This window comes from Pagrus major, chromosome 22, assembly GCF_040436345.1.
Source record: "Pagrus major chromosome 22, Pma_NU_1.0".
NCBI lineage: Eukaryota > Metazoa > Chordata > Actinopteri > Spariformes > Sparidae > Pagrus > Pagrus major.
The window spans coordinates 4,617,569-4,689,657 of NC_133236.1; the positions used below are offsets into that span (position 1 = coordinate 4,617,569).

A 72,089-nucleotide genomic window follows, 5' to 3' on the forward strand; every position below is an offset into this window, starting at 1 on the left:
TTGAGACCCAGAGGCAGTTCGTATCTGCACCTCTAGCTGGAGAAGACTAAACTGGTGTCATAAAACTTAAACCTTTCATCCTGCCGAGCCACCTCTTTGTTCCATTGGGCTTCCCGTTCTCTCTGCTGTCCCATGTATGCTTGCAGAATGCTCGCCAGATCTCCAATGGTCTCTTCTCCCTCATCCAATACCCCACCGGTAGCTCCCTGTTCATCTCCCTCATTGTCTGTCTGCTCCTCCATTTCCAGCTGCTGTTCTCGGCCACAACCTGCTCTGCATGCTCTCCCTCTCATCCCTTCGTCCTCCAAAAAAAAAAAAAAAATTACACCTGGTTCTCCACTGAATGATCCCACCATTGCCACCAAATGTCAGGGACCAAGCAGGAAAGGCTCAAGAACACAAGGTGTAAATGTCAAAAAGATGTTAATTTATTTACAAACTCCATTTAAAAGAAACAATATCAAAAAAGTATATTGGTACAAATACAGAAATTAGGAAAAATAACAACTCTAAATAAAAGGCCCTAATCACTTAAACTGAGGTCCACTTAAACAGCGACTTAACTCAACATACCTGACCTAACAAATGAGACAATAGGTGGGGGTTATATAGACTCTGGCTAGCCAACACAGACGATAGGGGGGAACAGACATAAACCATTACTTCCATAATGCAAACGAAACATAATATGAACAGAGACTACAAATGGAAACCTACACATACTCAATATAAAACACTCAAATCATGAAGTAATCTTAAAGCTCTTAAATCATCTCAAATTAAATAGATAAAGAAAAAGACAGCATCCCCTCTGGCACCTCCACCTCCTCCATTTCCTGCTCCGCTTCCATGAGAGGCCATCTTGGATGGCGCCGCCTCCTTTTCCAGAGCTGGGGAGAGCTGTATACAACAAGATACACAAGGTGAGTTTCAACTCAAACAAAGGAAATGTTAATTAACAGTCTGTTAACCAAAATGCGTGCACTCAAATTAATCAACAACTGTCAATAAACAACTGTCAATAAACAACTGTCAATAAACGTGATGTATAAAAAAAGACTCATCATTTAAAATAAAAAGAATGACAAAATACCACAAGGTCCTTCCGAGCAGAAACTGTTCTTTCAGGTGGTCGTGGGTGGGGGCTCCATCCGGGTTGAGTTGCTGCAGCCTGCAATGGAGCTCCCTTGACCTGAGAACATAAGATTGCACAGGTTCATCTGGCTTCAGCCGGCATCCATAATACTGTGCTCTGACACCGAGGCTCGCCTCAAATAAAGGCCATCAAGTGCTGCAAAGATTTTTGCAGTTGTGTTACGTTCCTCCTCTTCTAACACATTGATTTGCCTCTTAGCCTCTCCTGTTAATGCCCCCATTAAAACACCCACTCTCTGCTGTTCTGTCTGCCCAGCATATTGCCCCAGCCCTTGTAATTGTCCTTTCCAGTCTCCATATTTGAGTTCTGAATTTGGGCCCCCAAACTTTGGCACCCATGGTGCCCCTGGAAAAACAGGCATCATACTATCACTTTTAGCCGCTGTGAGAAGAAACCCCGCCTGCTCTTCAGCCACTGACGATGAAATTGCCAAATCAATCAAGAAATGGTTTTACTGGGCTGGAGACAGAGACGGCGGGAGGAAGAAGCGCAAGCCAGGACCCAGCCAGAACGCAGCTAGCACCCAGCCAGGAGCACATTGACATGCACTCACACACACACACACACACAGTTGGGTTAGAACCTTCACACTGTGACTTGTATTCTGTTTTTATGGAACAGTTGTTGCTATATGTTCTATATATCGGAGTTATCTCAAATACGTTCTTTGATGTGATTAAATTAAGTTTTTGACTTGCCTTGCCGTGTTTATACAGTTGTTATATTTAATATTATTGTTATTGTCTGTTTTTGGCCTGCATTCTCTTTGTGTACCTGGCCATACAACTAATAATAAAAAAGAACAAATGATTTAAATCTTCGTATTTGTTTTTCAAATACAGCAGTAAATAATTATGACATGGGGAGGGGAGGGGTGGGGGTGGCGGGGTGGTGGGTTTATTTAGCTTTGGCTGGGTTGTGGGGATTTGGAGCTCTTCTGGGACAATTATGGCTGTATTTTGGAAGGCCACAATTAGTTTTGGGTGAGTTTTGGCATCCTTTTGGTTTGATTTTGGCTTGCCTATTTTGGGCCATTTAGGGCCCGGAAGCCTGGCCATAATCTTGCCAAAATGACCAGCCAGATTTGGGCCAAAATGATGCCAAAAGGTTTTTGCTATCTGGGTACATCATTTTTAAAACTCAATTAAAAAAAATAAGAACACCAGATGAAAATAAAATAGAAAACAAAAAGGTTTCAACTCTGCTCAGGTGCCTGATCCTGCCAACAACGCCAGAAAGTCTGTGGCGAGGTTGGAAAAATCTATAGTTAAATTGAAAATGAATTCTTAAATGAGATGTATTAGTAAAAGGCTGACAACGCCACCTAGGTTAAAAGAGCCTAGGACTCCAATTTTAAAAAGGCAACACAGGTCTTATTTAAAATCAGGGTTGAGCAGAGTTAAAAACCACAAATCCAAATAAGTTAAATACAAGATTTATTATAATAAAAGTGATAAAATAAAATAAAAACCCCAGCCCAAAGTCTTTTCCTGCAGTCCAATCGTCCTTTGTACTGGTCTCACTCTAAAACCTGAAGGTGGCAGACTCCAGGCCTTGAAAGGTGACGATGGGCAAGCAGTCATTCGGGCAAATTAAAATTGTTCAACAATTAAAAAGGGAAATCCCTAAGACCTAAAATGCTAGTTAAAATCCTGATTAAAATGGTTTAAAATAGGCAGAAAGGGTACTTAGCTGCAAGAGGGGTGCATCGTGATTACACCCCTCTGCTTCTCCACTTTACTTCCCCTCAACTGACCTCCCTTCGCGTGCTGTCCACCCTCCGGTCCCGCGGTCCACCACTGGTTGTTTTGTTCCTGGGGAATAGCGTCCCGCTGTTCGCCCAGGCTGGAGTTGTGAGGCCAAACGGACACAGGCTGCTGCGTTTCAGGCGTGTGGTTGTTCTCCTGTGGTGATGGTCTCCTCACGCCGTCCGGCTCTTCGCTGGGGTCCCCTACCTTCTTCTGCTGCACGCTGCTTTCCTGCTGCTTAAAAGGAATCTATCCCCTGCGCGCTACCACCTGTGACTCGTTGCGCTGATTGCTGCCGCGAGAGTCCGTGTGCAGTTCAATGTCAGTTCGGAAATGAAATCTCTACATGCAATTCAACATAAACTCCAACTGAAATAATCAAAATACTGCAAACAAGGTAACATGCAACATTTCATAAACGTAACGAACACAGTAAAATAAACAAATGAACACAACATGCAAATCCTACAAACTGACCCCGTCACTACGTCTGGGTTGGCATCATAGACTGGTAGGCATACAAAAAAACTTCATCCCTATGGCACTCAACACAGTAGCAGTTGGTGACCAATCAACATTTCTTACTGCCATCCCCACCCCAATCAAGGCAGTCTAGAACCGGGCCTGGCCTTATGTAGACCTTGTCAAACATTTGACCTCGCAAACGTTGAGTTCCAGTCCAGTCAGGCTGTGTCTGCGTGCTGCTGCCCTCCGATCCACCAGGGGGAGACATACACCAAATCGACCGCCATCAATGTCATCACAACATCCGCTTCTGACTAGCCACTGGATACTTGTGTCATAACGGAGCAGTAGCAGGGCTGTTAGATATGGCAGTTTCAAGGTTACCGCATGCAGCGCTTTCTTTAAAACAGGTAATTGACGCTACACATTGTACAGTTAGAATAGTGGGAGGGCCATTATATATCAGTAAATGCAGAACTGGTTGACAAACTAATGTTCTAGCAACCTCTACGGTATCTTGATAGCAGTATTAGCTTAAGTCCAGAGACAGTCAGCGACAGTCTCCCTCCGTGGCTCACTACGATTTACAGTCAAGTAACTGGGTGTAAAATATGTTTTTTATATATCAGTAATGCGTTTACCTTTGCGTGTGTATCCGCTGTTTTACTGGAAGTTAAGCTAGGTCTGCGGGGGTTAGCTAAGTGCGTGTGGCTGTGTTCAGAGTTTTATGTGCAAGAAATAGCAACCTTACATAGTTAAGACCATTAACGTTAAAGAAACAAGACTATGCCTCAGCTAAAGTCATAACAGTAATTTAACGCATACCAAATGTTAAGACGTGTTTAATTTTCAAAACATTACGGATGTAGAATAACGAGCTGGCACATGATGTCAGGTGTTCAGGTCTGCTGACAGTGATAATGAAGGTGTACAGCTGTCGTTAACCAGAGTATCATCTACAGGTGGGCTGGAGATGGAGTTGATGGTAGTTGTAATTTTGAAACTTAAATTTCACACAACATGCAGTCAATGGATGCAGTGAAAGTGACTATTCTCTTCATAGTCGGGCTCTGTTGCAGCCATGATATCACTCAATGTCCGTAATCCAAGTTTTAGATCATTCATAAAGAAAATTAGCTTTCAGTTGTCCTGGTGAGTCTAAACTGGTGGTTCCTTCTCAGTTTTTACAGAGACAGAAGATTTTGGGGATTTACAGAAACATGCTGAGGACCATAAGGCAGGTACCAGACGAGACAGACAGGAAGTACCTTAAAGACTGGGCAAGAGATGAGTTCAAGAGGAATAAGAGTGCCACAGACCAGGTAACGAAATGGTAGGAATGTGGTTGTCTTTCCATAACAGAGCCTGGTCACCTAAAAAAGCCCTGCCAAGTCTGTTTGTAAGAGTGAAAACCTGGTGACACATTCAGGAGGATGTTGTTCAGGATATCTAAAAGTGTTAAATCAAACTTTGCTGTAGATGTTTTGAAGACAATTTGCTCCTCATCAGAAAAAAGCTTCGTTAGTCATGATGGTGATGATATAGTTTACTTTAATGTCTGGAAAGTCTCTAAAAAGGGAAGTTGATCACCTTGATTGTTACTACATTCTGAAAATGTCTGGAATTGTCATCATTCTGATAAATATTTATTGTTACAATCACAGTCCATTGTATTAAACAAGTTGATTATTGACCTTGGTAGTTTGAGCAAAAAATCTTAAATCAAGGTCCACTTACCATCTTTTTCTGAAGCTTTCAACTACATCTCATCACTAATCAAGACAATGATATGTAATGAGACTCTTTTTTTCCTCAAGCTAAATGTACGGACTTTTGTGATGGAATAGGTGAAGAGATATTGTATTTTTTACCCAGAATCCTCTGCTCCTTCCATTACCGCTGTTTCCCCTCTCATTGTTATTTTAGGATGCCATCCGTATGATGGTCACACAAGCTAACAACCATCTAGAGGAGCTGCAGAAGAGTCTGGCATTGGCCAGGAGTTAAATACTGTGAGCTGCTGTGGACTATGGATCAGCTCTCAACGAAGAGCACCACGTGATTGGTGGAGACTGTGTGAGGGCTGTCAGGGTCACCTCTGATCAGGGAGCACCAGTGTAAGTGGATAATACAGAATGTACTGAAACTCATCTCTGACTGGACACCTTTTCAACAATGGTTTGATGGAGCTGACCTGAAGACAGTGACGGAGATGTTGTTCCATGATCATGGACACTGATTTAACCTGTGAGGCGTTTTTTGGAGTTTAGCCCATCTGCTAAACTTGCACTGTATATTATATTGTATATATTAAAGAGGAATGAATGGAACTACAGACAGATGTTGACTGAGAATTTTTTAAATACAAAATTTTTTCTGGCATAATGATACAGAGTGCATTATTCATATCCACAGTTCTCCATGTTGAACTAATAAACATGTATGAGCAGACAATCACAACATCAAACATACAGCAGACGGTAATACTGCAACACAACTCTGAGCTTTCTTCATGTTCTAACAGAATTCATCAACGCTGTCCTTTACAGGTAGGCAAGATTGGCAGGGCACTGGCATTCAGAGACACAGGATTATAGATAGTCTACTGTTCAGGATCTGGCGTCAACCAGGACTGCAACCAATGGTTCATTTCATTCCTGATTTATCTGCTAATTGGTTTCTCCATAAATCGTTTGGTCTGTAAAACTTCAGAAAACATAAAAAAATATGTAAAACAAATTAAGCAAATCACACTGGAGAAGCTCCCATCAGATAAGAAAAAACAAAACAAAACATACCAAAACAATTTATAAAAATAGGTTTTTTTTATCATCATCTAATTAATGCAGCTCTAATGTTGACTGTAGTAGTGATGCTTGGCTGGTTTAGTTACAAATATGAAGAACAGACAGAAACATACAATTAACAAAGTCTGTGTTTTGATGTATGAAAAGTCAGTGTTGCATCCCCTCTTATTGCCCACTCCAGTGGATTGTAAACACTTAATGCCACTCATAAATTTACTAAGACGCTGACCTAATATACAGCTACTATCCACTGCAAACTGAACCACTGAGTGCCTATAGAGACAGGATATGGATGGCAGTATACACTTTAAAAGTGTTTAATTATCTAATAAAGTCTTCCCTTTTTGCAGTGAAAATAATGTTGTTTTTTGTTTTATTAATATTAACTGAAAGGAAGGGAGAAGAAAAGTAACTGCTCCTTTAGTCTCCAAGCAAGTAGGACACTGCTTATTAATTTTTAAAATGCAGTGATCATGATATGGAATCTGAACATGTTTAAGCAGGAGACAAATGAAAAGTGAAACAGACAAGTGAGTGAATGGGATACCAAAAAGTAAAGAAAAAATTCAAAACATCTCTGTTAGTCCAAATAAAATGAGTTGTTCATCATTTTTAGCCAAAATAAAGAAATATAATAAAATATTTTTAAAATTCCTTTGTTTCAATGCATATTTAGTTGATCACTTTTTCAAATGTATACACTAATTATAGTTGTTCACTGTGAAAGTCTGAAATGATTTTATGGGCATGCTCAAGCCTTCCTACAGATAATACCATGCAGCAAAATCAACTGATTCTTTCTTAAAGACAAAAACGAACCTTCAGTAGGGCTACATGCTGCATCAGTTTAGCTACATTCTCATAAATAAGCGGTAGGTTGTTCCTCAGTCACAGGGCTGATTCCAACATGCAAACATCAACTAAAAGCTTATTACACTGTAATTCCCTCCATCCACACAGCTTCACTGTGATCCAATGATACCACTGCACATCATTTATGCCTGCTAGTAAAGGTCCCATATTGTCAAGTTCATACTTTTATTTAGGATGTCTAAAAGAAAAAATGAACATGCTTTAATGTTCAAAACAAATAATTTCCCCCCAACTGTCCATGCCTCTATTCACCCTGTCTGAACACTCAGTTTTAGCGCCCGTCTCTTAAATGCCTTAAATGTGACTGTGTAGTTGTGACATCACAACCATACAGAAGTCCTGACGGCACGCGAAGGCACAGTTCATGAATGCGGGCTGTGTGTTTTTCTCCGTGGATTGAAAGTTTTGATACTTTCACAGTATTTATATAGCACTTAGACCTGCTTTATAATCACAACTTTCACAATATGGGACCTTTAAAGAAAGACAGTTACACTATTCTATCTCTGCACAAATCAGTGTTTAGAGTATGGTTGGGCTTATAATAAATGGATGTGTGTGTACACACTGCACATAGTGTTTGTTGATGTGATTAATGTGGTGTATCTCCTGTAAATGGCACATTAGATCAATCTGACACCTAGCTTTATATCTACTGGTTTATTTACAGCAGTGCATAAGAGCTGCCCTTATTACTATACAACTATCAGTCCATTGCTACAATGACAACCAACAGGGATTTGAATGTGAAAACATATGTAATGATACAGTGGATCCAATAATGAAAATAATGCCTTTACTTCTCTACTCTGGTAGCAGTTGTTATCCATGGCTGTTAAAGAGGGTCAAATCAGATCTCACATAGATTCAGTCTGTTTGTCTGTAGTCTGATGGTGACATATGAGCTGTGTGTTAGCAGTCGTCATGTCTGCTTGTCCTCAGCATGCGCAGCTCGTCCTCCAGGTAAGTGATCCTCTCAACCAGAGCAGCTCTGTCGGCCTGAGCCCTCTGATTGGCCTGCCAGCGAGCCTCCTGCACCTTCCTCTCATACCAACGCTCCATCTGCGTCGACACAGCCTCAAAGAAGTACTGAGTCACCTCCAGAGCGTGCATGTTGTCCCTCTCCTGAGCAAACGAGGGTTCACTTGGCTGCTCTCCAAACACCTCCAGAGTCCTGACCCCTGAGGCCCCTCTGGACTTAGTCCTGCCCTGGGAATGTTTCTTGCGGTGCTTCCCTCTGTCCCGCCCTCGCTCCCTGTCTTTGAGGCCAGCCTCAGTCCTGCTGCCGCAGCGGCGCTCTGTGGACGGAGACAGACTGCTGGCTCTGTAACTCCTGCCCCCGCTTGCCCCGACCTCCAACATGTCCACGTCCTGCAGGTCCTTGTTCTTCCTCTGGGTGTCAGCACAGATCACTGAGCGCTCCTTCGGCCGAACCACCTGGACTGATGACAGCAGGCTCTTTGCTGCAGGAGAGTTGACTTCTGTATTCTGAGCCTTATCCCCATCTGGTACATGATCAAAAGAAATCCAGTTACTACACACATACACAGTTCTAATTAGCCACCGTGCTAATTAGCAGTATAAGTCTGAATCATTAATAGCATACCACAGGCAGACTGAGCCAAATTTCACTGATGGCAGCAATATTATTCTTTCCAAGGGTCATAATAGAGAAATAGTGCATCTAAAATAATGCACTGTTAATCACATATGCCTACAGCTGCAGACTAAATCTTCTTCAAAAATAAATAAATTATCCTCAGGGCGTAGCGTAAAGTTTTGTTTTTCTGCTTAAGAAAGAAACAGGGCAGTGGTGCGGAGCAGCTTACTCTCGTGTCAGGACACAATGGGATGTAGTTAACTGCAAAGCACAGGCCAAAGTTAAATGCAAACACAAGGCCAAAAACACTCAAATTGCTATTTAAAAAAAATAAAACATGTAGAATCTGTTTACCAAGATATTTGCTTTGTCATTTGCCAACATTTGTCTAATTGCAGAAGAGTTTCATAAAAAATAGTTTTTAATTGACTTGTTTATAATTAGTGCAGGCACACAACATGTGTTGGTCAATTGTTATGTGCAAGTCCTTCTTTTGTTCTACATGACAATGTTTCAGGTAAAGGTCCAGAACAGGCATGAGGTGAGGTAAAACAAGGCCTCTATTTTAACAGATGAACCCAAGTTAGAGATTTATGGCAGTAACAGAAGGATTTCTGTAAGGAGCCACTGTGGTGGCTGGTAGCTGCATCCTGGGGGTGTCTGTGAGTGGTGGGGACTGAGATGTTAGTATGTGGCTTCTGTAAATGATGAATCTATGAATATAACACAGCATACAGTCTATTGTGACCGCTCCTAGTCAATGAATGACTGGTCAAATGTTGACAACAATAACCCAATTCACTGATAATGTGTGACGTGCCATCACAGTTGATCTATACATACGGGTGTGCTCATATACTCAAGACCTCATGATGAAGAACATTACAGGTCAAAAGAAAAATAATCCTCAAGACTAAGACACAAGTGTCTGGGTGTGTTTTTCATCTTTTTATAAACACTTGACCTATTTCAAATAAATTAGAAGACATGACACTAAACCACTAAATCATTTATTAAATATGGTGATATACCTGGAGAGCTTTCCACATGAACCACAAAGTAATGGTTAGCTGAGCCCCCCTCTGCCAAACTGGGCTCCCCTCGGCCTGAGTCCAGGAGGGCAGGGCTGTTTTGGAGCTCCAGGCACTGGGAGCTGTCTCCCTGGCCACAAGGTGGTGCAGTGAGGCTAGCTCCATCAGCTTCATCCAGGCCCTCGGCGACAGAGGAGGAGCGCTGCAGCTTGGTGCTGCTGGGGTCTCCTGCAAAGCGAAACTCCATGTTCTGCAGCTTGGACAGACACCAGCTCTTCAGCTCACTGACCAGAGACGCCTGCTTAAAGGGCACATACAACCACACACAAGAGTTTCTATGACTTTATGGCACATTTATTGAGAGGAGCAATTGCTGACAGAAGTGGCTCCTTTCTTGACGTTTTGTGAGTTTATTTTGTTCATTTATTGCCCTAAAAGCAACATCACCACTGTCTCCCAGCTATCAGATGACCACCTCATGAGGTACAAAGTTGTATTATGAGACAGGACGAGCCGGTAGCATGCTAACTTCAGTAGACATCTTTGCCGTAATGTCAGCACTGTTGATTGTTCACATTTAATAATGTTAGTTCATTTTTGATTGTTTTAAACTACAATAAATTAACAAACTTAACAAATGTTGCTCTTTTAGTCTCAGCAATGAGCATCAAAACTTTTTCATCTAAATATTTCTTCAGCTCTATAACACTAATTTTTACTTAGGGTTAGGGTTAGGGTTATCACACTAGGTGTGACAGAAAACACAACTTTTCCACACCACTGTAAAAATTAGGGAAGTGGGTCAGCACCAACACCTCAGTGGTGACATCTCTCATCAGCTACAGAGCGCGTGTGTCTCTGTACCAGTTGTCAGTGTTACCTGTCTCTTCTCTGCCTCCAGTCGCTCCTGCAGGGCCCGCTGGTCAATCCTCTGCAGACACTCTGTCCTCTCTGCTGATACTCTCTCCAACGTCATCTTATCAAGAGCTCGGATCTGATGGGAAAAGCACACACCCAGAAACATGTCAGCAGTTGTTGAGTTGTTCACTTCTACATTTCCTCTAGTTGTGTTGCATTTTTTATTCAACAGTGGTCTTCCAACTCTCTTGCGATGTATGTTTGTCCCTTTCCTGTTTGACCATGACATTAATAATAATAATAATACATTTTATTTGGAAGGCGCCTTTCTGGACACTCAAGGACACCGTACACAAATGAGATAAAAGAATACATCTAGAATAAACATCAATATCAATAAATGAAAAAATAAATAAAAAACACACAAAATAAGAACAATTCCAATAGATTCAAGGGATGGGACAGGGCCAGTGGCATCAGAGGGAATAGGCAGTTTTAAACAGGTGTGTTTTGAGTTGTGATTTGAAGTGGGGGAGTGATTCAATGTTTCTGAGTTGGGGTGGAAGTGAGTTCCAGAGGCGGGGGGCAGAGCGGCTGAATGCTCTGCTCCCCATGGTGGTGAGACGGGCGGAGGGGACAGACAGGTGTATGGGGGAGGAGGATCTGAGGGAGCGGGAGGGAGTGGGGACATGGAGGAGGTCTGACAGATATGGGGGGGCGAGGTTGTGAATGGCCTTGAATGTTACATTGTGCCCATGCACAGACTCAGCCTCATAAAGAAACAGAGGCTGTTCACTTTTGGTATCAACATCCGTCCTCAGTGACCAACTACAAGTGTACAGCCTTACGCCCATAAGTTCATTTGAGATTGGATCTCACTTCCCTGCTCTACTGTATAGGCAAATACATCACACATCACAAGTACATCACTGGGACAAACGGACACAATGTTTTTTGACACAAAGAAATAAGTATCTTCATGTTTAACATTTGCCAAATTAACAAGAAGGTCCAAACAGTTACACATTTGTTATAGACAGCATTGCACAAAGTTTATAGTTTCCCCACAACTCACAAAATTTAGTCACACTTTAAGGGAGTCTGGGGATTTTCTCCTGGGGCAACAAGGAAGTAACCTTTATAGGTAACTTTTTATGGGTTTTGTAAAATTTGACACGTTTACCTTTAATGTAGTGTAAATGGTGAAATCAGTGTAAACAGTGTGTTCAAACAGCTGCTTAATGTTGGCAGGTAAGTCGTACTTTAGTCATGGAAGCAGGCAGGCTGGTACAGCTGTGCCCAAACAAACTGACATCTTTTTAAAGGAAAGAAACAACTTAATGAATTGCATTTAAAGTCGATTTTACAAGAAGGCTTGAATTAATGTGAAATTGTTTTGCAAAGTTTGTTCATTTTGTCCTCACTTAACAACTCTTAAAATCACGCAATCTGTGAAGGGGTCTGGAGATATTGCGGTTACTAGCTCAATGGTTAGTTGAAACAGAACACCTCTGAATGTGGTCTGAGTGATCTGATCTCAAATGCCTCTTCTAGGCATGTCTGAGAGTCAGGCCAACATAAGTAGTGGACCAGTTGGAGGCAGTTAAGGCAGCACTGTTTTAGAATGGCAGGTTCAACTATAACATGTGGAATGTTTGATGAAATCTGTTCCAAACACTGAACTATTTCACTGCATGATAACGGCCGGGTCATACCAGCTCACAGTGCTGGTAGAGTAAACATCTTTCTGTCTGGCAGTCCCTCAGTCTAACTGCTGTTTAACTTCCCACGTTCTCTCTTGTGTCTGACTCTACACAGCTGCTTCTGTAGTGGTTATCTTCCTGTTTATTATGCATTCCTGCACTACTGCATGTAGGCAGCAGTGATGCTCAGAGTATATGCATCAGTGACTATCAGTGTGCTATCTGATAGAAGCTATTATCTAAAGCATCTGACAGTACTGTAATTACATGTATTATACACAGGGTGGCTCTAGAGGGAAATGCAAGCGAAGCTTCTTCACTGTTACAGCACTGTAAAGTTCCATACAGAGAATAGAGGCCCTTACCTCTGCTGTGCTGTATGTTTTCAGCTTCACAGGGCCATAATACACAAAGGCTTCTCAAACTGCGATGAGATGAGAGAACTGAGATTTCAACTCAACACTTTAGAACAGAACCCTACCAGTATAAAGGCGTTTTGCGACATGCACCGATATGGAAACTTTAGATTATAATGCAGAAAAAGCTTGCTTATTATTATAATTTATTCATATAAATTAAATATATAAATGCAAAAAATATGTGTATCTTGACCAATATATTGATATCAGAAAAATCTGTCGGGCTCACTTTCGAAGCCATTGAGATAAATTTTACAGCTACAACTTCATCTTTAACCGGAAAATATGTTGTTGTGTACAGGTGCTAGAACTAAAAGGTTTTTTACTGATTAAGTCAGTCAAAATTGATGCATTTAAAAAAAATATATATATTTATTTCATTTGTCAATAAATATAGAGTATTTAAATTTACATTTTAGGGCATTTAGCATCAGTACTATACAAATAATAAATATAGCTGGTCTAAATGCTGCAAGTGAGGGAGAATGTTGTATTTGTATTTGATTGACAAAAGTTCCAAAAGGATAATAAACAAAAGAAAACAAAACTAACTACATACGCATAGGAATTCGGATCTGGTTTGATCTGGGTTACACTTCACCAAATCTCTGCTTGAATGTGAGCAGGTTAAACCTAAACAATAAAAAAATAAACAAAGAGAGCTTTTCTGCTATGTTAGAAGTGTGTGTATGGTACCTGGTGTTTGTTCTTGCGGTCCAGCTGGCCCATCTTGCAGTTCATCAGGTCTTGGACAGTGTGAATTTCAGTCTTCATCTCTTCCTTGGTGGCCTCCAGCTGGTTCTCCAGTTTGTTGATGAGAGGTTCACATCGGCAGCCGTTCAGAGGAGCCTGCAACACCCCGCAACATCAACATGGCAGCACACACAGCAAACACATCCAACAAACTCCAAAATTACAGCTACCTCTATCCAAGTATTAAGTCTTTTCACAATCTTTCTGTTTTTTTGCCACAGAAAGGCTTTGTGCTGCTAAAATGAAATGAATGAAAAGGCACCGCACTAATGGTACCTTAGGTTCATGCAATATTTATTTTAAAATGTTTCTTTGTAGGACTGAAACATATGAGATTAGAGAATGGATATGTTTACAAATCTCTAACATCAGCTTCTAAGCTCATTTGTCATTGCAGACTGAACACTGTAGCACAAGGAGCATTCATGATTTAACATGCAAGGAACAGTTGTAAAACATGCAGCAACAGTTTTATTGGGCACATAGAGAGGGTCTTTTTAAAGGATCGGTTTAAATGAAAAATCAGTCATTGTCTACTCACACCCATGTTGACGGAACTGCTGGTAAACATTCGTAGTCAAAAAAAATGTTCTGGTCTTTTGAAATCAATTTTGGATCTCAGAGAGACCCAGACAAACTGTATGGAGCTATTTTATGTTTTTTGTTGTTTCATACATTTAAATCAAGTCTCCAGCTACTTCAGTTGATTAGCAGCATGCTGCAACTCTGTTTTGCTGTGAAGCTCTAGAAATGTTTTGTGGACTATGAAACTTCAGCTGACTTTCCATCAGCATGATATTTACCGTGCTGATGACCAGCAGCATCAATTACCTAATTTTTGGGTGAACAAGTTTCCCCTTGCAATAATAAAATCTAAGTTCCTTTAATAATTTAAATTTCAGTAATAGACCAGCCAATGAAAACCCTTGTGACAGCAATAAATAATAAAATATTAAATTTAAAGATTCAATTAGGGCTAGTTTGTTAAGAGCAACCACAACCAAGACTAAAGAGCAACAACGTCTGCATGAATTATAATTCTTCCTGTCCAGTCCAATGTGTTATGATTGAAGCAGCCATTTTTAAATATCTGTTCACAGCAAAAAATGGTCAAAGGAGTTTGAAAATTTTAAGAAATGACAATGGAGGCCTTTCTTAATTGAGTCTTTGCACTTTCAGTTGGGCTGGCAATATTTGGATTTTTTACTAGTGTTTCCTCACATACTGCCTACAGGAGACATGTCCAACAACTGCAAAACAGTGTTGTCTCTTCCACCAGTATTCAAGTTCAGTAGTTTAAAACACTCTTTTATTACTTTCCACACATGATCAAGCCCATCATATAAAGGCTGTCGCACAAAGCTCACCTGGCTTCACTGAGCCTAACAGGAGTGACCACTGGCAATAAAAAAAGGGCAGACACAAGCAGACCTGGTTGCCCAGAAAAGACAGGCTGTGTTGATACTGTGATGAAGGAGTTGTAGAGACAGGATTACACTTTTTTAACACAATGTCAAAATTGCACAAATATTAGGGAAGAATTCTTCCTATAATTAAAAAAAATAATAATAATCGTCGTAATCCAAAATTTGACAGACAGGGAGAATTTACCCCTCATTTTGAGGGGAAAGGCAGAATGTGCTGTGCCTGCTGCCAGGTATGTGACCTCATACCTGCCTGCTGCCAGGTATGTGACCACAACAAAAGAGAAAACCATTCAGAAAAAAAAGTGCCATATTCTTCTTACCACCACGACCTGCTTTTGTCATTTGTTCTTGTATTGTTGTTGTTATTTATAGCATTCATCATAGGTGTGATAGGCAAAGGACAAAAAAGCAGGAAAATATACGCCCGAGTCTATCACTGACGTTTAGCATTTACTCCTGATTACTGTTTGCATGCCGACGAGGCAGGGCGAGTAATGTTCTCCTCATTTCCATAGTTAACCGTTCCTGCTTCAGCTTCTAGACCGTGGTCGGGAAGCACAGCAGAGACTTTCCTGGGTCCTGAGGAGCTGCAGCATTTACTCAGAGACAAACAGAAACCTAATCTGTACATTTACTACAGCTACTAGACAACGTTACTGTTAATTTCTTCTCTTCTCCATCACCCACACCTGTCAGCTCTGAGCTCAGCCACCGTCTCTCTATCTCCGGCTTCACCACTCGCTACGCTCTTAATGGAGCCACGCTGCTCTTAAAACACCATGTTTCCATCCAAGCATGTTTATGCAGCATTTCTAACATTGGAGTAGAATTCCCTTGATTGTGGAATCTGACAATTATGCAAAATGATCGCGGTCAGCTCAAATAATCGCTATCAGGCGATTATGTAATAATTGTGACAGGCCTAGAGGCAGTATTTTCTAACCATATCGGGGGAGTTATTCTTATGCATTTTAGAATAATGTCACTTGCCAGGTCATGTGAGGGGTAGACTACATAATTTACTTGTCAAAACGAAAATAGGAACTCCACTATGTCTCTCTTTACATTTATTTTGTCCTGTTGTCGGCTTCAGCTAAGAAAGAAATAGTTCGCCCCACACGTCCAAAATTCTTAGAACACATCAGATAACCTTCCGCAACGATTGCAGGCTCTTTAGTGGAGCTCTGCTTTGAATGAAGTTCCATGTGACAAATGAATGGACTAGTACTTGCGGAGTGACACGAAGACATGAATCAGAGGTATGTTGATATATATGATATGTTTAATCGTACTTGTATCTACTTTGTGCCTGGGCCCCTCTTAATAAGCTTTTTAAGCTTCCTAGGGTGTCCCATTTCACATAAGATTATTACAGATTTAAAAGAGTATGTTGTACATGGTTTTAACTGACGGGAATAAAGAAATGATGATGATGATGATGATGAGAGGCACAAAAAACGTTGACAGCGGTGAGCGGTCATCATGACCCGTGCCTTTCAGTTCAGGTTAAATGAGCCAGCCTCTTCACAAATGAAGACCTGAGTTAAAAGCAAAGATAGCTGGTGAACACACTGTGTTGAAATTTAGGTCCCAGGTCTTTTTAGTGGCATTTTATTCAAATCAGTTGTGTCTTGGCTCATTTACATCTTCAGTGAAAACACACCACAAACTGAAAACACGTGATGACACAAAACTTTGGGGCCTGGGTGGTAATTTGCAGTAGGCCTTGTAGCAGTTGTTCAGTGATGGAGGAAAGTCGTCTATGTTGGAGGACTTGACATGAAGTTTACAGAGCACATACCTGAGCAACTACAAACATAATAATCTTTACTCTGGCTGAACATTTGTGCACTAACCTGCATGATTTTGCCATCTTTGCTGCGGTACAGTGTGTAGAGCTGATAGGCTTTATAGTTGTGTGGAGGGACGGATGCATGAAGGGCCCCTCCTCGCAGTCTGTCTTTCCTCTTGTGACAGGCTTCGCTCTGCCTGGTCTCTTTGCGGCGAAGGGGGTCAGACAGAGATGGCTGAAACATTAAAGCACCAGAGGTTAGTCATTATTCCATTTCATACATCTCAAACAGTAACTAACGAAGGGGGGAGTGCTACTAATTATCTTCCTCTGTCCAGAACCACTTCTGGCAACTGTTAGCTTCTCTATTCTTCAAAGAACATCGATATGGATTAGAGTGTGTTTTTTCAGATGGACCTACTTTTTCTTTCTGCTTCCTGTTCTTTCCCCGCCTGGTGTTTGACTCGGTCACCTGCTTGCAGGCAACTCGTTCACTGCTCTGGGTGTCATCTGCAGCAGATGCACTGTCCTGTATGGAACAGGGGAGGGAAATGTTTGGTAGAGCAGCTTCCTGGAAATGTTAAAGCACTAAGGACATTAAAAAATACTCTTTGATTAACCTCTTCAACCACAAAGCCACATAAGTCATTACACTCATGCTATGCAGCCAAACTTTGGTCAAACCCTTAAAGGAAAAGTTCACCCCCCGAACAAAATGCAGTCATTATTCCTCACACCCCTCACATTTCTGGTACTTCACAGTAAAACAGTGTTGCAGCATTCTTGTAAACAACTGAAGTAGAAGGGGACTTGTTTTAAAATGGAAAGTAGAGGATGAGAGTAGATGGAGTAGATAATGACTGAATTTTCATTTTTGGGTGAACTTCTAATTCTAATGCAGATCCAGAAGTTTTCAAATATACCCAATATGCCAAGCTGAATAAAAACATGGCGGCTTGGCTATGGAAATTTCTCTCAGTGTATATAAAATCAGACAGTGTGGAATAAGGGGATTTTTCAAATCTGTGTGTCAATTGAAGTGTTTTCTTTTTTTCCCACACATTTTCACTAAACAGTACCGCTGACGGTTGAATGAAGTCATGACTTGTCCCCAACAGAACAATAATCAAAGTAAATTCAAAGCTGTCAAATAATGGTTTGGGTTATTTGTCAAAAACAAACACCTCTGGCAAACATTAGTACTTCTTTCAGTCCATCTTCAGTGACTGGAAGTGAGTAAAAGAACAGTGAAGAAGCCTGAAGAGTTGAAATGAAGTTCAAGACAGACTATAGGAGAGCAGTTCAACTGCTTGCAGGGATCAGCACTCAAACAGCCACTCTGTTTCTTACTTATGCTTTTCATTACTTAAAATTGGATAAAATCTTTGAAATATCTTCTTTCTCAAAATGTCCCATATTGTAGAAAGTGAGATTTCCATGTCTTTTTGATTATACAGTTGTGGTCAAAAGTTTACATACACTTAAGAACATGTTCATCATGTCAGTCTTCAGTTCCAATGATTTCTACAGCTCTCATGTTTCTGTTATGAATGAGTGGAACACAAACTACTTTACTACTCACAAGAACATTCATGAAGTTTGTTTCAGTAGTGAATTTATTATAGGTCGTCTGACAATGTGACCAAATCTGCTGCATCTCACATATGTCCTCACCTTCATCTCATGCCAACGTTTAAAGCTCTTATATCCTTCTGTTTTCCCTATCTTTCCCTATGAACTGCCAACATAATAATAAAGTGGCTTTGACACAATGATCCAGTTTTTACCTTACAGGGTAGCATCTCATCTCTGGGCACTGACTGAGCTCTGCCCTCCGCCTTCAGCTTGTCTCTCCGCTTCCTCACACTCCTGCCACGCACAAAACTCTGAACCTGAACTCACACGCGAGGAAACAAAATGACTGTAATCACAAGTGACACCACCATGCATGCTCATTAAATAACATACTTTATTTATTGAGAAGAGCTACATATTGATGGAAATGCAATAAAGACCTCAATTTATTTAGTTATTTTCTACTTTTCACCCTAAGGACCAAGTATCAATCTAAGAGAAATCTTATAACCTCTATTCAGTTTGCAAAAACAAGGAATCAAAATGCTAGTCAGTTAAAACGGTGAAAATATAAGTGGTTCCGTAACATGATGAATAAAACAAAGAATAGATAATAGGAATTAAATGAATACTATACATGCCAGAAATGTCTTAACATGTTATATAAAGCTGTCTTGCAATAAGTAAGAGCAATACACTGCCAGCTCACAGAGTATGAGCACAAAAAACAAAACAAAAAACTTTTTTCATAGCTGCCTATACTGGTGAGACTGGTAGTTACTGGTTTTACCTGGGGAGCTTTGGTCAGTAGAAGAGCCACATCTGGGTTGTTGTGCTCTCTGGCCTGGTCGAGAGCTGTTTGACCTGCCTGCAGAAACACAAACACATACAGACAGTAAGGACAGTGACAACATGACTCAAACAGACAGGAATTACTGTACAGTTTATAGTGGTCAAGGCTTTTCAATAGCAGAGACATTTGGAACAGCCTTTATTCCAAATCAAAGTCAAGTCTTCAGTTTATTTCCAATGCAATAATTCCATCAATACAACAACACAGCCATGAAGCGTTCCTCTTTTAAAACACTAATTATTTCAAGTTGCTTCCACTTCCACTGCTGTTTTTTAAGCTGCTGTCAATTAACTTAACACTTCCTAAAGAGGTGTTTCACATCATCATATCATCACATATCTGAGCAACTCAATGGACTTACTTCCTCTCTTTCTGAATATTTTTTTAAAACTCTGCAGGAAATATTGAGTTTCACTTACAGTAGCTTAATACTGAGCCTGTAAGAAGTGGAAGCCACTGGACTCTGTTAAGGTTTTTTTTACACAGCCCTTACTGGCAACAGGCCTGTATTTATGTATTTTTATTTTATTTCACTACGATTTTTGTCAATTTATAGAAAAACTGACATGGGAATGATTGATGATGTAAGTAATATTGTGTGATGTCATTATCACGATGGGGAAGTTTAGACTGACAGATAGGTGGCCAAGAAAGATCTTCTGATTCACATCGATCAGAACAGTCAGGTTAACAAAAATGATCGTGCTATGCATCAACATAGAAGATTTCAGCTACCAATTGCTTCTCACAATGCGTAACGTTGCCTAATGCAGCTTTAAATAGACAGCAGGAGGCAGTGACAGTGTGCTGCTCCTCAAGAGGAGACTGGTAACAACAGAAATGTGTGCTCACTTGAAGAGAAAGAAAAGTGGAGAGTGAGTGCACAAACATTTCCTCTGAGCATTAATGATGTAGAATAAGACTGCAGGCACCCACATTGTTGCAGATGCGGCTGTCTGCACCCGCCTCCAGCAGCAGACGTACTGTCTTCTTATGATTCAGAGCAGCTGCCACGTGTAGCGGTGTGTCCCCAACCTGCAGATATATACACACACACAGGACAAGAGATATGGGTGTGAGGGGGGAGCCTTGATTTATTTAAAACCTCAAGACGCTTGGATCAACATTTACAAAACCAGATGCTCTGATGCAGAGTAACAAACATGTTCTGACATCATGTTTGTCACTCTTAAATTACATGTTTTAGCTGTATAATATAAAATTCACAATGACAGACTAGATCTAACATGGATGTGTCACATTTACAAGTAAAATTCTGGACAGAAAAATTGTGTGTCAAATAAAGCAGACAACAGAGCTTCCTTCTCCCTCAGGTCATTTTGGCAAATTAACTCAAAAATACACCAGCCACTTTCATGAGCCAGTTACAAATTCTGTAATCAGTGGCAAAAATGTTCCAATCAATACGCCAGTAGTCCCAGACAGGATTCTTCCGTATTAAGCTGGTGACAAACAATCATTTTTTTGTTCAGTCAATAACTCACCAGGTTTTTCTCTGACACGGAGCAAAAGGCTCCCAGCAGGATGCGAATCATAGCCACATGGTTATAGCGGGCTGCCACATGCAGACACGTATCCCCGGCCTGTAAAACAATTAAGGGATTAACAATTTTACAAGAATGTTATATTAAAAAAAGGAGGTATTCAATTACATTCAAAATATGTGTCCCAGAAGAAAGGAGCATAAATTAATTATAGTACTTTAATCAAAGTATACATTTAATTGTCATTATGTAACACAAGATTGTACATCAACTTTTCTGTTGTGTTTCCAACTTCACATACACACACAAACAAACTATACAGACTAATTATTAACTATATTACATGCTTGATTCTGTATATTTTTTAATTTTGGACATTTAATAAATAAATAATCAATTTACAAAACTTAAAAAAACTTAACCAGCACCAGAAATGCTTGTTAGTGTCAGCCCTGAATAATTTAAGATTATTTCATCAATACTTTAACACTAAAAGTCATCCAAATTTATTTCTATTACATCTATTTTAACTTAACTACAGTCCATATAGAGTCCATTTTCTTCCAGTTATTGACGTGTGTGTAACACTGCACCTCCTGCCACACCTGAATGAAATATTGAAGGCTCCGCATATGAGTGAAGCATTCAACAATCTGCTTAGTCAGTCTGCTGCTCAGACCCAACACCAACAGCTTCCTGCTGTATTTGTGTTGTGCTGAGTAACGACAGTTTTCCCGTGAGGTTGCCAATTACGTTTGAAGTGCAAATGTACCATGCAGTGTTTCATAATTAAGTGACTACAGTGCAACATCCTGGATTTCAAAGCTGCTGGATAAGAGAAAGCAAGTAATGTGAAGAAGTGAGGAAGACGTGAAGATTCAAGTTGTTTTCAAAGAGAATTTTACATGAAGAAACAGCAAATGTGAGACGAAACAGAAAGAAAAGGTAATGAAAAATACAGTGGGTTAAGTATGAAAATCAATATGTTCATTGGATGAATGTGACATCAAACTTCAAGGGTAAATCGTACCTTTACTCGAAAACATCCAACTGATTCTTTTCACAAGAACTGGATCCCATTAAAGTAATGATATCATTAAAGGAGTGAGACTGCTAAAAGTTTTTGAGAACTGGATATCTAAAGCTGCAGTGATTGATATTTTGTCCATTAAGAGGCAGTGCAACAAGCCATTAACACAACATCTGGCATTTACAGTTACCAATACTACTTTTAGATCTATTCTGGTAGCCACCAACTCCTGAGAAAAATACCTGGCTCTGCTAAATGTTGATTAAAGTCACCCTGTCTTTTGAATTCATTGCAACCAACATGAATTTGAGACACTGTACCCACGATCACACAGTTTCTTTTAACACAGAAAAAAGAGCAGACCAGCACACTCATGCTCTTGCAACAAGAAACTCACAGGAAATGCTCTGTTCTGATTTGTCAGATTTAGCAGGGCTGAGCAGGCACCGTCCATACGTTTTTGCAACCATGGCAGTGATTACAGGGCTGACTGCAAAGTTGTGAAATCACAGCCAAACAGAAGTCCTGACAGCTCGTTTAAAGGCATGGTGCGTGCATTTCCCTGTGGATTGAGCATTTTGATACTTCATAGTATTTATATAGTACCTAGGACCTGTTTGAGAATCAAAAAGACATGAAAATCTTAGTTTCTACAATATGGGCTCTTTAAACGTGCTGTCTGTTAGACCGAGAGGTGAAAGAGGCCTTGTGTGACTTACATGGTTCTTGCTGTCGGGCCTGGAGCCTCCCAGGAGCAGAACCTTGGAGCTCTGAGCATGACCATTCTGACATGCAAGGTGGAGTGCTGTGTTTCCTGCCTGGAAACAAGAGGACCAGAATCTGATTCATCATATGTTGGTATTTAATATTTTTTCCATCAAACATACCATCAACCAGATTAGGGTTGGGCCGATGGCTCACAGCCATCGACTACAAATCCTTGACCATCATAACCCTGATTTAAAAGGCTCCCCACCAGAGCACAATTAAGAGGCATGTCCCCTCAGAGTTGCCATGTTGTTTGTGATATGTGGGGAGAGGAAATGGAAAGAAGTATGTTGCTGCTCAGCGCACTAACATTACATCTCCATTACCCATTTATTACTTTCTTATTACACCGGTTCAGTTAAGCGAACACAAGACACTTGGTTAAATTTGTGGCAGCAGTGTTTCTTTCCTGCGGGCCACTGTTTCTCTCAGTCATGCCGTTTTTACACACAGTTTTCTTAGCTTAGCTACCTTGGTTAGTTGGCCAACATTGTTTTATACATATGAGACTGAACACAGCTTAGTTATGAACATGTGTGGAGAAGAGAATGCTTTTAAACCTGGCACAGGGATGTATGTCGGTGTTAACAGGAGATAGTTTCCTCTGCAGGATGAGACAGTTGGAGATTCATGTCAGAGCAACGGTGGGAAACAGCGGCTGCTACAGTGGTGAGCTAACACACAACTGCTGCCTCACGACAACACTGAGAGGACACGCTGCCTCAAATTCATAAACAACGATGTCATCATCCATCACGATGTTTCACTGTAGATATCATCATATGTCAATTCAGCAGACATCGCCCAACCCTAAGACAGACTTAAGGATGCTTACAAACATTGTTCATCAGTGGATGGGATTCATTAGACATTAGACTGATATTGAATACTGGCTATAGTTTAAAGGCTTGTGTTAACACTGCATAACCAGAGCTGTGTAGTAAATTGCGAGGATTGGACAAATCAGCAGGCAGCAGAGCCCAAGCTTTGTGTTATATCTGATTATTTTCTACATGTTATATTTTCCATAATTACTCATTTATGGTCATGTTATTTATGAGATAGCCTCTTAATATTTCCCTCAAAGTGCACCAGATTGATGCATTTAACTTTAAAATGTGCAAAATGTTCTTTCAGAGGAGCAGGCCCCAGGATCCCCCTGGAGGGTCTGAGGTCCACCCACCATAGTATACATTCAGATCAAATCTGGCTGTGCGGGGAAACGCTGCAGGCTTGTGTGCGGTGTGGATGTGTGACGTGATGGGAACCCTGCTGATCAGTTTGCCGAAAGGAGATGCTGCTATGTTGTTATGCTTCTAGCATGCAGGTCCTACTAGTGATTGTTTGTCCTCGTTGACGAATTCAAAATAACAGTAAAAAACCAGGATGTGAGGCAGATCATCACTGTGTGTTTTAAACTTGCACAAGACCAAACCGAGTGATCACAAGTGAAACAGAGCTACACAGAGAAATGTTCGTTGTGTTCCTTCTGTAGCATTTATCCATGCTAAATAACATGCCCTTAACTGACCCGTTTTACTCTGCCTCTGATCTGCCGTCATACCTCTGCTAGAGTGGGTTAAGTATGCCAGTCCTACAGTGATCATCTCCACAGATCTGTTTAAACTGTTGCACAATGTCAAAATGAGTGAAACACATGACACATTACATTACAATCCACTGTGGCTTCAGTCATTCATGCTGCCAGTCTGATGCTAGCTTATGTGATTGGCCACCGCAACTTGACGCCGGGCTGCATTTCTCCAAAAGTTGAGTCTGCTTCAACTTTTTCACTATAACCAGGTGCGTACGTTTGCAGAACCACCTGCCGCCCACACCGCCGCAGCCAACATGGACTACCCTCATTAAAATGCGTTGTCGTGAAACCTCATGAAATCCTGTGGGAAACACTGCTGATGACACATTTATTTCCCTTTATTTGACAAGATGTTTTTTTTATTTTTATCAACATAATAGGCAGCCTTACTGAGCGCGAGTTAATTTAGACCATAAAGAAAGATTGTTTTTTTTTATTGCTTTTGAATTCAACTTTTGGAATAGGAAGAAGGTGCCAATCACCTTGTTTTTGGCATGAACGTTGGCTCCAGCCTTCACCAACAGTTTGACGGACTGGCAGAAGCCGTGCCAGGACACCTCATGGAGAGCTGTGTTGCCATCCTGACAGGACAAAAGACAAAAAGCCACATTTACGACAGCCCGACTGATGCACTTGACTTTATGTGAACACAAAACAAGTGTCAGAGATACCTCCATTTATGAAGAGTTCCTTTGTCATACTAGATTTAGGAAACACACGAAGAATTACAGTGATACTTTGATGAGATTCCATCATTACAACAGAGTCAAGTCACACTAAACACCCACTCTGCTGTTCTAAGTTTATCTCAGCTAGCTGTTTAGTCACTGTCAAAGGTTTCACATAAAAGCATACCAGAAAAGAGAGGAAACATGCCCTTTGAGCATCAACAGCATATCAAAACAGAAGCAAATCAGAAAACTGGAAGGCATTTCCATAAAGACTTAATATGCTTTTCACTCCCGGAAAATCAGAAAAAGGCCCGTTTGTCAGAAAACATGTCTGATGAACAGTTTTCAGTGTGCCAACATAACCTCTAATGTTACAGCAGAAAGTGATGCCTTCCTCTTCCTCATCAGTGGGGTTATCAGTGCCTACGTTTATTTATTATTTTACTTTAATACTTACGATTCCTATTTTTTACTATATTGTGGCACTGGCAATACATAATCCTGTTTATACAGTGTATAGGTACATAGTAAATTTTGATAAAAGGCTAAATCTGAGCATTAATATTTATTGTTATTTTTATATAATTTGATTATTAAAAATAATAAGGAAGGAAAATTGATTAGGATTGTAGAGGTACATTGACAGCAGTCCTACTTACAACAGGTTCTTGGGATGCAGTGTGAAGTGAAAAAGTGATTCATTCATAATGAGCCAACTGTAAAGGGGTTCTGGGGAAAAGGGCTCTATTAAACCATGCAGGGCACTGGCTGGATTATTTTTGTATAGCCACTGGTACACCGTTAAACATTAACTACTAAAACTTCTGTGCAGACCAGCTGTGCAGGATTGTGGAGTACCTCTTCAACATGAGCCTGAAGCTGGGAAAAGTGCCAATGCTGTGGAAAACCTCCTGCGTGGTTTGGGTGAGGGGTGGTACCAGCACCAACCCCTCACCCAAAGGACTTCAACAGCCACAGACCAGTTGCTCTCACTTCACACCTGATGAAGACCCTGGAGCGGCTGGTCCTGGTCCATCTCCGCCCTCTGGTGGGTCCTTTTATGGACCCACTCCAGTTTGCCTACCAGCCTGGCATCGGAGTGGACGATGCCATCATCTTCCTCCTGGACAGATCACTGTCTCACCTGGAAAAGCCTGGAAGCACTGTGAGGATCATGTTCTTTGATTTCTCCAGTGCTTTCAACACCATACAGCCTGTACTTCTGGGGGACAAGCTGGAGCTCACGGGGGTGGACCAACACCTCACGTCCTGGATCCTCGACGACCTCACCAACCGGCCACAGTATGTGAGGACTCGGGACTGTGTGTCGGACTGCAGTACGGGGGCCCCACAGGGAACAGTCTTGGCCCCTTTCCTGTTGACCCTGTACACTGCAGACTTCTCCCATTAATCACCCCACCACCATCTACAAAAGTCCTGACGACTCTGCTATTGTCGGCCTCATCAGGGACGGGGATGACAGAGCCTACAGAGACCTTATTCATGACTTCATAGACTGGTGCCGGCGGAACCACCTCCAGCTCAAAGCCGGGAAGACCAAAGAGCTGGTGGTGGATTTCTGCAGGCACAGACAACCCTGCACACAGGTGAACATCCAGGGAACGGACATTGAGATGGTGACAAGAAAGGTCAGAGCAGACTCCATCTGCTGAGGAAGCTCAGGTCCTTTGGAGTGCAGGGGGCACTCCTGAGGACTTTCTATGACTCTGTGGTGGCATCAGCCATTTTCTATGGAGTAGTCTGCTGGAGCAGCAGCATCTCGGCAGCAGATAGGAAGAGATTTGATAAACTTATCAAGAAGGCCAGCTGCATCCTGGGATGCCTTCTTGACCCAGTGCAGGTGGTGGGAGAGAGCAGGATGATGGACAAGCTGTCATCGCTGCTGGTGAAGGAGTCCCACCCCCGGCAGGTCACTATCACCGCACTGGGCAGCTCCTTCAGCGATAGGCTGATACACCCCAAGCGTGTGAAGGAGAGGTATCGCAGGTCCTTCCTTCCTGCTGCTGTCAGACTCTACAACCAGCACTGATCCCAGTAGACCTGACTGTGCACTGTGCAATACAAACTCTATACATAACTCATTTCTCATTTTGGTTTGCACTAACTGGACAATTTTCATACCCATATTTATTATTTATTAATAACAATACACTGCCACACTGTTTATAATTACACTGTTTATATTTGTACATAGTATGTATATACAAGTCTATTTCTATTTCTTACCTTTTTTATTTTATTGTTTATTTTTTACTATTATTATTGTTTATTGTAACATTACTGTCCTTTGGCTGCTGTGATGCACAAATTTCCCTGTTTGCGGGGCTAATAAAGGAATTCTGATTCTGGAAATACACTATTATGAATACACTATATTTCAGCACATCATCTAAAGAGTTTTGACATAAAATAAGAGTGTGCATGGCTATAATCCCTGTAGGTCATCTCACTGTGACTCTAAACACACTCCTCTAAAGCTAAGCAGATTAAAGGCACACTGCTTTCTCTCTGATTATCAGATGCTTTAACGCAGTCATTATGATGGCTTTGAAATTCCCCGTTCCTCAGAATGACTGTGATAGAGGTGCCATTAGCCTCTGTGTGTGTTCTATGTTTGTGTGTGTTTCTGATGTTTGATCTGCACCTTGTCTTGTCTGTCCAGTGCACATCCTTCCTGGATGAGAGCACTGATGACATCACTGTTTCCCACCACGGCAGCCCTGTGTAATGCCGTCTGCTCCCCCTGCCAATGACACAAACACACATCACTGACTACCAATATGCAACACTCAAGTAACAGGATAAGAAAACCAGCATCCATCCATAAAAATGTATTTCATCATGTGAAAATCTTGGAGCTCCAATTTGTTATTTCATTGTATTATTAATTTACAATGTATTTGCTGGGTCAGTTTCATGCCATGAAGATTCATAAATCTTTGTGAAAACTATTACTTTCCAAAGCAATCAACTTTCCTGAAAATAAGTTGTTGAAAGGTTAAAATAGAGATACAAGATTTTCATACATCACAGGTGACACAGTCTCTTGAAGGAATAGATTGGTTTTGGGGGACTTATGTTTTATTCCTACTTACTTTGAGTGGAATAAACACATGGATGGATTACTTTTGTATGTCGCTGCATATATTACTGAATTTAAATGGGATCAATAGTAGACCCGCTCAAAAGAAATACACCCTTAAACCTTTTGACAGATCAATAGCTGATGTACATGAAGTCTCAATTTAGAGTTAAAGGTAAAGTTGGACATTTTGGCAAATATAATTATTTGCTTGCTCACTCTTTCTGAGAGTTAGATGAGAAGATGGAGACCAGTTGTCAGTTTCCAAATTTAGTGCAACTTTTGGCAGAATTTCCAGCACATCATTCATATTAATGTGTGTTTCCATCCACTACTGTTTTGTCAATACAACAAGTCGGTTCATCGAGATACAGATTCTCCAGTAGGTGCTGTTAAATCACTGCAGAAGAAGACACAATGAGATGACAGGATGAAAAGGACGCCAGCCATTTTTGGTCTGTTTTTTGAACTGAAGCTCCAGTGGATGTTCACTGGTCCCATATTATGCTCATTTTCTACTAGAAGATTTTTACTTCCAAAAACACGTTACTTTTCTCATACTGTCCATTGCTGCAGCACATCGATTCAGCCTGTCTGAATGCTCCATTTTAGCTTCTGTCTCTTTAAAACCCTCCAACTTAAAAGTCCAGTCTGCTCTTATTGGTCAGCTCTCACATTTCTCAGCAAGCTGATCGTGTTTCGACACCAGCTTTGCCGACTACATGACTGTATAGTTGTGACATCTCAACCTTATGGAAGTCCTCACGGCTAGTTTGAAAGCACAGTTTCTGAATACGGGCCATGTGCATTGAGCATTTCGATACTTTCACAGTTTTTCTATAGTACATAGACCTGCTTTATAATCAGAAAGAAATGGAAATCTCGCTTTCTACAATATGGGTCCTTAGGGCACATGCATATATTTCCTCGCTAGGTCTGTTTGCTTTTGCACCACATAACTACTTTCTTTTGCCATATTTTGACTTTTTTTATTTCCACACATTTAAAATGTGCATAAACAGGTGGATGGAAACACACTTCATCTCATGTTTGAATGTTAATACCCGATCTGGAGTCAGGATGGGGTTAGACTGGAAGCAGGGGGAAACACTTAGCCTGGCTCTGTCCAAAGATTTAAAAAATATGCCAACAATCACCTCTAAAGCTCATTGATCGTATCACATACCATCACTAGGTGATTTGTTCATCTTTAACAGGGGGGATGAACCCGGTTCATTTTATTCACATGCGACTAGTGCATTGACTGTTTTGGTTCTTCTGATTACAGAGCCATTATTTAGGCCACATAGATTTTAACACACACAAACCTCAGTCAGATAAAGGACCAATGAGTCAGGCAGAAGAGACAAACATATTCAACTAAACAACCCCTCTGCCCCTGCATTCTCTCTCATACTAGGGAACAGAGAGGGGGGATGGCAGGTAAAAAAAAAGAAAGGGGGATGCATTTTGGTCATTTTCCTATGGAGAAAGATGGCATCCCACATCATCTACTTCAAATCTTCAAATCACCTTCTCCATATCAGTTTTTAAATTCATACACAAACTGAAAAGTAAAATTAGACTTTGTGGTTTATCAACCAGGAAGTTATGTGCTAATTTCTGAGCAAATGAAAGCCAGGTGCAGTGAATGTGCACAGCATCATAGAGTCTGGTCTCCAGTGTGAGGTTGCCAGGTTTGTACCATTGTGCCCGTACACAGACCACAACCAAAGCTTGTGCTCACCAACCAAAACTGGTAATCTAAGCTATAGCTTGAGACACTGTACAGATGTGCAGGGCAGATAGATACACAGTTGTTCATCAAGAAATCGTTTCAGCATGTAACATTTCTGTTTGTGTACAACTTAAACAAATGAGATACAATATGTTAATCAGAGAGCTTTAGCAGTGTTGGTAAGCTTTTTTTTTTTTTACTTTAGACAGAGAGACAGAAACCCTGAGTGTTACACAAGATGTGTTTTCCTACCACTTAGCAGAGTAGCTACTTCATCCCATAAGCATCAGTGTGCTAAATGAAGCTCATCATTCATATATTCTAAATAGTAAAAAATCCCCCAAAAACAAACTACCCCTTTCAGTGTTGACCGTTTTGTAAGCTCCTTTTTAATAAGCACACTATGTATCTCCAAGCTCAACAGAGTTATTACTGAACCAAGCAGTAATGATGTTAATTGTCCCAATGTAGCAGTTATACAAACCACAGCAAGGTAAACTCAAATAGCTCCATTAGCTGTTTAGAGTCCACAGTGGTTTGTATAACCACATGAAAGCAGTAAGCGTAGAGTCCCAGGAAAAAGGTTCAGCTCATATTCATGCTCAGCCATAAATGGAGTTGATGAACACAGAGCAGATTAGTGGCGAGTGACACTTGGCAGGTTAGGTTTGACATGAGAGCACAGGAAGAAAGAGCAATGATTACCACGAGGGATGGAGGAGAGAGAAGTGGGAGGAGAGGAGGAGAGGGTCATTGAAAGCCAGATAAGAACTGAACCGAGCACAGCAGCAGCGGTGGAGGAGTGGACTTTGTTGAGGGAAAGAAGGACGGGGGGGCAGATTTCTGCTGGCTCAGTAGGAGCAGGTTTGGCTAACCTCCTTCACTCTCCCTGATCCTCCAGGCTCTTTCCGAGCCATCCTCCACTGTCTTCTCCCCTCCTCATCCTCCTCCTGCTTCAGTCTGCACCTCCTGCTCCCTTCACTTCTGGAGGATGTATTGCAGCCTGTAGTAGAGCTCACTGACCACAGAGAGTGAATTTGGCAACGCCAGAGATCTGTATTATCGCTATCTGTGGGAAAGGGGGACTTGCATCCTGAGGGCGAACCCACAAGGGGACAGTCCAAAGAGTCCCATTCAAGGCCACTGGAGGACATTAGACTACAGGAATCTTTGTGTTAAAGGAAAATGATGTAGGTCTAAAAAAAAAAACCAACAGAATTGAGAGCAAAAAAATAAGCAATCCACTGGTTACCAGCAATCAGGACTGCAGGGCAAGAGCTGGACGTGGATGCACTTGAAATATGGCTGACACAGCTGACAGACAGATGAATTTACTCACATCGTCTTGGATGTCCAGGTCACAGCCAGCTTTGAGCAGGATACGGACAACCTCAATGTGGCCTTTGTAGGCAGCCAAGTGCAGGGGACTCCTGCCATACTGTGGACACAAAGCACACATAACATAAGCACACAAACCTCTTGAAGAAGCAGAGAAAGTTGAATAAAGAAACCCACCACTGCTGTCCCATAAACAGAATCACAGCCCGCTGAGTCAGATACCACTGCAGCATGAGTTACAGCCATCATGGCTGGTGGCATGACTGAAGACATCTGCTCCAGAATACAATCCATCTCAGTAATAAGTCAACTGAAAACAAACAAATCCTTAATCCATGGTTTAAGAGAGTAGTGCACAATGCGCACAGCTGTTCATGTTAGCTGAGCAGAGGATCTACTCTGCATCCTGCCAATATAAGGCTGTGGGCGGGCCCTGAAGCAGAAGAGGTTACTTAACTTGTTAAAAAATGGAATTTAAAATATGTGAAAACCTAAATTATTATTTTCTTACAAATAAATTGTTTCTATAAAAGCTGTTGTCAGCAATGTCTGTTGAATACGTTTGTCAAAACTATTGATACTTTAATTCTTTTTCAATACCATGTTTATATATTTAAATTTATATATTAAAATGATACGTTATATACTTTCTACAGTATCGATAGTAATCAAGTAATAAAAATACAAACATCCTCAATCAGATATTCAACCCAAGGCTGCACAGATATTAACATAACACATATGTTGGACAGCCGACACTGGACAACCAGCAGGTGTTGAACTCTGCCAAGGTTGCCCTTTGTCTCTGAGCCTGTTCGTGACAATTATGGACAGGATCTCAAAAAAGTCTAAGGCCATGGTCCTCTACGGGAAAACAGTGGATTGCCACCTATTTGCAGCTTGTAAATTTAAAAGTTTTACACGGAATATTTCCTATATTGTGTGCCTTTTTTTTCTTCTTTTGGCTCTTGTATTGAAAGAGATACTGAGGTACTTATTTTTTATAGTAGTACTCTATATTCTAAGTTTTTTGATTCTGGTATTGTCCTTACTGAGGACTATATCCAAAGTAGATATAGAAAGGCATGTTGCTGTTAAATTCATGACATTTTTTTAATGCTAAGCGCCACAAATAAAATTCAACTCATACTTAGGTGGATGCAGAAACCCTAAAGACAGACACCTCCAAACCAGAACCTGTATGTATAAGTCTTTAAAGAAATTAGACCTTTGAAGACATCAGCCTGGGTTCTGTGAAATTATAATGGACATTTTTTACTATTTTCTTGCAGTTTACAGTCAAGGCAATTCATCAATTAGTCAAAAAAATAATTCGATAATGAAAATTATCTTTAGTGTCAGCTCTAATCCATTCTACTCAAAATGCCTTCCCTCATGCACTCAATCAACCAATAAGAGGCTTCCAAATGGTTTGTGCCATGACTGCATCACATCAATCACCACAGCTTCATGCACACCATTTTTAATCCCTCTAAATGACAACCCATTAGAAATCTATAAGCAGCAATGATAACATTATCAGTTATGAACTTTAAAAATGTTTTAAATTTTAAAAATATAAAAATCCTAAAGAGAGAAATTTAAGCAATAACTATCTGTTAAGTTACAACAGTGTTTGTCTGTGACACAGGGGTCACCCTACAAAAAGTTTATACTGCAAAGTTTATATATTTGAAATTAGAGTAATTTGTCATCTCTATGTCTTCCTATTCATTGTGGCTCTGTCATTCTAACAAAACACTATTTTATTCTATAGGCCAGACTTAGTGATTAGTGTGTGTTTGTCTTTTAGGAAAAATGCCCAAGAGCTTCCTCCGAGCAATGTTAGCAGTCCTAGAAGGGTTTCTAGTTACCACTTTTAATGACATCATTAGGAGTGTAACTACTGTTTTGAGCACACTGTAATCTACAAGTTATCAAAAGATGAGATATGACAGGATACATTTTAGATGAAAACCCTGAATGGGCTAATAAAACAATTTTACATGGGGAGATGCCACTAGAATTAACTAATGAAATATAATTCTGTACCTTATGTTAACAGACGCTAACGTCCCAGTTGGGATGCAGCGATGCTCTGTACTTAACCAGGGAGGGTACGATGACATAAGGAAAGTCAACAGAGGGGAATTCCTTCATACAGAAGCCAGGACACATTAGAATTCCCTGGGAGGATTAGGTTAAAAGCTGTCAGCACCCCCAGACTTCCTGAACATTACATTCAACATAATGAGCTGCATGAAGAAGAATGACAGAGCAGGATGTCAGCATTCAAACTTCAAACACAAGATTCAGGTAATCTCTGATAATCTTTAATTATACTGAGTAAATACAGTTTAATTACAGATCCAGTGTGTATTCCCACACAACAGCACAAGCCACATTACATCCCAGGTATTGTCTCTGCGTTTGCAGGTTTGCGCTTTGTTTGGGTGCAGCTCGGTTCAGCTCTGCATTTAATGTGGTCCTCCGATTGAGTTACACTGGGCCTGGCTTGGAAGGAAGCCACCAGCCAAGCTCAGGTAAACAGCAGGCCTCAGGCCTGCAGGAAGCCTCTGCTGTCTCCACACTGACAGGAGGTCTGTTTGTGGCTGTATGCATTTTCAATGGCAGACAAGTTACAAGAAATTCCAGCACAGAGAGTCATTCAGTTTTCATTCCATAGTTGATCCACCAGAGAGCAGTGAAAATGTATTTTTCAACTGTTTAGAAGGCTTCTACCAGATATAACTTATACTGGTATGCTCCTCTTCAGATGCCGATAAAAGTCCATGCACCTCACCCCACAACTTTTATCAGCTGTTGTAGGTGCAGAGGATGCTTGTTGAGATTGATAGTTGATTGTTAAGTGTCATTTCCAGGTTGTCAAATACTGACACTGGGAATGACATTCACAATCAACTTCCCATTTCCAGAATAACTTACTGCAGCTTTAACAATGAGGGCAAGCAACTAATATAAAAGCATCCAAGTTAAATTTTAGTTTTAGTGAAATAAAGGTCAACACAATAACATCAGCAAACTTGCTGTAAATTGTTCCAACATAAAACATGTTCATTACCTCCATCATGGAGTTAAACATTTCGGTTTGTGTGACTAGGTGGCAGGATGTAGCATGGGCTAAGGAAGAATCCATTACATTTTGGAGAAGATTTGAATCATGTCACAAATTATTGTGTCATGTTTTTAGTCCGCCGGTAAAACCAATGAAGAAGAATCGGAGGAGTATTTAACACTGTTGGCTTAACCGGAACTTCCTCTGCAAAGACGACAGCTGGCCTCATCGTCTAGATATTAAACATATTACGAATACGTTTGCACAAATTTGTCCAAAATCAGCCCTGTCTGCCTCAAAATGATCCGTCATGCTCTGTTGTATTTCTTACATATTATAAACATATTATACATATTATTAAATGTACATTAAGCTTTGATGAAAGGTTTGGTTTTGTGCATCTCACCTGCTTTTTCCACTTTCTCGTCTAGATCAATCTCATCTATCTCCCTACTTTTTCTTTCCGGCTTTCTTTTCTATCCATCTGTTGTCTCACTTTCAATCCATCATAATAGCCTTTCAAAAACTATTCCTACATTCCTTTTCTTGAGCAGAGGAATGCTTCATATGAAGCTCTGCCCCATTTTTTCCTGGATTTAGCTTGCATAATGGCACCTTGTCAAAATAGCCAAATACTGCTGGTCAAAACAAAATCATCAGAGGGAGTAGCAGCACATGTAATATTGTTTTAAGCTGTTACAATATGATGACATGTGTTCATTGTTGCCATGGAAAATTGGTTTGCAGTGCCAGGACAGAAAACACAAAGCACATGATACAGAACAAACACACTACAGTATAAAGCATGCACACAGGAATAGTGCTCAGCATTGGCTTTGTATGCCGTCTCTTTTCATTTCAGGTATCTGCCACAGAATAACAAAATAATATCATTAAAGCAAAGATTTAATACTGTGCCTGCAACAATTGCGTCTTTACATAAAAAGTTAAACTCATTTCCTGAAACCAGGAAACATGCAGCATAATAGACCTGTTGTTACATTGTCTGTGGACACAAACAATGAAGAGAAACACCAAAGATAAACAGTGTGGAGATCTACAAGCTTGACCTGTGTGTGGTTTGATAACCTTACTCTCCTCAGAATAAAAACACTTTTCTTTCACACAGACAGTCGACTTCAAGTCAAGTTTCAATACTCTGTGACATTATTTACGTTTGACTGCCATATGAGTAAAGTGGTGACTAGCCTATCATTACCTCTCCACATCCAACATCCAGGCCACTGTTCTAGATAAGCAGTGGCCCAAACTGGCACAATGGGGTGTTACATCACATCCTGTGTATTGGTAAATGACCTTTGAACCGAGCTGTGTTTCCAGGAGATGTGAGAGCTGGGATGAAAGAATAAAGCAAGGCCTCAGGGGACTTTGGTGCCGGGTCTGACTGTCACTGTGTGTGTGTGTGTGTGTGTGTGTGTGTGTGTGTGTATCCTGTGCTCCATCTGGCCAAGCAGCAGCTCAGCTGTGATACTGTTAAACATTTGGGTGCATACAGCAAACTGCCAACTTCTGAACATCTAAACTGAGTCAATCAAAATTACATTCACTCTCAGCTAAAAAATTTATTTATATTTGGTATTTTGATATTTAGGAACTGAGAATGAACCAATACAGTCCAAGGACCTTAGGTACAGTCATTTTGATAGCAAATCCAAGCTGTCATAATTCTGACATTAAAGGAGCTGTGTGGAACATCTGTGTTGTGCTGGAAGTCGGTCGTTCGTTTATGTTAACAGGCTCCATTTCTAAAGTAACAATAGCTACTACAGAGAGAGGCACTGAGACGAGGCACTCGAGAACATGGATAAAGTAACATCGTTTGGACTGTCCTAAAAAATCCAACCCAAGTCCTTCACAAAGAGTCCAGCAGCATTAAACAACTTAAACAAATCATCAACCAAGGCCAAGACAGGGAAGGTCTCATGCTTCATGTGATGTTACAATCCACTCACATATGGCCAATAAAAAAGCGATTAATACATGTAAATTGCTACAAAATGTTACATAGAGCCCCTGTAAGGAGGAGAGCATGGAGGGTCCTTTAAAGTATTTGAGGTTTTTAAAATTTTCTTCTGGTGTCTCACTGAAACCAAGGAAAAATTGATATGATGCGATTAAATCAGGCAGGCTAATATATGAGCTGATATTATTTTATTACAGATATATCAGTATCAATATATTTCGCTAAGTAATACTGATAAGTGACAAGAAACGGCAATATAGAAATGCCAAGTCTGTTTGAGGTAATTTAGAAAAAGTGACAAGTTGATATTTACACTGTAAAACCTGGAGATCTCAAAATGATTTGAAAAGATGTTCTTTACATGGTTGACGCACGGTCGAGCTCATGTACCCACTTCAGATGGGGTGTGCACTAATAATGCTTTTAGCTTTGCAGCTACAGTGAAGATTTGGGCTTAAAAAAAGTTTTCAATAATGTCTTTTCGAATCAATTAGAAATCTATTCAGCTTCTGGACACTTGGATTGCCTGACGAGCTGTATGGAACCATTTAAAGTTTTTTTTCCCGGTTGTTTATTTTACGTTTTAAATCAAGTCTCCAGCTACTTCAGTTGTTTAGCAGAATGCTACACTGTTTTGCTGCGAATCTCCAAAAATGTTTTGTGGATTACACAGCTTTGTAGGGAGCAAGGGGGGTGAGTATATATAATGACTGAATTTTCACTTTTGCGTAATCTTTTCCTTAAAAGAGCTTAAAGGTAAACCTTACATTGAGTAAAGTGGACTTTCTACCCCTCTACATCTTTGTACTCTGCCTTAATTTCAATCTCAAATACACACAGTAGAGAGACTATCGCATTGACAATTTCTATCCTGACCACATTGTGCCATGATGTCACACATATACACACACACACACACACAGACTTACAAGGTAAAAACAGTATCAGCTGACGCTGTCACAGCTGGTAAAAATGTCAAACAATACCACGCCCAGTATCACTGCAAAAGATTTTTTGTACTGACACGGATTTGCTTTCTTATATAAAATTAAGCTGCATGGCGAGCCTACTTTTAGAAAATGAAGCACGAAAAATAATGAATTTTAACTGAGAGAAATAAAAGCCTGCTAATTAAAGTAAGAATCTCTTCAACTCTCAGATCACACAGTGTTATTAAGAGGAGGTGTCTTAGCATATCCATGTATGACACCCACACAAGCACGCTTCACCAAAATGATGAGAGCACTGAGACAGCCTGGAGCAACTACAGTAGAGGGCGAGTGAATACATTGGCAGTAAATTATTCGCCTGACTGAATCTCGAGCTGCTGGAATTATTTGCATTAGCATAGTTTTGAAACATTATGGGGTTGTGTGTGTTTGTGTATAAGCGGATCCAGTGCTGCTAACCCTTACATGGGCTTTGTTTTGTGTCTAATTGATTTAAGAGATGCAGGTCAGCCCACAGAATCAGTGTTATGTTACCCAAATTAATTTACCTTACAATGACTGAACAGATCTGATATCTGGTCGGAAAGTCGGACCACCTCAGCCACCTTTAAAAACATAGACTAAGGCTACAAACACTAGACCACATCCAGGAGTCACACAACTTAGTGACACAATGGGAGTAAAATGACACCCAAGGATGCAGACACTACAATACAGGCCACCAACAGGAGAAATAAAGCTTAGGAGCTGATTTGAGCCAACCAGTTGGTTCTGAGCCTGCATTCACCATGAGCAACAAGATCCGATCAACAAGTCACCAGAGCCCACCAAGAAACAATAAATCATGAGCTTGATCAGTTCTGAATTTATGTTAAAACCACACACAGGCCTATTATTGGTCTGCTTTACTTTAAATACACCCAGTCCCATTGGAAAAGAAAAGAGACAAAATAACCAGATTGAGACTGCTGAAAAACGTGGGTCTCTGTTTGTTTGGTTCAAGTTTAATTGACTGATTTCACAAATCTAAATTAATTATACCAAACAGGTAAACACAGAGTTTGTTTGAACCAAACCACACAGGTTAGGTCTTAAAAACACATTTAGTTTTATCAAAAATTGTTGATTGGTGTAATTTGTAAGAAATAACCAGAATTCGAAGGTACCTCCAAAACTAACATTGCTACTTACTGCAGCTCTTTGCTGTGGAGCTAAGTGGTCCTATTACCTGACAGGAGTCTGCCCACACTGCAACTTTCAATGACGGAGGGACTCATTGCTCTCAAACAGGCTCAGCTGCCTCACAGTGAACACAGCTGGACACTAGGCTGGGACTCAACACAGCCTCTGAGACTGACAGATGCCAGTTTAAAAACAGGTTGAAAAATGTTGCGTTTACTTCACACAAGAGCAGCCATTTTCCTCCTGTTGCCTTGGGAACGTTATGAAGTGACGTCATCGGAAACCTGAGAACTTAATTATTCCCAGCACTTTCTGTGATGTAGTATGCTTGCTTATCATAGGAAGTCATTAGAAATGACTCTTTACATTAAGGTAGTAGCCTAGTGAGCCTAGTAACAGAGTGTTGGGGGAATCACTTTTTTTTCTTATTCATCAAACCGCAGTTTTTGCAAGTTCCTGCAATTTTTGCAAATTCCCGCAATTTCATCGCATAAAATTGCATAAATATCCTGCATATTCCATCGCATTTTTTAAGAAAACATGCCGAATAATCAAGGATTTTTGCCTGCAACAATCACAAAAAAACTCCACATTTCTGTAAGGACTGAGTATGGAGGTGATTTACAGCGGCTGACATGGCAGGGGACAGGAGAGGCATGACATGGCAGAGGAAAGAGAGTGGAGCAGAGGTTCAATGACTTGTAGAGCCGAAATATTTTCACATCTGGTGATTGTGGAAAGACAAACCAAAATGGTGTTGGTGAGTATTATTTCATTTATGTTGAGTTTGAATGATGATTCAATGAAGATATCAATACCCGATACCTTGTCAGGGACCAAATTAGAGCTGAAACAATTAGTCTATTAATCAATATGTCAATTAACAGAAATTAATCTGCACTCATATTGATAAATGACTGAATTTCTAAGTCATTTTTCAAGCAAAAGTGTCTGCAACCATGCTAGCGGCTCTGTGAGGCTCTGCTTAGAAGTAGCAGTGCTAAATGCTAATGGTAACAGGTACAATACCTACTATGTTCAACTTACTTTTGCATGTTAGCATGCTAACATTTAGCATCACAAGTACTGCTGAGGCTGATGAGAATGTCATTAGTTTCGATAGTATTTATTGCAATTTATTTATAATTTATTATGGGACGAATTGAAACTTTTACTTGAAGATGGAAAGTCAGGAAAGGGTAGGTTCAGGATCATCCGACCAATTGACACTGCCATCTCAAGAGTCACGTGTCTGGCATGCAAAATGCCAAACATTTACTGTCTGTAGCTTCTCTCATGGGAGTATTTGATGCTTTTCCTGGATATAACTATACATTGAGTATCTTTGGTCTTTTGACTGTTGGTCAGACAAAACAAGAAAATGGCAGACAGGTTCAACTGACTGGCACTGCCATTCCTGGGCCCCATTGGTAAGGGGGTTAAATTACAAACAAAACAAATTTACAGAACTATCCACCAGCATCATCTGATTATCACACTCAGGACCATTCACTCACCTTGGTGACAGCTACTTTTGCGCCCTTGTTGATAAGCTGGACCACATTGTCAGCTTGTCCCTTGTGTGAAGCTATGAGGAGGCGCTCGGAGAGTGCGAGGACCTCAGCCGCATCCTGCTGGCTCATGAAGCAGGGCTAATGATGCTGCTGTCACGGTCAGACACGGCGCTCCAGATAGTGGGGAAGGCAGCTGTGGCAATGATCTCAGATGCCTTCTAACTCATGGTGAGCTCGGCAGCAGATAGAGGCGTGAATCAGGAGCTGGAAAGGCTGCCAGTGTGGCTGTTTCTTCTGTTGCTACAAACTCCACAAACTAGCAGGATTCCTCCCCTTCATTCTCTCAGCTGCTGGGAAGAGAACAGGAAACACATTGAGTGAAAACAAGCCTGCATGTGCTCCCCTCATTGTAGGCTGGCAAACAGGAAAACAGGGAGGAATGAGTAGAGTGGACTGACATCTCTACTGTCCAGGTTGTTAAATTCATGTACAGTCCTCGTGGGATCATGTGAGCTGTACTGAAATAATCCGCACGGAGAGCCAAAAAGAGGGGTCAACTTTGGTGCCTTTGAGTGCCTGCTGTACTGTAAAGCAAGCCCTTCACTCACAATAAGACATAAAAAATAAATCACAAAAACAGTCATTACCACCTCAAACAGCACAGACACACCTCTGTGGTTTGAGGAGTTCCTCTGGGACACACTTCTGTGGTTTTGGTCTAACCACAGGGAAGGTAGAGTGACTAAAAGGAAACAGGCTGCTGTGTTCAAGTGTCTTGTCTGATTTCTCATCATAATTAAAAAAAACACTGACAGACAGAAATCGGGACATCTCAGACTCCACAAGCTCACTGAAACGCATTCTTGCCTACTTAGTCATTTCACGAGTCTCCCAAACAGATCCTGTTATCTTCCAGTGTGCTTCAACGTACTGTAGATGACTGCTGACATTATCTCTACCCTTCAGAGAATGGCACTGAGCCAGGGTTGTGAAAATGTGTTAAAACATCTTGGCTGTCAAGGGAAAAAATCAGCTTTTTCTTTTCCTCGATGTAGATTTTAAGTTTCTGTGAGACTATTCTATCTCAAAGTCTTTCTACAATATTCTGATCTAGAGATGAAATAAGCTGGCACTTTTTCCATTTCCACTGTCTCTGATTAAGTCTCAATATATTAATGATGACAGTTTTAACAAGCAGATGAAAACGTCTGTCAAGTGAGTATCATAAATATTTTCGGTCTGGCTTCTTTTATGTGGAATTATTTTTATTGCCAGTTATCAATCCAGAGGCATAAAATGAAATGAGGTTATAATTTGAGTGAATACAGACGCTCCAAGCATGTCCGGACTTGAGACTAAATAGCGATTGAACAGCCTCTATTACATGTTATCTGTGCTGTAAGAACTCCCAATTACATGGGCATGAGCATTGTTTTTTATCCTTTTATAAACTTGGTATTTTGGTAGGAAATTATATTTTATAATCTATGAGGTGTTTATTGGCTGTTAAACTGGAAGTGTAGACAGGATAATCCATGCACACTAAGTTTTACGCAAGCAAACACCACACACTACAGCAGACTAGAGTACACACAAAGGGAGTAACTTAAAGATTATTGAGTTTGAGGCTGAGCTTTCCACACAGTGTCTCTGTTCTTTGAGGAACTGAATACACAACAAAACAACCAATCTGTCCCGCAGCCACACATCAAAAGGTCTGTGGATAAGACTTCAACACGTTTCATCAAGTATTTTTAATACAGCTCCTAAAAGAAAAGCAGAAACTCCCTTAGACTTTTTCATGTTAAATTTTGTAAACACACTGTATCACAGCCAATGGAATTTAGTATATGCTATCTTTTATAATGGGCCTTATTTTCTTACTGAATTTAAAATCACTTTTTAGACATTTCCTTTGATATTGTTTTTTTAGTGTAATAGAAATGTTAATTACATTCACTGAAATTTAATGTGGTAAAACAACATTTTGTAGAAATGAATGTTAAGGATTAGCAGGAGGGAGAGGAAACAAGTGGCTGCAGAGTTTCACTGCCATAAGGCCTTACATCACAGCCACAGCAGGTGTCTTCTCTCTTCCACAGTCAGTCAAAGTTCTCAAAGTCTTGTGTTCATCCAATTGTTGGAATTAATTAACTGCATTAATGTTGGTGTATGATGCCAGGGTCAGATTATTGAAGAGATCCCTGCAGGTGCCTTTGATTTCCTCTGTGAACCTCAGTTGGGCTGCATGACTGTCTCTTAACCAGTTGTTCACAAATGTTTCTTTGGAAGCTGACAAAAAATCATGGCCAACTCCTAATGCCAAAATTGCTTACATTTTTATCATTCATAACAAAACTGGTAACAAAAGGAGCGTAGTTGAACTTAACGATCAAGAACATGAGCTGCGTGTTTATTTTCATCCATGTTTCTCATTAGTCAAGTCAAGTTTTTTTTTCTGATGAGCAATATCAGTTTCTTTCTGATCTGTCATCTCTTGTTTTTTATTGTGTCCAAATGAATCTGGTTCAGAGATGTTTGTCACAGCAGACATTTTGAGTTCTCATAGAGGCACAGCTGCAACTATTAATAATAGCAATTTCTCAGCTCCAGAAATTATTGTGGTGCAAATAAGCACTTAATAATGATGCAATTATTGTGATGCAAGTTCTGTGTTTGACAAGTACAAGTTTCCAAAATTTGCAAAAAGTCGATGTTTCTGTGTGTGTACAGTGTAGTTTCTGTCACATTTTCCACCCTGGTCATATGTGCCTTCTCTGCAGGGTCTCTGCAGCCACTCAGAAATCCCAATACCAATCACATAGACATGGTTCATTCATAATTCTAGGTATCATTAATCCAACCCTGAAAACATTAACCTGTGTGGTTCACCCCATTTGTCTAGACAGGGGTGATTTTTTTAAAATAAGATATACTAGATATAATTATTAAACTGGCAAAAGACAACTTTTTTGCTTTAACTTATCATTCTGAAGTAGATACTGATTGCACAGTGTAATGGCTGCTGAAAAATAACACTATCTGTGTATGGACTGCTTCCATATAAGTATATTTTTCACTATGCTACTGGTCTACTTGGTCTACTGGATTTTTCTGAAAAAAAAAAAAAAAGAACAAAAAAACAAACAAACAAAAAAAAAGGTTGAATTACAGCACAAGGGAGCGCATCTGCCATTAAGCCACCAAAACAAGAAGAGGCATTGTTTTCCCCGGTTGCTGTCCCCAGGTAACGGTGGAACAACTGGAATAACTGTGGAAACTCTCCACTGCAAAAGAAAAAAGAACCCTGCTGATGGACGAGGCAAAAAGGTAAAGAGGGAGAGTGACAGAAACCGAGGTAAAACCAGAGTGAACTGACGGGCACTGTCTCGATGGAGAGCACTCTGGTGTTGTTTCAAAGTCTATTCGCTCGCAGATATGTTTCCCCTTACCACTGGAACTTGAGACAGTTCAAAACTGGCATTCTTTCTACTAGATCAGTAAGTAACAAAACCTGCCTACTTTTTAATGAAACCGGTTGTTTCACTCTGCCTTTTCATAGCACTGAGATTGGGGTTTCTAGGTCAAATTGGGATTCTTGTGGATGTTTTTTGCTTTGGACAGTAGCCATGCTGCTAGCGTTAGGCAAGTTGCTGTCTTTAAGACAGCGGGACCAACATTAATACCATAGGGAAACGCTAGGAAGGGGAGTTGGGGATTTAATAAGTTGTCTGTTTCCCCTTTAATATAATAGTTTTAAAAACAATGTAATATTATTTATCTAATATTTGGATTTTTTAAACTGCCCTCCCAACAAGAATATAACTGTGATGATGATGGTTCCCTAACCTTAAGTATTCATTTTAACCCACACCACAATCTTACCCAAACCCTAAACAACTTGTTTTTGTGGCTAAACCTAACTCAACCTCAACAATAGTGTTACCATATCATACAACAGATTTATTTTTCAACAGTGGTTTGGACAACACAGGCAATCAATGTTACTGAGAGGGGTGTCTGATCGGGAGACGCTTCTATACAGTATGTCCTAAAATTATATTCTGTTGCTTAATTTGAAGAAGCTGTTGCTATTTTTTGATGCCTTTAACAAACACCATTTCCCCACGAAACTGTTGTGGGAAAAAGTCACCAGCTTGACAGACGGAGGCTGTGAGAATGGATAGTGAGAGCTGAGGGGCGTGGATGTCTTTAGACGGATGATATTATGGGATATCACAATGAAACAGTTGACGTATGATATTGCTGTACAGGAAACGTTTCATGGAAGCCGGCAATAGCATCAGGGATTGCCTCCCTACAACTAAAGTTTGTACCTTAATATTATGAACAAACTAGAAAAAAATCAACAGAATTTTCTGGAATGATGCTAACACTATAAAGCAGTAGGTACGCACTTTGTAATCATTTGTTTCCACAGGGGCATCACAAAGCCATAGGTACAAAGTGGTAACCTGAGATGAACACAGGATGTGAGAGACAGTGAAAACAGCATTTCCAACTCAACACAGATTGTACTGCTCCACTGTGCAGAGGAAGAGGCATGTTCCATCTGATCCCTAGAGTCTAATCTGTGATGACAGTCCTTCTAATGACTGTGTGTTTCATCACTGGAAACACAGCAGAGAATGAGATAACATGGTACAGATGACATCAACAAGACTGATTCACAGTGCCACAGGCAAACATGGCTAAATCCAGAAAAAGAAATGGATCATTTCCAAGTCATTAGTCCTTAATCTCAACACAACCATAAAACATGGTTTTGTGCAAATTAATTTCTACACTGGACAACGTTTAACGTCTGATGATTTAATACATGCAACCTTTTCTTGTGCACAAGTCTGAATAACAAAGTTACCCAAAATGAAATAAAGAACACATCTGTTATCAGAAGACATGACAACATTTAAATGAAACTAACTTCATCGACCCTGGAGCTGTAAAATAAAAAATCTTTGCGTGGCAGGGATGATAATTAGATTTTATGGAATTTTATATTTCAATGCTTACACAAAAGACTAAGGCTCAATCCCATTTCCAATTGTTACCCCTACTCCTTATTTTCGAGTTCCCCCTGGCCCCTCAGAACAGTTATAAGGGGTAGTAGTTGAAATCTCCCCTCTGAAATGGACAACCCTTAAGGACACTCATACATTAGATACAAGACACAACCGGACAGTTCCAATATGCCGTCATCAACTGTGGCAATTTATCTTGTGATACTGTGGCAGTACTGATATTACTACAATGCCTTTTGCCATTTATCTGATGAAGATAGAAAAGCATGCACGCTCGCATTTCGTTCACAATGTTATGCTATCAATTAAGTCATGAAATAAGAAAGAACATTGCTTGATAAATTGGCCACTAGTGGCGCTTTATAGGCTATCATTAGCCTATTAACCCATGCTCCTACCCTGCCAGTCTGTACTGTTATTACAGGAGCGGTACCAAGTGTAGGTGGGAAATACAACATTAAAACATGTCAAAAATGCAGGATTGTCATACACAAATCAGCAATAACAATGTAACGTTAGCTAGATAGCCAGTTAATTTGTTTTGCTTGTTATTAAGAAAAGGAAAACATTGAAACAAGTTCTCATAATGCTCAGTTTGAAGTGTGCCTCTGAAAAACCTCTGTTTGGAGGGCCATGTAGTCCTAAAACTTCACCCTACCCCTCTATCCCAACAAGAATCAGTGTAGTTCCCCATACTGGTAGCATTGTTTGGCTTACTGACTGGCCAATGGTATCAGGACGGAGGTTTTTTTTACAGTAAGCTTACTCAATACAAGGCCAGATGAACTTAAGGCAAAAATGGTGTGGAGCCTACAGCGATTCCACAGGTATCAGCCCTTACAGACAATGGAATACATCAGAACCCACTCCAAAATTACTATTCTGTGATGGAAGCCAGTGCACTGATAGAATCATGCAATCTGCAGGATGAAATGCAAGAATGACCCGAGGTGAGTATTCGACAAATGTCCTTGAAACATTTCCAAAAATTTTAAATCAGACCACACAAATACGAATGCCAAAGAATGCATGAAAAACCTCAACCTCAGAGGTCAATTCACTTGAGCTGAAAGGGGTGCTAATTCACTATGGTAACATTTGAATGACTCCCTCCTGCCAGCTGAAAACTGAATAAGATTAAGCGAAGGGGGGAATTCTCTTCCTGACTACATTCCAGTTGATTCTCCAGAAGATCCTGTTCACTCAGAGACCCATGCACACAAAGCAGGCCCGGCAGTCACAGCGAGGCTCTTCACACGCAGCTAGGCAACAGGGCTTTTGTGCAAACTTTTGGAACTCAGGACTCAGTTCAAAAACAAGAAATGCCAAGCCCTTGCTTTTCACATGGCTCAGGGAGGCGGCCCAGGAGAATACTTATTAACTTGGTCCCTCCTGAAAAACAGCCGGCTTCTCATGCAGACACACCGCTCCATATCTGTGTTGTTTCTACTAGGAAAAAAGGGTGCATCAACAGGGGACATGGAAAGTATTTTCCTGATATAGTTTTGAAACAATATTACAGGGAAATTACCAAGAAAAGAGGAAAATAAAGTAGCATGTTACTACCCCAGAGGTTGCATGAACATTTTTATACATGTTCTTAATTTCCTCTGATTTAATCCCTCTGTCTTGTTATCTGTGTGTGTGTGTGTGTGTGTGTGTGTGTGTGTGTGTGTGTGTGTGTGTGTGTGTGTGTGTGTGTGTGTGTGTGTGTGTGTGATTGGCTGCAGGTGTGTTTGACTGAGTGAACGGTGACGTGTGTGTGTAGGTTGTCTAAGGGAGCTGATTGGTTCCAGCCTCCAAGCCAGAAGTTTAAAGGCCGGCTCCCTTCCAGATCCTATGGACCTTCCTCTTTTTGTGTCCAGCCAGACTGCTTTGTGTTTAAATGTGTTTTTAAATAAAACCTTTAAAACACTTCGCTGCTGGTGGTGCTTGGGAGATGCTCGTAACATAGCAGTTGAGCTATATGTATGTAACTGTATACTGGAAGGTCCAAATTGGCCCATTAGTACTTTTCTCCCTCTGATAATACACCTGTTGCATGCCACAAGATAATATTACAATGATATTAGGATTTGTATTGTACATATTAGACATATGACTAAAGCTTCTTTACCGGGATATAAAGATATCTAGGCAGATGGCCGCCCACCATTGAGTCAGGTTCTGGTCAAGGTTTCTGCCTGTTAAAAGGCAGTTTTTTCTTGCCACTGTCACCAAGTGCTTGCTCATTGGGCTAAATGTTGGGTCCCTGCTCAATTGGGCATGAGATGACATTTGTTGTGAATTAGCCCTATACAAATAAAGATTAATTGACATCTACCACTAATGGTAACAATGGCAAACTGCTGTTAAATCATTTCTGCCAGTTGCAGCTAAGATACATGATATGTATCATCTAAATTGATCCTATTGACAGCTCTCAGGCTGTGCTTTGCCTTTTGAGTTACTGTTACATTTGCTGCTCACATTAAAACAGAGAGACAGAACCAGCTGCTGCTCGGCTCTGAATGATGTGATGTTCCGGCTATCTAGCTAGAACATACTGAGCTGGACCTTTATGTGTGCACTGTGCAGTCAGATAACGCTAGATTGTTTATGGACAGACTACCCACTCTGTTGGTGCTTTGAACAGTAAAATGACACAATAATCACTAACTTTTAAACTTCAAATAATTACAGAGGATTATAGAAGACAACAGTTTGTGATTAATGTTTATCAGCAACAGCCACCATTTTAATTTTGTATTATGCCGACTCATTGACTATAAGTGTAAAACTAGGAAGCGTGAAAAACAAAGGCTATTCATTGTCACAATTGCTTGCTTTGGCTCAGAGTATGTATTCATATGTCATTTCTTTGGCCTATTTTCTGGAAATTCAGTTTCACCTTGAATTATATTTGGGTGTTAACTTGTAATGTACATGTAATGTAGCTAAATTCAAGATGAATTGACACTGGAATCCAGATTAAAGCCTGAAAGGAACGCAGGTGTTTTACAGAATTTCTATATAAGGGGGACCAGGTGACCTGTCCACACCCAGGGCCTTCATGTCTTTTTAATCACCCTTCCCTGGAGGTAGAACTCTGGGTCAGTCTGAGGTCAACAGCCTGGTGGCTCAAGTCTGACCTCACTGGAATTCTTCCAGAGTCATATTGTTGTGTATTTCTGTGTCTCTTTTCAAATCTGGCATTGCTTTATTCATTGTTGATGAAAATCTAGTAGATCTTTTTTTAAAAAATGTAATTCATTAAAATGGGTAGTGACATAGAGATGCCTTGACTAAACTTTTTTGAATCTTTTTTTGCTTTGGCATCAAAAGAGGTATTTATTTTGTTTATGTCATCTCATATCAACGTCAAATAGTGTATACAGTATAGTGTGCATGTAAGCCTCTTCTTTATCTTAGACAATGGCTTGTTGCATGGGGTTAAGTTGCCAGGAAAACAGGCGCAAAACCTCCTCATGTTTAGGTCAAAGCATCTTCTCTGACAGCTGACATGTTGAATCTTGCTGTTCAGCCTGCTGGAGGTGTGATGAGCTTGATACAGAGAAACAGCTGTGATGGGAGGTACCCACTTGACCTCAGTGACATACCTGCTCTGATGTTCCTGATTCATTCCCGATCACGTGCAAACAGCAAATGCTTCACGAAAATAAACCAAAGATTCCCAGAAGCCAACTTGTGACCTCAAACACCAGAATGACCAATATAGGTCACAAAAGGCTAAAAAAAATGTTTTTTAAATGCTTATGCTAAAAAAATTGACAATACAAAATAAATAGAATAATAGAAAAAATATATGTGCATTATGAGTGTTTCAATTAGATGTCATGTCATGTCTTTGTCTTATCCACAACTCAGTCTCAGTTGCTGTTATAGCTGACCACTAACTCAAATTGTTCCCAGAGGACTAATTTAAAGGACCCAGACAGCTCTCAAGCTACAGCATTTGCACTCGCCATAGTGTGACTGACTGACCAATCAGCTTGTATGCTCAGCACATATTCCTTACTGCTTATGACTAGAAGTTTCCAGGCAGAACTCATGTTTGGTTCCGCATTACGGGCATCAATCTAGATACCATACATACAATCACTCATGCAGTAATTGTATGGCATAAAACAAACCATTACAGCTCTACTACTACTACTACTGTTAACCTACTGTTAACAATATGACAAATTATGTAACATGAACTGACACAGCAACACAGACAGACTCTGTGGTGAGATGAAGTTTCACTAATTTTCAACAGTAAGTGTGCCAACTAAATCAGATTACCACAACACTGTGACAGCCCTGAATTACACCTTCCAAAACAGTGTTTCCCCGATGACTCCTGCTGAGTCAGTGACACACATGATAGATGTTCTTCTATATGCTCACAATGCAGTGCTAAAAGTCAGTCTCACTTGGTGGCTGTTAGCACCGTCACCATGACTGATACGTGAGAAGTCAACTGTGCATCATTTAAGAACCTGAACAGCAGTTGTCATCCAAAGTATGCCAGGAATGTAACTGCTAGTGCCCGCCTGTCAACATATCCAACAGAAGCTATTTCAAACAGACCAGCAAGGGTTTTAATCAAGTTTTATTGGGTGTGAGGATTTTAGATCTGATGAACAGGAAAGTGATGTGACCTATTCACTGACCCCAGAAATAACTTGCAAAGTGCACCTACATTCTTTAACCTCCATGTTAGGAGAGGAATGCAGTCTTGCTATTTATCCATTAAATTTTCTTCCAAAAAAAAACAAAAAAACAAAGGCTTGTGATAACAGGTTTTGGATTACAGTCTACAAATGATTAGCTCAGTGGGGGGGTGAGGAAATTAGTGTACTCTACCTCCCACTTTGACAGGTTACTAGCAAAAAATTCAAGTTCCTATTCTGTATTAAAAAGCTAGCTAGTGACTTTTGGGGACAGACCCTTGACTTCCTAATGTGACGGAGGAGCCTCTCAATTACATTATGCAGAAATAGTTTTTAAGGAGCAGAAAAACAACCCAAATTAGGCTTTCAGACTAAATACTCCCAGAAACAGAAACGTAAACATTTCCCTCATGATCATTAAATGCTCTCAGACAACCAGCAATTAAAAATCCATAAGAGGTCAAAGCCTACAGATCCAGTTTGATAAAAATCTAACATCCACGCAGTGTGTGAATCCATTCTGAGTATGGAAACATTAAAAACCAAGCCTTTATTACCTTTGTGAAATGAAGCAGAGCATGAATGCACTAAAATTAACCTCAGTGCTCTGAGCTACAACACTGCTGCTGTACATTCCCTCTTATGTGGGTCATCTTTTCCTTCTGTTTGCATGAGCACTCACATCCTCATAAAGAATTGTTACTATACAGTCCCATGGTGCTTTGCATGAGCTTTGAACACAGATAAAAATGTTGGGTTTTTTTCTACAAAAATGTCTTAAATAGAAGTTACTTGGAGGGAATTCTAGTTCTATGAGTAGTGTTTAGCCTGCTCAGGTGTTTCAATTTACCCTGGCAATGTGAGGTTTTGCTGCTTTTGGATCATTTACATCTTCTTGCATGTAATATTTTTGAGTTGGTCTAACAAGACAAGTGACTTCTGGGGAATTCTTACCATTCACCATTTTATACAATAAAAAACAAAAACTTCAAATGCCTTTTTTTGGAAGCCCAAGTCGCAAATATATACAGTTTATTAAAGTGACAGTCTTACCGTGTTTTCACACCAAATGCAAGTTTTTACTGCTTGTTTTAATTCACATTACTGGCAGTACTGTTTATTCGCCCCAAACAGCCAGATTACTTATCTGTACATTAGCTGTAAGCTAGCGAGCAACGGCATGCACCAAGGGTGGGTGTCGGTGCGTGTGTGTGTTTGAATTCAGTTGAGCCTCCTAATGAACTCAACTTTAATGACACCTTTAATAATGATTGTAAAGATAACAGACTCATCGCTCTTTGAACACAAACATGTATCCCTAGCTCCCTGGTTGTCACCAGCATGATGAAAATCACAACTTAATTAGGAAATATTTTTTAATTCAAATAATAGAGGACTTATATATAAATATTTTGGAGATATGTTCCTATTGTTATGGTCGTTTCTCAAAAACTGGACACTGGAAATGTTCCTTGCATGTAGGAAACATACAAGGGGTGAATTTGAAAGAGATGATTAGACTACAGTCAGCCAGACAATTTTTAACAAAACTGCTCTGTTTTAATCTACAGACTACATTTTTTTAAGCCATGTGGATGCCAATCTCTTTATGCTATTTGTCTATATAAATAGAACTGACAAACAAATCATATTTTCAGTATGTTCTTTTTAAGCTCAGCATAGCTTCACTTAAACCAAGACTGATTTTAAGGTGCTTGATAAATAGAGGACCTGGGCAAAATAACTAAAAATAATAATAAAACAAATCAGACTTGTTTTTTGTGCATATCCATACTTGACATGGAGTAACATTCTGGTTTGGAGTATTCATGGTGTTGTCTCTCATTACATCATTAAAAACAAAACTACTGCATCAGACTGCAGAGAGACCAACAACACAGTAACAGATATAAACAGCAGTTTTCCCTCGACTGCTCTTAACAGTGCAGATATTTCCCATCAAACTGCAGATGTGAGGGATCAGTGACATCACTATATGATGTGTGCATGGGACTCACCCCCTCCCTCAACCTCCAGATATCACTCAAAACTCAGCCATCTGTCTTTCCTGCTACAGTTAGTGACAGGGAGCCAAAACCAGATTAAAACAATACTTTGACCCGCTCAATAATCCCAAGATCTGTTTCAGTGCTAGCTTGCTCACTGCAGCAGGGGGGCAGAGAGATTCAGTACTAAATGAAGCATTTATGGTGGAATAAATGGGCCATAAATACAAGAGAAAGCAGGACAAATATTTACATATGTGTTATCAGTTTAATCACTGTATTGCAATTAGTGCATTTTGTGCAAAGACATTGGAGGCTGACATAATGTACGGTTAGCTAATCCTGAGCTCACTGCTGAAAATAGACCTTCAGTCAACCATGTGACAGCTGAGCCAGATGTGATAAATAAATAGTAGAGAGTTCAACCTCAACATAAGACGAAAAATAACGACATGTAATGCCTCTTAATCCAACTATAAGGGCGTTTTAATGAATGAAAAAAAAAAGGTTAATAGAATCAAAATTTTGCAATTTTTGCAAAAAGAAAAAGATGTTAGCTAACCAGTTACAATTAAAACAAGAATTTAAATGCCACGGGTATCCAAGAAATAGTCATGAAACTTACATCCAGATTTTGTTAGAGTAGCTTTCTAGTTCTTTTCTCTTATCACTTTTTGTTTTTTACAATCAAATGACATTTAACTGCTGTAAAATTGGCCTTCTCAAAGAAGAAAGCTTCCAGGAGAACTCAGACCACAGTTCAAATCTCATGGTCAGGGTAATGGTGTGCGGTGTCTCAAGGACAGTGGTGTTTAGGTACTTACTGTGCACAATGAGAACATCTTATCAAAAGAACAGTACAATACCAGCTTGAAGACAGACAGAGCTAAGCCCCTATGGTTTCTGTGTTTTGTAGTGAGCAATACAAGGGTAGTTCTTCGTGTCATTTATTTGCTGTGCTTCTCTCCTTCTGCAGAAAACTGTTTAAGATTTTATTTATGCCAAATGCTATGCCTAACAGAAAGCGACAGCCCTATCTTCGTAGGGTGTCACGATTTCGATTTTAATCGAGAACGATCGAAATTAATTCACAATTAAAAATTCGAATTAAAAAATAGAATCGTCGATGCTGCCACGCCCCCACGTCACGTCCAGTCGGCTTGCCAAGGGGAAAAAACACACACGTGTTGAAGTGCTGCGAGTCAACCTCCTCTAACTTAGCTACTAGCTAATCCAGTAGCTATTAGCTACAGCCAGTCAAACGATAGCATGGTGTTACACCATTCCTGTTCAGCTCCCAGACCGTGGTCGGGAAGCACAGGGGAGATGATTTCCTCCAGGGCCGAAGTTTATGTTTACCTTCGGGGTGAACCCCCTTTCACGTGTTAAGCTGGTCGGGAAATAATACCAGGGAGCTTTGCTGTATCTTGAGGAGCCGTCGCCTTTATTCACGGCCAAACTGCAGCCTATATTGTACACTTTATTGCTGTCGCTACTACTGCTACTCCTTTCGCTTCTCCTTCCTCCCCCATTCATTCACTGTCCACACGTACGCACACTCCCTCACTCTCACTCTCACTCGCACACTCACACCTTACGCACCTTGTACATGTTCAACTGTTCGGAAATAGTTTGTTAAGACACTTAATTGTTCAGAGAAGACTATGGACATGGCTGTTTTATTTTTTTGTTTGTTTTGTTGTGAACTTGAATGTCATCTTCTGTGAAGAAGACTGCAGTTACAAAAGAGAAACTAGATAGCGGGTTATTTTGTTTAAGTTTCCAATTGACTGAAGATAGTTATTATAGTTATTGTTACATTATGTTGTTAATAAATGTTTTAAATTTGACAATGTAGTGTGGTACATTGCGAACAAAGGTCAGATATTATATTGCATAAAAGTGTAGTCTAAAAATGGCATAGCAACCTGTGCTTTAAAAAAAATAAATGTAAAAATCGAGAATCGAATCGAATCGTGACCTTAGAATCGAAAATTGAATCGAATCGAGGATTTGGAGAATCGTGACACCCCTAGTAGCCACACTGCAAAATTCTATAATAACTAAACTCCAAACTACAAATCTCTTGTTATTACTCAAAACTATAAAGTAACTTAAAACCAGGCTGAAAAGCAGTGCTAAAAAGCCCTCTCTGATTGGAAGTCTGCTGATCACACGACAGCATCACTGACGAGTGTGGTCAGAAGGGTGCTCCATTGCAACAGTGGTCGAGCTCAAAAACACGTCCAACCCCTAGCTCAATTTGGCACTGCGTACTTGAACTGATTGCTCTGTGTGGCACCACAAACAAAACACCTTAGTACATAGTGTACATACAGCATCGTTGACAATACATACCGATGAAGAGGTTTGGACATCGCCCATCGTTGATGGCCGACAATCACTGACCACTGAGCTCTCAACCATCATAACATTGTGATTTACCATGCTTGAGGAAATCTACTTTTCTGCTATGGTACAGCCTTCCTGAAACTGTCAAAAATTGAACTTTGCCAATAACTCCAGCCACCCCCACCCACTACACAACTTGTAGCAGCTGAATCCATGTGAAAATCTCTACAAATGGTCAATTGATTAAGTTGCTTTAAAGTGGAAACAGACAACTTCTGATCCACTAGCATTTACAAGTAGTATTATTGTCACACTGCTGTGGAAAAAACAACTGGATCACTTCCAAAGTTCAACTACCAACAACATATGGCAAAATGAGAGTTTATTCATTCATTTAGTCTCTAATGGAGACGTGACCACAGTAGAAATGAAGCCAGGTTGCAGCCTGAGTGCATCACCCATCATCCTTCATTTTCACACAAAACTTACAAACGTACATTGCAGTGACCTGATAATTGTTCTGATCCCTCGGCCATGTTCCACAATCCAAGCTTTCAGTTGATGTGCCAAATATAATATGTATATACATAATAATATAATATACTTTAGTTACTCACTGCTTTTGGTCTTGGCTTTTATGCTCAGATGTTAGTATAAGTATCTGAGCATCACTTCACGCAATCCACACATGGTTTTTGAAATAGTACAATCTACAAGACACGCTTGGATGAGTAGGGTTGTTTTGCAATATGACAGGATTAGAGGATGCAGCTGTACAACAAAGAAGAAGACCCTTGCCAGTCTGGTAGTTATAATCACCTCCTGGGCCCTGCTTCATTGTCCAGGAGCACTGAGCAGTAAAGGCCCCTTGTGCTCCTCCAAAAGATGTCTCTACCCTTTTACTGGTGTCTCACAATGAGTTCACCACCCGTGGGCAAGCAAATGCATTACCACTACACCACACCCCCCATTTTTCTGGTGTACTACAATTTTGCTTTTACTTTTATAGTTCTGGCAATCATTCCTATCGATATATGATTACCAATAGGAATGACTGTCAAAATAATAACAATGTTGTATTTGAATGGTCTTTTGAGGCCTCCAGAAGTAAATTTGTCGTGTATTACATTATAAAAATTTAAAATGTCCGTAAAAAAGACTAAAAAGTAACAATTTTGTGCTGCATGTGTTTTTTTCTGTCCAAAAATGCATTTGCCCCTTTAAGGAGGGTCTTAAATCCTAGGTTGGGTGTCACCAGTTTAAATCATCTGGATTAATTGATTGTCTGACTGCCGATTTTCTAGATCCCCTCTTTAGTGTTCAACACCGGAGCCCACCAGGGCTGTAAGATTAGCCCCCTCCTGTTCACCCTGTTACCCATGATTGCAATCCCAGACATCAAGAGAACTCTATTGTATGGTATGCTGATGACACCACCATCATTGGTCGCATTACAAACAATGATGACAGTTCATATCGGGAGGAAATCATCAATCTTTCAGAGTGGTGCACAGGGAACAATCTACTGCTTAACATCAAGGAAAACCAAGGAGCTGATTGTTGATTTCAGAAAAAAAGGAGGCAAAGATTCTGCAACGTCAGAGTGAACCAATCATGGTCATCACACACCACCCTTTTTATGTGAAACACAGAAAAGGCTCTACTTCTTAGGGAAACTTAAGAGGCTAAATCCCCTAGCCAAGTTATTGTCAACTTTTACAGAGGAGCAACAGAAAGCATCCTAAGTGGAAACATCACAAACTGGCATGGTTCGTGCACAGCCCAGGACAGGAAGGCTCGCCGGTTGGTTAAAACCGCCCAGAACATCACTGGTACCATCTACAGAGCATCAGTGATCTCACACACCACCTGCACCAACCACCCTGCTGCCATCTGAGAAAATGCAGGAGTATCCGTTGCCATACCACCAGACTGCAGAACAGCTTCATTTCCTCAGGCTGTGAGGCTCCTCAACTAATCCTCAACACTCCACAATGAATAGTTTATTTGTCTGACTTGATTATTACTTATTAATTAGTCTGTATGTATGTGTGTGTGTGTGTGTGTGTGTGTGTGTGCCAGTGTGTGTGTAGCTTGGCTAATTGCAACAGAAATGTCATTATACAATCTTATGTTACATCACGACAAATTAATCTTGAATCTTCAATTAACAATTAAAAAATAATGGACACCCAAACATAATTGATGTCTCTGTTTGTCTCCCACATACGGAAAAACGCATTTACCTACTACACATTTGCAAATGTAAACACACATACTGTATATGAACATCCAAAAATTAGAACAAGGAGGAGGAGGTGTAGCTGCTCATGCTGCCGCATCTCCAGCTGGAGAGTGTCAGCTGTGGGGCAGAGCATCCAGCAAACCCCCCTCCACACTCCCTATCCCACTACTCCCCTCTGAACACACACATATAAAGAGCAGGCACTATCCCACTGCACTAGCCTTTTGTCTCTTTTCACATTGCTCCTGAAAAAAAGCGACCGTACACCAATATTTCCCTCATGTCTTTAATCCTCTGCACTGGGAGATCTTAATGACAGCAGATGCAGTGTCTGAGAAAGAGTGAGGGGCTATGCATCATCGTAGAGTTCATTGTTTCAAGCTACCAATAAAAGGGTTAAGTGGGATTTAGAGCCCCTGCAAGGCAAAAGACTACAGAAAGCTCCTTTTCTAATGCCACAGAGCTATTCACTTGAACCTTCAGTGCCTCAATAGGAAGAAATGCAATGACAAACAGTGAGCCAATCCCAGGGTCTGTCCTATAAAACTGCCCCCTGACGCTGAGTTTAAAGCTGTAATGTGTAAATGTGAATCCTAAGTGATATTATCTCTTCATAACACAACATTAATATCATAGATTTAATAATAGTGGTGAAAAAACTCTGTAAAAACTAACATTTGACTAACATGGAAATAAGCTGATCTCATCTGTACTTGTGCTTTAGAACAAACACTCACAATAGGCACAATCTCACCAAATCTAATAACAGACAAATCTAATAACAGACAAATCTAATAATCAGCTCTCATACAGTGTCATGTTTCAATAGCCTGTAAAATGCCCCCCTTGCCCAGTGGCCCATTAAGGCTCATTACATGCCCATTATACACCTGGTGAACTCTGACCTCGTCAGCACTGTGCTGCGCTAATCAGCACCCTGGGGACATGAGCAGACGGACAGACGGGTGAGACTTTTCATGCTCTAACTATGTGGGTGCATTCATAGATTTCATATGGAGCACACCATGGCTAGAAAAAAGGCAACATGTCGGCGCTGTACTCAGATGGACAGCCTCTATCTCCAAATAAATGTCCACTTTTTAGAAACTAAGGGAAAGAAGCATTTTTTTGCATCATCCAGAGTTTTTGAAGACTTTCATGAATATAAACTGAAGTAAAATAGACCCAGGAATCAGGAAAATGGATGAATCATCAGTTTAACTTAATCTCACATGAATTCAATAGCTTTTTGACACCGGGACCACAATGCTGTGATGTCACACTGCTGTGTCTTTTGCTGTGGTAGGGAGTACTGTTGTTATTTTAACCTGTTTTGTCCAGTTTGTTACAAAAATAGGCTTTAATAAGCACTGTTTATAAAATGAACGGCTCAGTAACTATGTGTCTGCAGCAAAGTTATTGCATGTATACTTTCAGATTGTAGAATAATTGAATTTTTTTCATGTTTAAAGCATGTTACTTGTGCATATTGAAAGGATCACACCAAAAACACTGCTATTACAATAAACATTAATACTGCAATATAAAATGACATATGCCATGACATTGAATTTCATCGCTAGCCCCTTGAATGCCAAAAATTTAATGGCGTGGTCCACCTGATACTTTAGAACTTTTACTTCAGGTTGCTGTCTGTTTTTCTGAGGGCACGGAAGCCTAACAAACAAATCCCATTCAAATAAATACACTCCATGCAGGGTCGCGGTGTGGCCAAACAAAACCTTTCTTGAGCTTAACAGCCAAACTATGTTGAACATATCCTTTAATAATTAAGGATCCTACATATTAAAAGAACACTTTTAAATCACAAAAAAAAATTAACACCATAAACTGTTATTTATATTACATTTATTTTTTAATTCTTTGATAATTGTTTTTCACTAGTAACATCTGGCAGGCCAACTCCAAACTAACAGCAGGCCAACTTTGGCCCACGTCAGCCCTCTGTGAACAGCCCTGATGCTACCAGCTCACAACAACCACCTCCTTGGTGTAAGTTGCTGTATTGTGCCGAGGTATTATCATTATAACACATTACTGACTGGCCTTTAATAATAAGCTCATATCTTGAACTGTTAAGTAGCCTCAATTTGAACCCTTGTAGATTTAAATATTTAGGTTAAGCCTTAGGATAAATTCCGTGCAGCAAAGAAGATTAAGCCTTCTTTTTTTTCACATATTCTTGGTATTTTTTTCTAAGGCTGGAGCCTAATTTGCATCAGATACAGCCCAGGCTACTTTGTATCCAGTGTTCTAATTAATTTTAATTGCTTAATTTAGTCTTCTTCTCAGACATATCTTACATTGGCCAGACCAAAAGCCTTTAACGGTTTTGAAGAATATTATCCTGTAATCACTGTGTGACTATAGTGAGAACATTAAGGGAACATCTTGGCCAGCAGTGGTGAGCCGCAGGACAGTAGTGTTTGTTAAGAGGCATTTCAACTTACATCTGAACTACATAACAGCTAAATGAAGGAAATATAATGTGTACACCAAACACACTGGGGATTAGGGCTTTCTAATCATGAAGAAATTCGCGGTTTGAAAGCAGTAGGCTACCTATCGTTAAAAGTTAAATAAAGTCACTATAAAGGTACAATTTAGCCTCACGAGTTATCATCCTGTTGTAGGAACGTTACACTACCGTGAAATGGAGCTGGGGAGTTCAGAGGCTCTTCAGAAACACTGGTTTCGTGACAATAATAACAAATACATTTAGCCTATGATAGTGTTTTAATGTAAGAAAACAGGCTAACATGGAGCTACAAGTTACATAAAAGTCGCTGTGGGCGCTAACTAGCTGACGTTATCTGAATATTGCAGTGATTTGTTTCGAAGTCGGAGCCTCGTAATTCAAGTCAGCAGAGTCCCAGCGCGGAGCTCGTCATGTCCAGTGTGCGCAGTGTGAAAATAGCCATGAAACCGAACATGAATGATGAATAATGAATAAAGAGACTAACCTCGAAGAGAAACTGTCTCACGAAGTGTCCACTCGGACAGAGAGGTCGTTCGCTAGTCCAACAGTCCCGTGAAGTGCACGCTGTCAGAGGAAACTACAGTGAGATCACTCGGTAGCTTCTGTCGTCGCTCCGCGCCGCCGCCGCCGCCTCCTCCTCCCTCTCTGTCTGATTTGCATGTGAACAGAGCCGCTGACAAACTGTGTCAGGACGGAGACATGAGAGGGGGAAGACTCGCTCCAGCTACAGTCCAACTTTCTCCTCAAATGAAATGAATTCCGGGCCTGACCCTTGGCTGCAGAGCCACACTGAGGCCCTCCTTTTGCTTCAAATACGTCTAGTTATTTTCAGTGGTCTACAAGCATTGTGACCTAGTTAACCAGCCATTAGACAGGTGCTATGGAGTGAACTGCCATAAAAATGGTACAAGTGAACAAGTAAACAAATGAAGTGTAGTTCAAATTTGATTACAACAACTCAGATTGGGGCTTTACCATTGATTTCATATTGCACTTCCATGATAATAGGAAAGCTGCCAGAGGCAGATTTTAAAGGAGCACTATGTAGTTTTGGAGAAGAAATTCCAACTCACAATTTTAATATCTACACTATTAATTCGGTAATACTACAAACTCAGAATTTTTTTTTTGCTCATTACTGAATAAACAAGCTGTTGTCAGGGGAAAATAAGGTCCCAGAACCCTGTTTGAAGCTAGAAAGGTGGCAGGGTCCGTCACATATAAACAAAGTAAAACAGCATGACATTGTGTTTTCCTTTTAGATCAGTTTGTTTAAGCATGAAAAAAATCAGTCTATAAAAATCTTCTGATTTAAATCTCTTTCCCCAAACTACATAGTGCACCTTTAAAATTAATAGTCAAAAGAGTTTGAGGTATCCTGACTTTAAATCTGGGTCAAGTTAAACAAAAAACATATTAGATCCCACATTTGGGATTTGAGTTGTTCGGTCATGCATAGGCTACCACATAAAACATTTTTAGAGAGTGCTGCAGGATTGAGTCCTAAAATCTGGAAAGGTACATGTAGCATTTTTTCACATCCAGTGCCCTTGTCTCAAAGTCTGGGTTTTTTTGAATTGGTTTTTAGTTGGATGCCTGAAGTGTTTAAGATTTTCACTTTTTGTTCTATGACATAATATAAGTCAGTAAATACCACACTTGTGAATTATAAAGGATTTATGCATCTTAAAAAAGGTGGTTGCTAACAAGCAGCTAAATGAGGCTACAGAGGTTGTTACAGGCATTCAACATCATTACGCCAAACACAGAAAATCATCTACTGACTAGCCTGCCATTTATAGTTGCAAATTATTCAAACTGAAACTTTCCCATTTGTAATTTATCAATATGTGTATAAGTGTATATAATATAGTTTAGTAGGCAGCTAAGTGGTGGTGACATTAAAGTCATGTGACCACAATGTTGTTCGTTTATAGCCTAAAGTTAGCTTCTTTTTTTTTTAGCATTTACACCTTAAAAATCATTAGTGATGTTCACTTGTGAAGTTTATCTTGCTGAGCAAAATGCAAATATCATAAACTTGTGTTTGCCACAGACCGTATTTTCTGCAATAATCCAAAATCCAATGTAAAAATCACATAGGCTTTTGGAAAGGGAACCAGGGCAATGCTAACTTTCAAGTTAGCCTACAAAAATACACCATTCCAGCAACACTCTATTATCAAAGTATGGCTGACTATTTTTGCAGTTAACATTGAAAAGCAAGGTATTTAAGATCTTTCTACAAGAAAAATTGTATGATATGTGTGTCAACAAATGAAAATCAAAATGCAACTTTGGAAGGTCACTGCCAGTTAAGTTTAACAAAGGGATAGCAAAAGGTCCTTCCACAAAATGTTATACTAATCTTCCTTTTCCCTTTTTGTTCTGTATCTAACTCATGCCCATTTCCAATTCATTAGAACACAAATTGCTACTTATGAGTTACTTTTTCAGTTCACACTACATAAAAGGAGTTTGTTGTATGAAATGTGGACACCGCTCATATCTTTAAAACTCTATGCTTTTGGTACATAACACATACTTTCCATTAGAAATGTATAGTCTCCCTGCCAAAGCTCAGATAACCCATGATGACCCATGACATCATCAGGGTTATTTTCTCAGACTTGTTAAAAGCTACTCCAGTATAACCAGCTGAGGAGTACTCATCATGACCAGCAAACAGATCTTCATGTGTTAAACCTTAAATGGTTGCTTCTTTTTTTGTAATTGTATTTTCTGAGCTTCTCATCAACCTGTTTTTTAAAGACAGATTTTTTTTTTGTTTGGATGTTTTTAAATGGCCAAAGAATTCTATGTCCAAGAAAGGCAATACGTAACATGTACTATGTAAGAATTGTCCACCTGTTGCCTTCACATACTACAAGCATATAGGGTCAGCATATCACCACTACCGTAACCTAGTTAGCTCAGTTAGCCATGTAGCTAGCGGTCCTGTTAACTGACTCGAGTATACCTGCACTGTGAGCTCACTGCACTAGCACAGGATCCTTGGATTGCTCACATTCTGTTGAGAATTTTCATTAATTTTCAAATGTTTAAAATTAAAATTCTTACATGTTGCACCTTTAAATGAACTTGCTTGGTGACCTCTTGAACCGCAGCAAATCTGAGGCCATGGGCATCCAGGAAGTAAAGGGAGTTCAAAGCATATATGGGTTTGTACAATTCCATTGCAAAGAGCTCAGCACAATCAGAATAAATAACATTATGACCTTCTCCAGGTACTTCTGAATTAAACACACAAAGGGAAAGTGTGGTCGAACAAAACCTTGATTGGATTTCAAGCCCAATAACAAAATTGTTGTGTATTGAGTGTTGTACTGAAGCTATGCATTGATACTATTTGGTTCATTTTCATGCAAAAAAGTGCAAGTAAAGTTTTTCCAGTCAATCCTCATGAGTGCTGAAAAGCCTCAGGCATTTAGACTGTGATGGGATCCAAGATAATGAAAACCCTTGAGGTTTAGCTGCTCCTTAGAGCAGGGAATAGGGCTCTGAAATGTACATAGAATAGTTGACTCAGCCAATAACACTCCCCATTCCAATGTGTATCCGAGCTGGAGGATGTGAAAAAAATGACAGATATCAACAAATTGCTTTAGGGTGACCTCTATATGCCTGAGGTAGGCAACATTGGTGTCACTTTCACATCATGCCACAACATACAGCTTCCTCTTACAGATGCGTTAATTTGTCTGTCAATCATGAATTCCATGGGTAGATTCTCTGAGATATTGTTAGACATGGTATTCCTTAATTTGAGGATGGTTACATTCAAGCATGTCTGTGTTCTGTGACTCTGTCTCACCCTCTCTGCATCTACAGCACCAGCCCCCGAGCCATGGAGACCAGCATTGGGCCCCTTCTTGGGGAGGAAGGGTGTGTCTGCAGCAGCCTGGATATTTCACTCCTCTGCTCTTTGTGCACTTCTTCATCTGCTGTCAGCCTAAGACAATATTTCCAAAGAATGGAACTAGATATTGGAGAAGCATGGACTGTATGCAGTGAATCTGTCAGTTCATGATTCTGACACAACAGACAAACTTTCTTCGTATATAGAAACAGCATTGTCTCATCGAGTGAGTCAGAGGAATGGATCTCATCCAAATTGTGTTTTACTAACCTAAGGGCTTTATCTGATCTATCCACAATGCAAAGAGCTACGGCTTCATACACATAAGGTGCTTACCAGTGTTGATTTCATAGCAGACCGGAGGATAAGTACATGGGTGTGGGGTTGTGAGGATAGGTGAAGATTCATACTTTGTTATTAGGAAAGCTGCTGTACAAATTTTGTCAGGTTTACAGTATATCCATCTTTAATTTTTATTAACATAGTGTAATTTTGAAAGACCTGTGGAGTGTGGAATGTGCCATCATCATGGACTTTTACACAGTTTAATTGTAATTATATGATAATTTGATTCATTTTTAAAAGCCATTATGAATTGAATTAAAGCTAGGTTTTGTAAGTTATTCTGGAAGCATTTTTGTTACATTTGTATACAATCTCTTAACATCTTGACAGCAATCAATAAATACACTGCTCAAATATCTAAAACTAAAAAAAAGATTCAGAAAATCGAGTGTCTGTGGCTGGTGAAGGCCTCTAATAAGCCTGTTCAATTTTCATGCATTGCTGAAATGTATTGTTAAAGCTATTAGCTAGCTAGCCACACAAGAATGTCAGAGAAAGTGCAGACAAAATTTCCCAAAACTAAAATGCTACTGTAGCTTGACAGTATTAAGTACCATAAAATATCCATACTTGTTATTTACATTCATAATGATAATATTAGGTGTTCTCTTATATGTGAGTGAGACCTAAGGTAGTTGCATATGGTTAGCGATGACAACAATGCATCCCTGCTGTCCCGAGGTCAAAAATAAGTTCTAACAGCTTTAAAGTTCACTGATTAATACATTGCTCAATATACACAGACCTTTGTACAAATTTCATTTAAATTGCTTATATGACTACAAATAAAAGCAATAATGAATTAGAAAATGTGAATGTTAAAGCAGGAGACAAATACACAGATAAATGTAATAATGAAAGGTAAAACTTAAACCCCATTTTATATTCAATTTTTTTTTTTTTTTTTTTAGCTTTCCAGATGTTAAATCTCAGCATTCCTGTTAAGTTTGGGGGAATCCGTCATGGAAATCTTTATTAGCGTTGACTGATCCTAAGAGTTGGGTAAAACATGGGTAAACATAATGGATGTGCTAATGCTGAGACAGTGGTATACATTAAACACACTGTAAGGTCCTTTTCCAGATAATGGTACAGTTGTGAAAGTCATTTTGGTTTGAAACACACAATCACAGCAGAAGGATGTAGCAAAAAACAAAGCACCGCAAATGCAATTTGAGGAGGAGGAGGAGTTTGTGTTCAGGGCTGGAGTGTCTGTGTGATTCACTCCCACAGATTTTAGAGCAAAGACCGCTGAAACTTGATCAGTGTAATCTTCTGACCTGGAGCTCCGGCATAAAGCCAGGAGTGATTTGTTAGGTGATGTCAGCGACTTTAGCTCAGTCACACTTAAGGTAAATGTGCTTTTCTTGCCCACTTCACTGGCTCTGACCTTTGATGTTCAGCAGAGACCTCAACAAAAGCACTAAAGACATTTTCATTTCCCCCCTCTCAGATTCCCGAGCAGGAATCAGATTCCAGAGCAGGAATCTAACCCTACATGACAGCATAACCTTCTGCTTTGACTCTTGAGTTTTGCCAGAGGAAACTATTGCCATTGAGAGTGCATAACGTCAACCTCATTGGAATGCTTTACATGGTGCTATCTATAGTGTTGGTCAATAACTAAAGCTTGAAACGTGAGGAGCCACGTCACCATTGTATATGAGCAGGTTTCTCCCAAAATAATACCAAAAACAAGGTTGATGTTAGCCTCTATGCAAATGGTCTTGGCTTTTGCATTCTCTGAAGGACAAGAGCTGTGTGTTAAAGCAGCAGCTCACCCAAAAATACAAATTCAGTCATTATCAACTCACCTTAATGCCGATGGTAAGTCTGGTGAAGTTTCGTAGTCCACAAAACATTTCTGGAGCTTGACAGCAAAACAGCGTTATAGCATTCACATAAACATAAACTGAAGTAGATGGGAATTTGTTTTAAAACATAAAAAAACAGCATAAAAAAAATAAGAAAATATAAAATGGCTCCATATGGAAGGTCTGGCATAATATAAGTCTCCAGGAGCCCAAGTTGATTTAAAAAGATGTTATTAACACTACTTTTTAAGCTGACTTGGATTATGTTATCAAGTCCAAAAAGCCTATTCACTCTGCTTTTAGCTGTGTTTTTATCTCCACCAGCCCCTGCTTAATGCTCACTCGCTAGTTGCCAACTACTGCTGTTTGGTGGGCAGGGAGTTGTAGGTTTATCAGTGCAGTTTAGAAACAGTTCTAAAAACAGCTGCCTGCTGCTGCTGCTTGAAACAGCTAATGAGAGCAGAGTTTGTTAGCCGGACAATGAAATGCTCTGTAGAGTTGACAGGAACTAAAGAGTTTTTAATAATTCTCTGTGGGTTCATCACTGCAAGTGACACCTTTCACATCAGGCATAACCATTAGTTATATGAAAACATAGCTTTTTGCAGCTTTATAAAATAAAAACATTTCTGGTTAGTACATCATGAGAGTGAGTGAGTAACCTATGAAAGTTTTGAAAGATCGAGATACACTGCTAATTCTAATCTTAAGGAGGAAAACAGCTGAAATGGTTATAAATCTAATTCCAGGGTGACATTTGTTGGTTGGTGTCTGCAGGGCCCTATTTGCCCCCTTAGTCTGTCCCTGCCTGGGGCCAGCTATGCCTGCATAAGAGGCCCCATAAATCTGACAAAGCTGTTTTATCTCTTTGAGCAGCAACATTTTAAGACATTGAGGTCAGGGGGAATCAAGACAGCAGATTTTCTAAACAAGCCTGTTTTGTTTGTTGTGGTGATGGTGTGCAAATCATGAAATACTGAAACTAAATGTTGTTGTTTTTTTTAATGGATTAATATTTCTGTTGGAATCATGAGAAACGCATGGCTTAGAAAATTCACAAAGTTGGCAATTACCTGGCTATCTCAGACTGCACAATGGTGTCAACTGGACTATGTTGGTAACAGGCAGAGCCTATAAAAAAGTATTCTGCACAGTCCTGCACATCTGGATGCTTCAATTTAACTCCATTCTTCTTTGCAAAACTGCTCAGGCTCTGTCAGGCTGCATGGAGATCGGGCATAAACAGCTCTTTTCAAGTCCAGCCACAAATTCTCTATTGGATTGAGGTCTGGGCTTTGATTCGGCCACTCCAGAACATTCATTTTGTTGTCTTGAAACCATTTCTGTGGAGCTTTTGCTGTTTGCTTTGGGTCATTGTCTTGCTGGAAAATATATCTTCTCCCAAGTCGTAGTGCTCTTGCAGACTGAATCAGGTTGTCCTCCCTCAAGTTGTCTTCCCTATATTTTGCTGCATTCATTTTACCCCTCTACCTTTACAAGCCTTCCAGGGCCTGCTGCTGAGAAGCATCCCCACAGCATGATGCTGCCACCACCATGCTTCACGGTGGGGATGATGTGTTTGTGGTGATGTGCAGTGTTTGATGTTCACCAAACAACATAGTGTCTAGTCTGATGGCCAAAAAGCTCCATTTTGGTCTCATCAGACCAAAGAACCTTCTTCCAGTTGACCTCGGAGTCTCCCACATGCCTTTAGTTGAGATTTAATGAGCTTTCTTCAACAGTGGCTTTCTGTTGTTCACTGTCCCATAAAGCTTTGACTGGTGAAGAACCCAGGCAACAGTTGTATACAGAGTCTCTCCCAGCTCAGCTGTTGTTGATGTTTTTTTTTCTAAATTTTTTGTCAAAAAAGCCAAATTATATTGACCATGTTTCCATTTATAAAAGCAATAAAAGGGGAAAACAATTAAGGGGTGTGAATTCTTTTTATAGGCACTGTAGTGCCATTGTGTGGTGAACTGAGTGAATAACACCATGAAATATTTTTGATGATATTCTCGTGTTGCCTTATCTGTTGTAGCATTTTATGAAGGACTGTCAGACAGGGATTCACCTTATACTCCACCAGTTTAAAGTTAATTCACTTAAACAAGTTACTAAGTATGTAGGAATGTATGTGAATGTGTAGTCATATTGGTTCAATCTACAGAAGTTAAAAAAGTATTTATTTTGGAACAAATGGTCAGATTTTGTAAATATTCACCCATTTCTAATTATCTTGAATACTATGCAACAGGATTGTTACATGATACAACTGTCTTTCCGTTCTGACTAGACATCTGTCTCAGCATTATGACAAAGATGACTTTAAAAAATATGATTCATTGATAAAGATGATCTATTCAACCGAATATAAAGCAGTTCAAATTAGCCCACCATGACAGTCTACAATATTAAAATACTGTTTGCGTAACAGCGCAACCTTTTACAATATTTCAATTCAACTTTAGGTGAAAACGTTGAATAAACCTTTGGGTGAAACCCAATGAAATCACAGTGATTTAATGTAACTAAGTACTTCTGTACAATTTTGAGGTACTTGTACTTAACTTGAGGGTATGCATTTTCTGCTACTTTATACTTCACTATACTTCCATTTCATTTATTTAATATCTTCAGTTACTAGTTACTTTGCAGGTTGCTATATCAGAGCCTAAAGTAGCACATTTTTTAAATAAATTTATCAGGAATCAGATAAAAACAAACACTGATTCTGATAAATTAGAATAAAGCACCAATCTGACCCGATCCGATAATAGGCCGGGGAATAATTGGTAGACCCATAGTATTCACACATGTAAAAGTATGTATAATTTACTTTGACTCATAATTGTGACAGTAAGTATATTTATTGCTAGAAAATTACTTTTTAAGTACATTTAATGAGATGCTTTAACACTTTTACTCAAGTACTATTCGTTTGAGCAACTTCCACGTTTAGAAAAGTAATATTTTAACATTCTCACATTATTTTTTCACTCAAAAAGTTCAAACCTGATAAAATGCTCAGCAAGCAAAACTAATGCTACAATGATAAGTAAAATATTATATAACATGTCATGGAGGCACTTTAGCCCATATGAATATTGTGACACCTGCAGTGGATTCAGTATTTGAGTAGCTTAAATCACAGAACACTGTTTCACGTTCCATACAGTCCATTTTATTGAGTTCAATCTCAAAGTTTAAAATAAAAGTCAAATTCTGTCTCTCTTCATTTAGTCTCTCATTCAGTCATCAGCGTCTTTGTCTTGAGCATCTTGATTCTGCACATGAAGGCTAGATGCTGAGAGCTTCTTCAGTGTGTGTGTGTGTGTGTGTGTGTGTGTGTGTGGAGCGTCACAACCTTGCTGCCACAGAGGAAGCACTTAGTGAAATCTTCATCTGCACAGGCGGGTTTGGGACACTCCTCATCATCTGGACTGGTGCTGTCGTCTTCTTCTGGTGTTGGCTCTGGAAACACTTTTGGTGTAGAGGTCTGTTCAGTGAACTGCTGTGGCGCTGAAGCTTCCGGGGATGATTGGTTGGTTGATGTCCTGATATTGAAAAAAAACACAAAACGTCAGGAATATTTTATATATTATTAGATATCATCAACATGCAGTATGTAATGTTATCTTTAGCTCATCACAACGTTATGCCACTGTAGCTACTTATGTTAATATATAATTACTTTGTTGACTCAAACACCACATGCTCTCCATCTTGTCCTGTCCTCGGTTGTCCTTCTGATCTGGTTGGAAGGGAGGATTTCTTCTCCATCATCATGGAAACCCTTGATGGACTGCTTGAACACTGAGTCTCGGTCTCCCACGTTGTCTTCTCTCTCTGGTGGGTCAATGCTGCTCCAGGAGCCAAGACAGTTACCCTGTGTTACCACAACTAAACCTCAGGCCAGGGTGGCCAGTGGAGGAGCCAGTTCAGATATTTCAGTCAGTTACCTCAACTTGCTCCGATAAACACTAAGTATCACGGTTTGGGTTTATGTTAAAGGTTTATCCTCATGTGTCATGTTCTACTGCCCACTCTTTGTTGGTTTGTCTGTTCTGTCTGTCCTACATCTTGCCTGTTTTCATCCTTCATCTCCTGTGTCTGTTCCCAGTCTGTGTGTGTTCCACCTGCTCCTGATTTGTTCCACATGAAGTAATAGTGTTCTCTGTTTTTCTATAACTTCAGATCTTCAGTTTTCTTGGATTCGTCCTGTAGCCTTTGTGTTGCCTACCTTTTTGTCTCTTGCTTTTTGGACCTTGGACTTTGGTTACCAGCATTAAAGCTCGCTTTTTATTTCTTTACTGCCTGCCTCTGTGTGTGTGTCTCGTGTTTTGGCCCAGTTTTACATTTTTGCAGTGTCACCTCACTCCTCTTATGTCACCAACTGACAGCTCACAGCTTGATGTTAGTTTCAAATTGTTTGGGTGAACATCAAGACAGATAAATGAATTCCCTCTGTCATGGTTTGGATTAATAATCCAAACCATGACAAGTTAAAAGAGCACCGCCAGACTCAGAAGTCAGCCTTTAAGTTTAAAAGAGCCCCGCCAGATACAAAGGATATTAAACAAAGCCACTGAATACAGATGGGCCCTGGTGCATGACACTACAAAGGTTGCTGCCAGTCCTGCCAGACGCAAAGGCCATTGGATTAATAATCCAAAGTGTTTGGTTATTTCCTGTTTTATTTTGTAGTTTATATCCTCATGTGTCATATTTCACTTTCCACTTCCTCTCTTTGTCTGTTGTCCCATCCTTTTTGCTGCTCAGCTGTGTTCCATTAGTTAATCACTCCTGTGTATTTAAGCTTGTGATTTCCCTTCAATCTTTGTTGGTTTGTCTGCTTTCATCCTGTTTTCCTCCTGTTTTCCTCCTGTGCCTCCTGTGCCTGTTCCCCAGTCCTTGTGTGTTCCATGTTCCTGATTTGTTCCCTGTGGTTTTCTGGTTTGTTCTCAGTTTTTGTATTTCGTTTTAGTTTTTTCCTTTATTTTCCTTTGCCTGTCTTTTGTTGCTTGTTTTTGGATTTTAGACTTTGGTTACCAGCATTAAAGCTTGTTTTTTGTTCTTTTACCTACCTACTACTGTGTTATAGAATAGGATTTATTTAAATTATATTGGATATGATATTAGTATGCCAATAATAGAATAGAATTGTATTATATTTAGGGCATTGGATGACTATCTGCAGCCTCTCTAATCTGCTAGACACACCAGAAACACAAGCCCTCATGGCTACAAAGTGTGAATCTAGCCACCAGATACAGATAGACCCTGTTGCACGTCACTACCTGGGGCATCATCAGATGCAGAGGTCAGCCTTCAAGGTTACAGAAGCCCCGCCAGATGCAAAGGATATGAAACAAAGCCACGGAATACAGATGGGCCCTGGTACATGACACCACAGCGGTCGCTGCCAGTCCTACCAGACACAAAAGCGAGCCCTCAAGGCTACAAAGAAATGACGATCCTAGTCTGAGTCGCTGCTTTCATACCAGGATGGATTCTTCATCTCCCAGTATCTCTCTCAACTCCTGTTTGTCCTCTTTGGTTCCTTAACAGGAAGCTCCTCCTCGTCGCTCTCCCACCTGCTCGGCTTTGTGGAGGAGTTAAGGCTGGACGTTGATGGGGCTCTACGGAGCTGTCCTCATCTCCTCATAGAGGTCTGATGCGGTCTTCATGACTATCATCCTCATCATCACCCTCATGACCATCATCCCTATTGTCATCATCATCAAAATCAAACAAACAAAATGGTGTCCTGATCAGAATCCTCGCTGATCCAGTCAGGAGATGAAGTAATTGATTTCATCATTGTCCTCTTCATCTCTCTCATTCCAAAGCTCTTCCTTATCTTCACAGGTTCATCACTGTTAGAGGAGTGAATTTCCATAACTTCATCGTCCTCATCATCAGAGGAGATATAGATCAGGAGAGCGTTACCTTCCTCATCATTGTCTATGATCAGGCCCAGGCCCAGGATGCTCTACTACGTGGGAGGCACCTGCAGGGAAAAAGTTGAAGCATGAGAAAACTTCCAATACAATCCCATCCCCTTAAAAATAGTGAGAAGAGAACAGACAAAACACACATGTAAATATCTCTCTTGGGAAATAAGCAGTAACCTTCTCATTTTTACAGATAACAGTGTTCACGCAAGACCACATCACTTATATTATAGGGTTTTGCAAAGAAAACACAAACGCCTGACACATGCCTTTTCTTTGGATACCGATTCAGATCCCAACACATGATCCAACACGAGATCACAGAGCACAGAGACTTGCAGCATGCAGCATCACAACTTTGTTAGAACATGTTGATTTTCAGAAATTCTATGAGCAGAAACATGATGGGTCAATCACGAACAAGACAAACCACATTAATTAAAGAGAAAAACAAGATGACATCACACACCTACATGTACGATTAATATGACCAAACAACATAAAGAGGCATTACAAAGAAAAAATAAAAGACTGAACACTGAGCAGATGTTTTTTCACTGTTTTCTTTATCTCTACTTTTACTCAAGTTTTTTGAGTTTTCTTATTACAACACCTTGAGAACAGTGGATGAACTTTTGGTTGAAATCCGATATAAACATGTATAATATATTCACCACCCAATTTTTCAGTTCACTCAATTTAATTTATTCTCTGCAACATGTGCAATTATATGACTCTTGTTGCAGTAATTCCTCACCTGTGCAATTATACTGTATACTTATACGGTATACTGTAACTTTTACACTGTAAATTATTGTCAATTATTACTTATTTCAATATTACTCAATATCAGCTTCTCTGTAGTTACAGTGTAGTATGAGCCACATAGCTTATATTTCTATTTCAAGTAGTATTTCTATGTTTATAAGTAGGTGTCACATATCATAGTTTAATGCACATATTTTACACTTTATGTTGTACTTTATTTGATATACTTTTGTTTTTACACACATTATTTTTTTGCATAATTTCTCTACACTGTGACATTTAGAAGGGGCAGCTGTAACAAAAACCCAATTTCCCACTCAGGGATCAATAAAGTATTTCTAACTCTGATTCTGAATTGGGATTCTTATTTATTCATTTATTTATTTACTTAATTTGATTACATTTTTTTTTTGTTTATTTGTTTTTATTTTATTTTTTACATGTGATGCTACTCTGAATCAAGTAAAGGCTCTTGATACTTTGTCCACTTCATGTGGGAGTTTTCAGCTCCAAATGTAAGAAAGTTGAATCCTGGAATGATTCGGATTTTATAGCCTAATTGCATCCAACTGTGAAAACATGGACTCATCATTGACAGATGTTTAACTCTGACACATCTGCCATACATGTTGGTGAGCTGTAGATAAATGCATCCCACTTCACAAACTGTCCGTGCAGTGGTGATGGAACATGGAAAACTGTGAAAAATGCAATGAGCATCCTTGCTGCAAGATTTTCTATAAAGGCTCCTTTTACAACTTTAAATCTATTCAATCTTAAAAAAATGTTTGTCTTGGAGCTTTATGTATCCAGGAAATGTTGGATGAACACATTTGCCAAAGGGCACTCTTGGTATCAAATGTGAGGTGAGCAGTGACTGACTCATGGACTTCTGCGCAGAATCATTAGGATCCAAAACTGGTATCATCTCAGTGGTCACAAAACTATGTTATCTAGTTGCTGCTTCCATTATTTTTTGGAGAAAACAATTGGAAAATAAAACTCATTT

At 39.9% G+C, this 72,089-nt stretch overlaps 2 protein-coding genes across 3 annotated transcripts; one reads left to right on the forward strand and one right to left on the reverse strand.

Annotated features, from left to right (window-relative positions):
- The first annotated feature begins 3,628 nt into the window (after positions 1-3,628).
- Positions 3,629-5,704, forward strand: lyrm2 (LYR motif containing 2). The gene is made up of 3 exons (XM_073492607.1): positions 3,629-3,779; positions 4,551-4,691; positions 5,296-5,704. The coding sequence occupies exons 1-3, from the start codon at positions 3,735-3,737 to the stop codon at positions 5,374-5,376; spliced, it is 267 nt and encodes an 88-aa protein (XP_073348708.1). The 5' UTR covers positions 3,629-3,734; the 3' UTR covers positions 5,377-5,704.
- An 8-nt stretch (positions 5,705-5,712) lies between these two features.
- ankrd6b (ankyrin repeat domain 6b) lies at positions 5,713-58,866 on the reverse strand. 2 transcript variants are annotated; one of them, XM_073492604.1, is made up of 16 exons: positions 58,804-58,866; positions 39,520-39,863; positions 30,812-30,910; positions 27,297-27,395; positions 24,443-24,541; positions 22,315-22,413; positions 20,566-20,664; positions 19,997-20,095; positions 18,998-19,075; positions 18,420-18,524; positions 17,054-17,161; positions 16,697-16,867; positions 13,357-13,509; positions 10,561-10,674; positions 9,681-9,981; positions 5,713-8,554 (listed from the first exon to the last, which is right to left on the reverse strand). In XM_073492604.1, exons 2-16 carry the CDS (start codon positions 39,643-39,645, stop codon positions 7,962-7,964), a joined length of 2,343 nt encoding a protein of 780 aa, XP_073348705.1. In that variant the 5' UTR covers positions 39,646-39,863; positions 58,804-58,866; the 3' UTR covers positions 5,713-7,961. The 2 variants fall into 2 exon arrangements, with proteins under 2 accessions (XP_073348705.1, XP_073348704.1); XM_073492603.1 differs by lacking the exons at positions 30,812-30,910; positions 39,520-39,863; positions 58,804-58,866 and adding an exon at positions 30,348-30,664.
- Positions 58,867-72,089: the final 13,223 nt, after the last annotated feature.

Bases quoted from the DNA above. Each gene is read 5' to 3' on its own strand.
- lyrm2 (XM_073492607.1), top strand. From the start codon at position 3,735: ATGGCAGTTTCAAGGTTACCGCATGCAGCGCTTTCTTTAAAACAG. The intron at 3,780-4,550 runs GTAATTGACGCT...GTTCCTTCTCAG, and splicing joins CAGCGCTTTCTTTAAAACAG to TTTTTACAGAGACAGAAGAT. The intron at 4,692-5,295 runs GTAACGAAATGG...TTGTTATTTTAG, and splicing joins ATAAGAGTGCCACAGACCAG to GATGCCATCCGTATGATGGT.
- ankrd6b (XM_073492603.1), bottom strand. From the start codon at position 30,626: ATGTCCTCCAGTGGCCTTGAATGGGACTCTTTGGACTGTCCCCTTGTG. The intron at 18,525-18,997 runs GTAAAACCAGTA...GTGTGAGTTCAG, and splicing joins TACTGACCAAAGCTCCCCAG to GTTCAGAGTTTTGTGCGTGG. The intron at 8,555-9,680 runs GTATATCACCAT...ATCATGTACCAG, and splicing joins TCATGTGGAAAGCTCTCCAG to ATGGGGATAAGGCTCAGAAT.